At 44.6% G+C, this 72,089-nt stretch overlaps 1 protein-coding gene and 2 pseudogenes across 1 annotated transcript; 2 read left to right on the top strand and 1 right to left on the bottom strand.

The window, feature by feature from the left end:
* Positions 1 to 28,243: 28,243 nt before the first annotated feature.
* On the top strand, positions 28,244 to 30,335 carry LOC136461119 (uncharacterized; annotated as a pseudogene).
* Positions 30,336 to 30,339: 4 nt separating this feature from the next.
* Positions 30,340 to 33,243, top strand: LOC136461118 (uncharacterized; annotated as a pseudogene).
* An 11,395-nt stretch (positions 33,244 to 44,638) lies between these two features.
* On the bottom strand, positions 44,639 to 46,795 carry LOC136459322 (uncharacterized). The gene is made up of 3 exons (XM_066459190.1): positions 46,169 to 46,795; positions 45,776 to 45,819; positions 44,639 to 45,241 (listed from the first exon to the last, which is right to left on the bottom strand). Exons 1-3 carry the CDS (start codon positions 46,305 to 46,307, stop codon positions 45,023 to 45,025), a joined length of 402 nt encoding a protein of 133 aa, XP_066315287.1. The 5' UTR covers positions 46,308 to 46,795; the 3' UTR covers positions 44,639 to 45,022.
* Positions 46,796 to 72,089: the final 25,294 nt, after the last annotated feature.

The raw sequence follows: 72,089 nt of genomic DNA, 5'->3' as shown, positions 1-72,089 counted from the left end.
CCATGGCTAGAGTAGCAAGGTCTAGTGGCGAGCAGGGAATGAACCGGGGCTCACCGTAGGTGTTGTGGAAGAAAGGATGGCGGTGCAGTGTCGAGTTGCGGCCGTGTAGCTCCGGAAGCAGTGTCATGCAGTGCCGACCCATGATCATGATGATGATGACGGCGTTGCCTTCGGCTCCGGTGACTTTGGCAGCGTGTGGGGGCTCCGATCCTCCTCTCATGATCTCCTTCTCGGCCCTCTACTCTCAGTGTGGTGTGGCTGCTGGGCCACCAAGCGGCGGCAGAGGCTGAGGGAGAAGCTAGGGTGCCGGGCATGAGCGGTGTGCGGGCTGGCTTTATAGCCGAGCGCCATGCCTCCTAGGGCGGATGGCATCATGCGGTGGAGGCGGATGCATCGCATCATATGGTGGTGTGGGGTTGCGTGGGCGCGGCGCAAGGGGGATAGGGTCATGCCCCGGGCATGACCCCCTGGCCCGCCCCTGCCACAGCTGTCGGGCGCAGGTCACATAGGTGGTTGAGGCGTGGGTGAGGAAGATGACACTGTAGACAGGGGTGCGGCCGACATGCAGGGTCTAGCGGGCAGTGGCTATGAGCGAGGCAGACGGGTGCGCGGGCGTGGGTGACGCGCTGGGCCAGCTCATGGGCCGCGTACGTGCGCTAGGAAGACGAAAAAAGGATTGGCAGGCCGGTTGGGCTGGCTGGCTGGCGCGGGCCGAGCAGGCCGAGGCGGTTTGCGAGGCCTACATCCTTTCTCTTTTTTTTCTATTTTGTTTATCATTTCATCTCTTTTGTTTGAATTCGAATTTGGTTCTAAAATTTGAATTCCAAATTGGTGCACCTAATTTATTGGAGTTGTTAAGCATATCATAACTCAAATGGAAATCCAAATCACATTCAATGTATGCAACACTTATTTGTTAGAATTTAAATAAACGTAATTAACTAATGACATGCCATGCTTATGTGTTAACTTGGGTTGGGGTTAGACCTAATGCATTTCTTAGGTTAGGTTACTATACATGACACTCATCATCACATGGAAGTTTTTAAGAAAAATTTTATAGTTGGTATTTTCAGTGTGTGGATTTTTGGGTTGTTACAGTCCTACCCCCTTAATAGAATCTCGTCCCCAAGATTAAAGTGTAACATACTCTTCAAAGAGGTAAGGATATCATAGCTGAAGGTCTAACTCTTTCTCCCATGTTGCTTCTCTCTCTGTGTGATTGCTCCATTGAATCTTGCACATAGGGATAGTTTTGCTTCGGGTCTCTTTGGTATCTCTGCCCATAATTCTGATGGGATGTTCTTTATACTCGAGTGTGTCTTGAATGTCAAGTGTATCAGTTGGAACTACTTCATCGGGCACTCTCAAACACTTGCGTAGCTGTGAGACATGGAATACGGAGTGTACACCCCTCAATTCCTTGGGTAGCTCAAGTTTGTAGGCGAGCTTTCCAATCCTCTTGCAAATCTTGTATGGGCCAACAAATCTTGGGGCAAGCTTTCCTTTCACATTGAATCTGACAGTTCCACGTAGCGGGGATACCTTGAGATAGACGAAGTCTCCCACATTGAACTCAAGTTCTCTTCTCCTTTTGTCGGCGTAGCTCTTGTATCGACTTTGAGCAATTTTCAAATTCTCCTTCACTTGTGCAACTCCTTCTGCATCTTGAATCTTAGCGAAGTCAAAGAATGATCTTTCTCCTGGTTGGGACCACATCAAAGGTGTCTTACAAGGTCTGACATATAGAGCTTCAAATGGCGACATCTTGATACTAGCTTGGTAGCTGTTGTTGTAAGAGAACTTTGCATAAGGTAGGCATTTCTCCCAATTAGAGCCATAATTCAGTACACTAGCGCGAAGCATGTCTTCTAAGATCTGATTTACTCATTCTGTCTGTCCATCTGTCTGTGGGTGATAAGCGGTACTAAAATCAAGTTTGGTTCCAATAGACTTGTGCAGAGCTTCCCAGAATTGGAACACAAATTGAGGACCACGATCAGATACAATGCTAGAGGGAGCTCCATGTAGTCTCAGAATGTGCTCTACATACAGATCTGCTAATTTTTTGGCATTGGTCTTGGTCTTAACCGGTACAAAGTGAGCAATCTTGGTCAAACGATCAACAATCACCCAGATGGAATCATGGCCTTTCTATGAGCGGGGCAATCTAACTATGAAATCCATGGATATGTTCTCCCATTTCCACTCGGGAATGGCCAGAGGCTTTAGCAATCCCGCAGGCCTTTGATGTTCAGCCTTGACTCTGTTGCAGGTGTCACAATATGCCACATGTCCTGCAATGTCTGTCTTCATGCCTTTCCACCAGAAGTGTTTCTTCAGGTCTTGATACATCTTTGAACCTCCAGGGTGAATACAGTACTTGGAATCGTAAGCTTCTGACAGAATTTCCTCTCGTAGTGCTAGGTCAGATGGAACACAGATTCTATTCTTGAACCAGATAGTTCCTTGTTCATCTTCTTGGTGGTTGGTCTTGTAGCCTAGTTTCATCAGACCACAAAGATACTCAATCTCTCCACAACTTTTCTGAGCTTGACGGATGCGATCTGTGAGATCATACTATATGCGGAGCTCATTCAACAAGTCATGCGGTAGTATCTCCAGTTGGAAATCATCAATCTCTTCTTTAAGCTCAGGTGGTACGGATTCAGTGATCAAGGCGTGACAGTAACTCTTGTGACTAAGAGCATCCGCGACTACATTAGCTTTTCCCGGATGATAGTGAATTTCTAGGTCATAGTCCTTGATCAACTCTAGCCATCGGCATTGCCTCATATTTAGATCCTCCTGAGTGAAAAAGTACTTCAAGCTCTTGTGATCTGTATAGACATCACACTTATTGCCTATCAAGTAGTGTCTCTAGATCTTCAAGGCATGCACAACTGCTGCTAACTCCAGATCATGGGTTGGGTAACGGTTCTCGTGTTCTTTCAACTGTTGAGAAGCATAAGCTATTACTCTTCCATCTTGCATCAATACACAACCAAGTCCTTGACGGGATGCATCACAATAAACCATGAAATCTTTGCTGATATCAAGCAATGATAGCACAGGAGTTGTGGTAAGCTTCTGTTTCAATTCCTGGAAGCTTTGTTCGCACTCGGGCGTCCATTCAAACTCCTTGGTCTTCTTCAGAAGATTGGTCATTGGATGGGCTATCTTGGAGAAGTTTTCGATGAATCGACATAATATCCAGCCAATCCCAAGAAACTTCTGATTTCTGTCACATTACGGGGTTGATCCCACTCTTTCATGGCTTCAATCTTGGCTGGGTCAACTACGACACCTTCAGCTGATAGTACATGGCCTAAGAAGGCAACTTCCTATAGCCAAAACTCACATTTACTAAACTTTGCATAGAGTTAATGTTGGGCCAATTTCTCAAGCACGGTTCTCAGATGATGTTCATGTTCTTCAGTGGTGGATGAATAGACAAGGATGTCATCAATGAATACCACCACAAACTTATCCAGTTCTTCCATGAAAACCTTATTCATCATGTTCATGAAGTATGCGGGAGCATTCATGAGTCCAAAGGATACCACGGTGAACTCAAACTAACCATACCTAGTCACAAATGTTGTCTTCGGGATGTCACTTTCTCGAATCTTCATCTGATGATAGCCTGATCTGAGATCAATCTTGGAGAAATACTTTGCACCTCGAAGCTGATCAAGCAGATCATCAATTCTTGGCAGGGGGTACTTGTTCTTGATGGTGACTACGTTCAAGTTTCGGTAATCAATGCACATTCTCATTGAGCCATCTTTCTTCCTAACAAATAGAACAGGGGATCCCCAGGGTGAAGCACTAGGCCTGATATATCCCTTCGAGATGAGCTCATCAAGCTATTCCTTGAGCTTAGTTAGTTCATCAACTAACATGCGATAGGGTCTCTTGGCAATGGGTCCCATTCCCGGTAACAGATCAATGATGAACTCGACATCATGGTCTAGTGGCATACTCAGTAATTCTTCAGGGAATACATCGGGATAGTCTCTGACTACTGGCACATCATGAACTATCTTCTCCTCTTTTTGTGATTCTGAACTTGCTTTAAGGGCACATAGGATAGAGGTGGACTTTCCAGACTAAGGTTCACATCTAACAACTTGGCCTGATGGGTGGGTCGCTTGGACATATCTAGGTGAACATGATATGATACCCCGGTGAATGGTTAACCAATCCATACCTAAGATGACATCTAGGTTAGTGGAAGGTAGCAGGGTTAGGTCGGCTTTAAAGGTAAGACCCTTAATGGTAAGACTCACTCCCTTACAGATGTGGGTGCATTTCAGGTCTCCTAAAGGTGAGCTGGTGATGATAGCTTTTCATGTGGGGTTACAAGCAGGTCATGTTCTCATGCAAACTTGGATGATATGTAAGAACAAGTTGCTCCAGAGTCGAATAGAACTAATGCAGTATTGCCATTAACTAAAAACATACCGTACACAACGTCAGGGGCAGCTTGTGCTTCCTCGACGTCCAGATGGTTGAGACGTCCACGAGTAGCTGATCCCTTGAACTGAGACTTCTGTGCAGCTAAGTTCTGAGGGCACTCAGCGGCTTTGTGACCTGGTTGGCCACAAGCAAAGCAGGTGAAAGGCGCACCGCCTATAGGGGTTTGCGCGGGTGCCTTCCAGTTTCTAGTGGTTTTGTGCTAGGAGTTCATTTGCTGTGTGGAGACGGTTGAAATGGTCTTGACTATTGCGGTCCTGAGCATAACGGTCCCAGGTGTAATGATCCTGAGCAGGGCAGGAGTATTTGGCGGTGTAGCCTCCACTTCCCCTACTCGATCCAGGGTTGTCATCCCTGTTATGGCGAGAGCGTTCCCTGGATGGTGCATCTCTGTGGAACCTCTTGTGATCACGACCACAGAGAGACTCCTCAGGCTTATGTTTCCTATCCCTGTACTCTTCTCCAGCTTTAGCATGGTCCTTCTTAATCTAGATGCAGCGATCCACTAGAGCACGCAATGTGTTGCTCTCAATACTGCCAAACTTCAGCTTGATGTGCAGGTTAAGTCCCTTGCAGTAATAGTATAGCTTCTCCTTCTCAGAGTTCACAACATAAGAAGGTGCATAGCGCAGAAGGTTGGTGAAATGAGTAGTGTACTCAGTCACCCTGTCCTTTCCCATCTTGATGTTGCGGAACTCCTCAGCTTTGGCCTCCATAATACCCTTGGGAATGTGATACTCAGTGAATGCTTCAGCAAACTCATCCCACGAGATGTGGGCAGGGTCCTCATGGGAGTCACTGAAACTGTCCCACCAGGCGCATGCTGCACCTGTGAGCTAGTGTGCGGCTGCTCCAACACATTCATCATCCGTGAAAGTAGTGAGGTCAAGCTTCTTCTCCATTTCCTTGAGCCAGTCATCGGCTACAAGCGGGTCAGGATTGGTGCCATCATAGGTAGGTGGCCTTAGCTTCAGGAATCCTTCTAGCTTCCTTTGGAAGTCATACAACTGACCTCCCTAGCGATGGTTTGCTCCTTCAACAATAGCTGCAAGAAGCTAGGTCTGTTGTGCCATCACTTCTGCCAGGTTCGGTGGTGGTGGTGGAGGAATATTCTCCTTAGGTGGCGGAGTATTCTCCAGGTGGAAAGGTATCCCTCCACGTCCATAGCCATGGCCATGACCACGGTTGTTGCCACCACGTCCCCCATTGGGTTCAACTGGTTCAGGGGTGGGCGCACGTCCTCGATTCATTAGGCGATTTGAACGGCGGTTCGGCATCTGCAATGCATATCATAGAGGGTTTAGTGCTTGTGCCATAAGTGCTTATAATTCAATATGATTACATGATTTAGATGATTTAAAGAAAACATTTACACTATCCAACACTCATTACAAAGAAGCAATAAGATCCATAAGATGCAATAAGATCCAAAACATTCATTACATGGGTTTTATTACATAGCATCATCTCCAGTAGCTACACTTGAAGACGTGCGAGAATCGTTCTACTCATAATGTCTCATAATACATCTCATAAGGGGTACATCATGGGGTACAACTCATGGAAGCTACTGACATATCTCATGACCACGCAGGGTCATCTACTCTAACTCATACACCGCAGCTAGGATACGACTGTTCTCGATCTCGATCTCCTCGTCAGACTTGTGAAGTCAGGACATCTACTTCAAAGCCTCGGTGAGCTCCTCAGTAGGCTTGGCTCCAGGTAGGGTAGGGCAGGCATCTAGGTTGAGGCGAGTCGGGGCTAACTCAAATCCCTCTATCCTAGGCTTCGTCTTGCTATGAACCTCCTTGGGTAGCTGATCCCACATATCCTTCATCTCCCTAAGGCGCTTCCTGTCAGACTTCTGCCAAGCCTGCCATGTCCTCTCACACTTGTCTTGTAGGTACTCGGTCTGCCTAAGTGCCTCGATCAGGTGACCCTAGTTGTGAACGGCCTTCTTCCTAAACTCCTCTAGCTCTTGAGTCATTGTCTTGTTCCAAGATTGGATCTTCAGCATATCAATCCCCTTGGATCTCTCTCTGTCTCCTCTGCGGTTGAACTTAGCCTTCTTGTCATCCATCTCACTCTGCAACTCCAAGACCTTGCTATCGAGGTAGTAGTTCCTATTGCCTAGGTCAGCTACTTTGTCCTGTAAGTCAGCGACCTTGGCTCTGTGGTCCTCCTCACGATGGTTGAGCTCGTCCTGCAGCTTGGCAACTGTCTCCAGTAGACTAGCTTGCTCCTATGCTCCCTGCGAGTCTCGCTCCTAGTACTCCCACCGAAGGGCCTGGTCCTGACGTCTCCTCTGCTCCAACTAGGTCATGTACCTGTCTTGCTCCAGTAGGTGAATAGCTGAGACATGAAGGCATCTATCCTCCTCGGCAAGGATAACTCTGCCTGCTGCGAAACTCTGTTCACTGGGGGAAAGGCTGAGGTCGAGGGCCTGGGGAAGTAGACAGAACTCTGTCATCTTCAGGTGCTCGTAGTGGTCCCTCATCACTCTGCGAAGTGCCTTGTGTGAGATAGCTCACAGTCCCTCCTCGACTGTGTCCTCTATAGTCAACTCGGTAAAAGCTGGGACAGAAGGTAAGGTAGTGCTAGCTGGGAACTCCACTGAGGTGACAATCGGTCCTTCGATTCCTCCTTCCTTAGCTGGCTTCCCGGTGCAGGTGACCTTAACAAGCTCGTCGGGGACACCTAACGTGATGAGAACTCGGCAGAGGGTCTATGCAAAACCCCCAAGCTCACATAGGTCAAAGGTAAGCTTGGCGTGGTCCAGAGGTAGCGGTCCTAGTGGCGGCTAGTCGACGTTCGTTGCCATCTGCATGATTCAAGGGGACAGGTGTTAGCAGGTCCATAATAGATAAGCCTTGCATAAAAGTAAATGCAGGGTCGGTATATAACCGAAAGAAGGGTTGTTTATGTCCTATTCTATCATCCATTTCTAAGGGTTTCGTCCTATGGTTAAGTATGGCTCTGATACCAACTAAAACGACCCTGATTTCCATGAAGGGAAATCCACAGTGTCGAAGTGTAACAAGATCGTTGTAGATCATATTACCCAAATTCTAGTCGAATATCACATCCATACAATGATAATATCAGAGTACAATAGTGTGGAATTACATAATTTATTACATTGTCGCATTGGCGGAATCAAAAGTCGCATTCATTCAGAACAGCTTGAAGATAAGATCGCCAAACTCGAGCGTAGGCACGAACCCCTCATCCGTCAAACTCCTCAGAACTATACTCCTCAGCAGAACCTATGTGCCCAAAATTTATCAGTACGATTTGTACTAGCCACTCCCATCCCTATGAGCATTGCTTTGTGGAAATTGGATGCAAGTTGGATATAAGCAAAATGAACCTATAAGGCTGGGGTTTCCTATGCAATAGCATATCAAGTAAATAGTAATAGTTCGTCAAGTTTTAACACCATTCCCACACACATTCCACTCCATTCCCTTTTTTGAGCTAGGTTTCGATCCTGGGATCGACATACCACCATCTCCATACCATCACCATATCATACCCTCGCTCAGTCGATCGGCCAACTCCCTCTCAGCACTGTCTCAAGGCCCGTAGCCCCTGGCTACGACCGACACTCTCTCATAGGGGAAGAAGAGAAGGACTCATCTCACTATCTAGTTTAAGCAAAACCCAGGAAAGGTCCATAGCCGATGAGTCGGCACATGTATCGATCGATCAACCATACACTCTGCAGAGGTTTTACATAACCACAAGATTCGCCTTCCTCGCTGACCGTCATCAACTAGGCTGATTCTAGCTGCTTGCTAGCCTAGGATGATGCCACTCTACCATTCAGCCCTGGTTCACCCCAAGTCAAGTCTGGGGTGGCTGAAACTATGAGTCATGAGCTGGGTCCACAAGGTCTCCATGAAGTCTCAGAAGGGTGTGGGGGAAATCCTCCGCGCCCCGTACCTCCTTACACTGTCCGCTATCAACCTAGCAGTAGTGGCAATATCCTACCAAGTAGTCCAGCCATCCCGCACCATATAGGGCAAGTGGTACGTAAGGCTTCCCGGTGAATCTGAGTACTAGTAAGTCCTTAGAGGTGACCAAGCCAGAATGTCTCCATCAGGGTTTCCATTTACTATGCCACCACAACACCTCCATCCTAGGCTCCACCCGTCACATGTTCACACCCAGGTCCACCTCATATACCATTTTACCCACCACATGTATCCATTCTAGGGGTGCCTAGGTAGCACCCCATGGCAAGACTTGCCCTAGGCTCGTCGTATACTCCAACTTGGTCGACACAACCCTCACCCTCTACACACCCAAGTCACACACGCAGCACTCTCCCCATAGTCCAGGTAACACTAGTTTCCACCACGCACGTAGTATAAGCATAGTAGAAGTATAAGTAATGAAATATATAGCAGTAAGCATGTGTCTAGCCTAATAGCAGGGTATGCAGGGGTATGGTTGCGTTAAGGTAAAGGCTTTCAAGCAAGCATACTACCATGCAAGTCCTAGCATAATATATTTGTAGTAGTAAAGTAAAGCGATAGCAGTTCTATATTAGCCATGCGTAATAGGTGCTATGAGATTGGGTGGGATGTGGCACCTTTAGTGTAGTCATCTCCGTTCTCCTCATGGTACTCATGGTACTCGTCTGTCAGATTCTCCTCTGAGTCTGCAATGTTTGCATTATAGTCACGTTAGCGACGCCTATAGAGTAACACAAAGAAGCAATGAAAATTCAAAAGAGTCAAATGCACTCAGACATGAGTTCATTGCGTAGAGCTTGATTTTAGATGAATTTTAGTCCTAGTCTCGTATTTTTCCGAGGTCGTATGAATTAGTTATGAATTCCTGAAGTTTAAATCCTTTCTAAAATTGAATAAAGGCTGAATTAATCCTGGGCTGACACGTGTCACGGTGTCACTGGTTAATGTGGCATGCTGATGTCAGCATGATGTCAGCATGACATCATCGTCTTGGTTCCGAGCTGACAGGTGGGTCCAGGGGCTCTTGGGTCGTAGACATGTGGGTCCTTCGTGACGTCATCATGCCGTCAGCATCTCACGTGTGGGTCCAGCGTGTCTATGCTGCTGACATGTGGGGCCAGGTCAATGGTCAACATTGATCGGTCAACAGTCAATACGTGCTGGGTCTCAAACGGGCTTTGGTGGGCTCAGGTCGGGCCGGTGTGGGCCGGGCTAGGCCGAACATGTGGCGTGCAGTGGCGCAGCCACGTCACGGCCGTGGGCTTTTATTAGGCTTCATCCGCAGCACGGCTCACTCCGTGTGGCTCACGGTGGACCAGCGCTCCTGGTCCATGGTCCTAGGGCAGGGTTCATGGTGGACCGAGCCCATCGTCATTTCTCCTCGGCTCGGCTCATGTGCACTGGGTGTAGGGCTACGCTGCTCACCTTGCCCCTTCTCCTCTGTTTCTTCCACGGTGCGCTCCCGCCGGCGACATGCTCACCGGTGAGCTCCCGCAATGGCTCAGGCATCCAATAGAGGTGGGGAAAAGCCTCCCTGTGCCATGGCAACTACAATGGTGGAGTTAGGGCGACGGATGGTGCATCCTAAGTCTCTAGTCATGGCGAACGGTAGCTCGAGCACAACCGGCGTGCGGGAATGGCACGGGTGTAGCGGCATTGGCCGGCTCTATGGTGCGCATGGGCGTCACACTGCTCCAGCAGGCATGTTGGGTAGGTCGAGGGGTCCTCCAGGGCCTCTGGTGGCTTTGGCCATGGCGGATGGCCTTCTGATCATGTCGGTGACATCGGTGTGGTGGCTATGGCCTCGGAGGGCGTCATAGTGGGGCATGTAGGCTCCTACGGATCCATGTGGACGCGGCGAGGGCGTTCAGAGCTCAGGGCAGGACTTCCAGTTTCTAGGTGGCCGGTAGGGTCTTCCCGGTGGCCACGGCAACATGGTGACGACAGCGAGGCGCGCGGGTCACTATGGGCTCCTGCAGAGTGGTCATGGCGTGCGCGTGAGTTACCCGTGGCTTCAGTGAATGGAACGGGCGAGTCAAGGAGGCGCCAGGTGCTCCCGTCGGTACTGGCCACGGCGGTCGGTGCTCGGACTAGTGGTTGGGTGCTCGGACCAGTGGTCTGGTGCTTGGACTGGTGGTCAGGTGCTTGGACCTGTGGTCTGGTGCTCGGACTGGTGGTCAGGTGCTCAGACCTGTGGTCTGGTGCTTGGACTGGTGGTCAGGTGCTCGGACCTGTGGTCTGGTGCTCGAACCTGTGGTCTGGTGCTCGGACTGGTGGTTAGGTGCTCGGACCTGTGGTCTAGTGCTCAGACTGGTGGTCAGGTGCTCGGACCTGTGGTCTGGTGCTCGGACTGGTGGTCAGGTGCTCGGACCTATGGTGGCTGCGTCATGGCGGCGGCGTTGCGAGCACGGCATGCGTGCTCGACTACGGTGTCCGGGGAACCTAGAGAGGCCTACAGCGTCCAAGGGCTCGGGGATGGTCACGGTCAACATGAGTGTGCTGTGCTGGTGTGCCTAGAGGCCGAGGATGGCCTTGGCCTACGCGCTCATAGTATGGAGCGCCATGGCCAGAGTAGCAAGGTCCAGTGGCGAGCAGGGAATGAACCGGGGCTCATCATAGGTGTTGTGGAAGAAAGGATGGCGGTGTAGTGTCGAGTTGCGGCTGTGTAGCTCCGAAAGCAGTGCCGTGCAGTGCCGACCCGCGATCGTGATGACGATGATGGCGTTGCCTTCGGCTCCGATGACTTCGGCAGCGTGCGGGGGCTCCGATCCTCCTCTCACGATCTCCTTCTCGGCCCTCTACTCTTGGTGTGGTGCGGCTGCTGGGCCACCAAGCGGCGGCGGAGGCTGAGGGAGAAGCTAGGGCGCTGGGCGTGAGCGGTGTGCGGGCTGGCTTTATAGCCGAGCGCCATGCCTCCCAGGGCGGATGGCATCATGCGGTGGAGGCAGATGCATCGCATTAGACGATGGTGCGGGGTTGCGTGGGCGTGGCGCAAGGGGGACAGGGTCATGCCCTGGGTGTGACCCCCTGGCCCACCCCTGCCACAGCTGTCGGGCGCCGGTCGCGTAGGTGGTTGAGGCATGGGTGAGGAAGACGACACTGTAGACAGGGGTGCGACTAACATGCGGGGTCTAGCGAGCAGTGGCTGTGAGCGAGGCAGACAGGTGCGCGGGCATGGGCGACGCGCTGGGCCAGCTCGTGGGCCGCGTACGTGTGCTGGGAAGACGGAAAAAGGATTGGTTGGTCGGTTGGGCTGGCTGGCTAGGGCGGGCCGAGCAGGCCAAGGCGGTTTACGAGGCCTACATCCTTTCTCTTCTTTTTCTATTTTGTTTATCATTTCATCTCTTTTGTTTGAATTCAAATTTGGTTCTAAAATTTGAATTTCAAATTGGTGCACCTAATTTATTGGAGTTGTTAAGCATATCATAACTCAAATGGAAATCCAAATCACATTCAATGTATGCAACACTTATTTGTTAGAATTTAAATAAACGCAATTAACTAATGACATGCCATGCTTATGTGTTAACTTGGGTTGGGGTTAGACCTAATGCATTTCTTAGGTTGGGTTACTATACATGACACTCATCATCACATGGAAGTTTTTAAGAAAAAATTTGTAGTTGGTATTTTCAGTGTGTGGATTTTTGGGTTGTTACACATGGCGGTGTTCATCCTCAACCATGCACCTACCAAGGCCCTGAAGGGTAAGACACCATTTGAAGCTTGGTATGGGCATAAGCCGGGCATGTCCTTCCTCTAGACACTCAGCTGTATTGGCCACGTTAGGAAGACCAAGCTAGTCCTCACCAAGCTGGAGGATAGGAGCACACCGATGGTGCTCCTTGGCTATGAGGAAGGTACCAAGGCGTACCGGCTCTATGATCCATGTGGAGACAAGGTGGTTGTCTCACATGACATCGTGTTCGATGAGAAGGTGGCCTGGGACTAGGACAGCCCGAGCACGGGGGAAGCTGGCGGCTTCACCAGCACCTTCGTCGTCGAGCACTTGGCCATCCATGTTGGTGGAGACACTAGAAAGAAGGTGCCGACCACTCCAGTAATAGAGCTAAGCACTCTTGGGGCGGTGCTGAGCACTCTAGGAGTGGTGCTGAGCGGTTGAAAAGTCCTAATATGGCTAGAGGGGGGTGAATAGCTTATTTAAAAATCTATGAACCGACTAGAGCAATTTGATTAGTATAACAAATAGCGAAATGTAAACTTGCTCTAGCTCTACAAGGGTTACAAGCCACATATCCAACAATTCTAGTTGTTATGATCACTAGGCACACAATTTACAAGGTCATTACTCACTAAGAGCTCTCACAATTGCTACACTAAAGAGCTCCAGTAGATGAACTTAATCCACAAAGCAAGCTCTCAATTCTAGCTACACTAAAGAGCTTGTTATAGCTAGTTTGCAGAAATGTAAATGAGTAAGTGAGGTGATTATACCACCATGTAGAGGAGTGAACCAATCACAAGATGAATACTTTATCAATCACCAGGAGAATACCAAAGGGCAAGAGGCAACCAATTTTCTCCCGAGGTTTGCGTGCTTGCCAACATGCTACGTCCCTGTTGTGTCGACCAATACTTGGTGGTTCAGCGGCTAAGAGGTGTTGCACGAACCTCGTCCACATAATTGGACACCGCAAGAACCTACCCACAAGTGAGGTAACTCAATGACACAAGCAATCCACTAGAGTTACCTTTCGGCACTCCACCGGGGAAGGTACAAATCCCCTCACAATTGCCAGAGATGGCTACGAACAATCACCAACTCATGCCAATCCTCCTCCGCTGCTCCAAGCCATCTAGGTGGTGGAAACCACCAAGAGAAACAAGTGAATCCCATAGCGAAACACAAATACCAAGTGTCTCTAGATGCAATCACTCAAGCAATGCACTTGGATTCTCTCCCAATCTTACAATGATGATGGATCAATGATGGAGATGAGTGGGAGGGCTTTTGCTAAGCTCACAAGGTTGCTATGTCAATGCAAAATGGCTAAGAGAGTGAGCTTGAGCCAGCCATGGGGCTTAAATAGAAGCCCACATGAAATAGAGTCGTTGTACCCCTTCACTGGGCATAACACGGGGTGACCGGACGCTCCGGTCGTGTGATGCACGCCACTTGTCCCCTCTCTTCAAATACTGAGTGCCTGATCCCAACAGTCAAGTGATGACCAGACGCGCTACTGTGAAGTGACCGGACGCTGAACCTCAGCATCCGGTCATTTCTAGTAAGCATCTAGAAGCGAGAAATCACGACCGGACACATCCGGTCATGCTCGACTGGACTCACCCAGCGTCTGGTCACTTAGTGTCTCCCCTGTGTGCTACCACATCAGTAGGACCGAACGCAACCCTCTAGTGTCCGGTCACTAAGTGACCCAGCGTCTAGTCAGAGACTGACGCCAACGTCTTAGTAGCTTCTACTGACTGGATGCACCGGTCCAATTGAGGCTAGCGTCCGATCACTTACAGTGACCTCTATCTTTTCTATATGGGTGCCGGTGGCACCGTCGGACTATCCACACTCTATGGGCGGACACTCCACCTATGAAGTTCCTAACCCTTGCTCAAATGTGCCAACCACCAAGTGTATCACCTTGTGCACATGTGTTAGCATATTTTCACAAACATTTTCAAGGGTGTTAGCACTCCACTAGATCCTAAATGCATATGCAATGAGTTAGAGCATCTAGTGGTACTTTGATATTTGCATTTCGATATGAGTTTTACCTCTCTTAATAGTACGGCTATCAATCCTAAATGTGATCACACTCACTAAGTGTCTCGATCACTAAAACAAAATGGCTCCTACTATTTATACCTTTGCCTTGAGCCTTTTGTTTTTCTCTTTCTTCTTTTCCAAGTTCAAGCATCTGATCATTACTATGCCATCACCATTATCATGATCTTCACCATTGCTTCATCACTTGGAGTAGTGCTATCTATCTCATAATCACTTTGATAAACTAGGTTAGCACTTAGGGTTTCATCAATTAACCAAAACCAAACTAGAGCTTTTAGTGGTCCTGCAGTGGTGCTGACCACTTTAGGACGGGTGCCGAACACTCCCATAGCAGAGCTAAGAGGTCTTGTAGTGGTGCTGACCACTCTAAGACTGGTGCCAAGCACTCCTGTAGTGGTGCTAACCACTCCTATAGTGGTGCTAACCACTCTAGGAGTGGTAACGAGTGGTCTAGGAGTAGTGCCGAGCACTGCAGATGGGGTGCCAAGCACTCCAGGTGCTGTGCCAACCACTCTGGTGAAATAGGAGACTCCATCGATGTTGATCGAGTTTGCCTCACCTCCAAGCGATATCACTGAGTTCATAGATGCCTTCCATGATGCTGAGGAGGTACGGTTCCATAGGTTGGACGACATCGTTGATGGCATAGGGTCCTCAGGCCTGATGGGTCGGCTGCTCAATGACCTAGAGCTACTTCTCATTAGTGCAGAGGAACCTCCCACATTTGTGCTGGCCGAGCATGATGCAAATTGGCGATGGATGATGCTGGAGGAGATGTAGGCAATCGAGGAAAACGAGACTTGGGAGCTTGTCGATCCACCTCTAGGATATCGTCTGATCGGCCTGAAGTGGGTGTACAAGGTCAAGTAGGACAAACGCAGCACCATTGTCAAGCACAAGGCATGCCTCACTGCCCAAGGCTTTGTCCAGTGTGAGGGCATTGACTTCGAGTAAGTCTTTACGCCGGTAGCGTGCATAGAGTCTATCCGACTGCTGTTGGCTTTGGCAGTAGCAAAGGACTAACACGTCCATCACCTAGACATTAAATCAGCCTTCCTCAACAGCGAGCTGATAGAGACGGTCTTCGTCAGACAACCTCTAAGTTTTGCCATCAAGGGAGCGGAGCACAGGGTGCTCCGACTGTGCAAGATGCCCTACGGGCTGTGGTAGGCCCCACGAGCATGGAACACCAAGCTTGATGCCATGCTAGGCGAGCTTGGGTTCACATGGTGCACAACCGAGCATGTGCTCTACATGTGGCGATGGGGAAGAAGGAGCTCATCATCGACGTGTATGTGGATGACTTGATCATCATCAACGCACGTATGGAGGACATCGATAGCTTCAAGCGTGAGATAGTGGCTCATTTTTGAATGAGCGATCTTGGCACGCTCTCCTATTACCTTAGCATCAAGGTGATATAGGTGAAGGAGTCACTCACGCCCGGTCAGAGCGTGTATGCCTCAATGCTATTGGACCAAAGCAGCATGGCTGAGTGCAAGCCATGGATGACTCCAATGGAAGAGCGACTGAAGCTGACGAAGGCCAGTACTACAGCAAAGGTAGATGCAACAATCTATCGGAGCATTGTCGGTGGTCTATGCTACCTAGTCCACACTAGGCCATACATTACATTCACCATGGGCTACGTCGGCAGCTTCATGGAGGATCCCCAAGAGGATCACTAGGCCATGGTTAAGCGACTACTGCGCTATGTCAAGGGGACGGTGGATGAGGTGATTGTCTTCCCCAAGACTGGCGAAAGTGGATTGTAGCTCACTGTGTTTAGCGATGCAGACATGGTAGGGACATCAACAAATGGTAGAGCACCTCTGGCGTGCTCGTCTTCCTCGGGTCGGCTCCAATCCCATGGCTGTCGCTAAAACAGAAGGTGGTGGCGCTGTCCATGTGTGAGGTAGAGTACATGGCGGCGTTCACAGCAGCGTGCCAAGCTGTGTGGCTACGCCGGTAGCTAGGTGAGCTAACCGGTGTGGAAGCTCATCCACCAGCACTGATGGTGGACAACCAGCCTATCCTCGCCCTCACAAAGAATCTAGTTCTCCAAGACCGGAGCATGCACATCGATGTCAAGTTCCACTTCCTCAGGGACTGTGTCGATGGAGGGCAGATCATCATCGAGTTTATCAAAACTGGTCGACAACTCACAAACATCCTCACCAAGCCACTCAGCCTTCTTTGGTTCATTGAGCTAAAGAAGATGATTGGCATGGTGGAGGTTCTAGTGTTAGCAGTAGGATTAAGGGAAGAATTATAAAGTAATATGTTGCTCCCTTGCTTATACGCACGGTAGGGGCAGGCATCGCAAGGGCTCCCCTGCTGTTGCACTGTAGCCATAGCAGGGGCAGGCACTAAAAGTCTTCCCTGCCGCACTATAGCCACAGTAGGGGCAGGCGTCAAAGTTAGCCCTATTGTCGGTGTTTTCGAACCACCAACAGGTAAATTTGTATTTGCGCGTCTAATTCGGATGGTGTGCTCAGAGGACACAAGGGTTCATACTAGTTTAGGCATAATGCCTCTATGTCTAGTTTGTTGTTGCTCATGTTACTAGCACTTGGTTTGCAGTAGGGGTTACAAACAGGTGAAAGAGGGAGAGGATCCTAAGTCTCTGGTGGAAGGAGTGAAGGGGTGCTGAGAGCTCGCTTGTCGCTCAGCCGTGTGCTCATGTCATGCTCTTGTCTCTAGATCCCCTATCCAGATCTCCCCTTTCATGGGGTGCCCTACTTCCCCTTTTATAGGTGAAGGAAAAGCGCAGGTTATAGAGGTGGAAAAGGAAAAGAACGAGAGAGAGAAGAAGGCTTCTAGGGTTGCTGGGTACTTCTTCTCCTTCATGCGGGTATCGCCGATCCTGTAGATGTCAATAGGGGTAGCTCCATGTCATGGCCTTGTCCGTCACTATCTTGTGCAGGCGTCATCTGCCGGTCATGGCATTCCACTCCATCCTGGTGGACGTCGTGGTGAACTGACGCGCCTGTCATTATTTGTACGAGGATTAGGTAGAATAGCACCAGCATGCCCGACACTGTTCTTGATGTGAATCCCTAGATATGGCCTGTCATGGCCATGGGTTACATCGAGGCATGCTAGCCTCTTCCATGGCATTAGAGTTTTGACCTAGGCCCATACGCTTGGACCTAGAGTGGTTGGCGGCGGTATGGGTCCTCGTCGGATGAGATGGAACCCACGTCCTCGAGGTCGGGTGAGACAGAGCCTATGACCTTGGGCAAGATGGAAACCGCGTGCTTGGGGTTAGGTGAGACAGAGCCTACACCTAAGGGGTCAGGTGAGATGAAGCCTATGGCCTCAAGGTTGGGTAAGACAGAGCTCATGGCCTCAAGGTCGGGCGAGACAGAGCTCGTGGCCTTGATCGAGACGGAACCCACGTCCTTGGAGTCAGGCGAGACGAAGCTCGCACCCAAGGGGTCGGGTGAGACGAAGCCTGTAGCCTTAGGGTTGGGCAAGACCTTTTAATACATCTTGAGCCATCCAGGGAAGTCAGCGCGGGCACTAACTTCCTTGCTTTGTGTATCCCTAATATCGATACCCGATAGTATCCCTCGAGCCTACGGAGGAGTAGAATACTCTTTTGGAGGCTTTTCTGGATGGGAGGACTCTGAGGTCCTCGAGCTTCTTTTTGTAGCTCATGGTGTGTCCTATTAGGATAGTGATTCCCTTTTGTCATGATGAGTCTTCTTGGGGTATGTAACCATTGGATTCGGGAGGTCATAAAGATTTTTCTTGATTCTCGTCCCCTAGGATCCGATTGGTCTGCTATCGTACTGTGACAGCACATTCGGTCTCCTTGCGAGTCCAACTTCCCTCAAGCCCCCACGCGTAGTAGGGGTCCAGTTGAGGGTTGGCTCTTCTTTGTGATCGTCATCCCTCAAGCATTTTTTCAATAAAATAGAGGAGCTAAGTCATGCCATGTTTTTCCTCGATGGACGAAACATTGTGCTCGGTGAGCTGTTAATAGGCTAGTCTGAGTGGGGCCCTAGCTTCTCATTCATGGGGGTCCAGCATGGGTCAGCTGGTGACCGACTCTAGATTCTCAGTGGCTAATCCATATAGTTCTCGGGTCCGTTCGATCGGTCCCAAGGGCCCATTGCCTTTCTTCGAGGGGAAAACATGGACTAGGAACCAACCAAGACTCAAACATGGGCTGAGATGCCCTCGACGCTCCTGCGCCCAGGTACTAGCTGCTAGTGGGCCCATCCCTTTCCACCCCTCACTCTAAGGGTGCCCTAGAGTGGCTGTGAACCCGTCGGAGGGCCAGCCTTCGAACTCCTGGGCCTGAATGGGCCATAGGAGCATTTTTAGCTTTGTATCCCTCTTTACCTGTGATGGTTCTCGTGCCAATCTACATCGACGCTGAGCTATACGACATCAAGAAGGAGGTGGCCCCTTTAGCATAGGACTTACCTACCGAGATAGAAGATGAGATCATCCCCCCAAGAAATTAATTAGGTAGATAAGCTAGGTGACGAACTTGTAATAAGTGGACAAGCTCTTAAATATCATTATGGCCAAACAAATTTTTATCTCTTCTCCTCTTTTTGTATAAAAAGGTTAATTGTTTTGACCCTTTCTGTTGTTAAGGCTGTAAAGCTCGGGGTGCAGGTGAAAAAAACTCTGATCATGCTGGTGAGTAAAAATGCCGTAGCCACTGGGGCGTATGTTTCTTGCAGTCCGACCAATTTTACCCAGCATTTGTTTTTGCAACCTTTGCTTGTAGATCTTAACATGAGAAAGGGTCAGACACAGAGAATGTTTGCCAGGTAGATATACTCTTTAATACTTTCTGACTCTTTTCACAATTAAGGCTAAAAAGGTCGGGGTGCAGGCAAAAAACTATGATCACGCTGGTGAGCAAAAATGCCATAGCCGCTGGGGCATAGGTTTCTAGTGATCTGACCAGTTTTACTCAGCATTTATTTCTGCAACCCTTGCTTCTAGATCTTAACGTGAGAAAGGGTCGGGCATAGAGAATATCTACCGGATAGATATACTCTTTAATGCGTTCTGACTATTTCCACAGTTAAGGCTAAAAAGCTCGGGGTGTGGGCAAAAACTCTGATCGCGCTGGTGAGCAAAAATGCCATAGTCGCTGGGGCGTAGGTTTCTTGCGTTCTAATCAGTTTTACTCAGCGTTTGTTTCTGCAACCCTTGCTTCTAGATCTTGATGTGAGAAAGGGTCAGGCATAGAGAATGTCTACCAGATAGATTTGCTCTTATCAGCCCCTGAGTGAGGCCCGACCTCTTGCCACTGTTGGGGTCAGGTGTCACTAAAGATCGAGGAGTCGATAGCGAAACCGATAAGAGAAAGTGTGCATAGATTAAGGGTAAAAGCAACATAACTGTTCGATGTTCCAGGCGTTGATGAAGACTTCACTGTCGATGGTCTTGTGGTTATAGGTGCCTGGCCGGAGCACCTTCGCGATGTCATATGGTCCCTCCCACGATGGAGAGACCTTATGGTGGTTCTCGTGTCTGTCTACACCGACGTCGAGTTGGACGACATCGAGAAGGAGGTGGCCCCTCTAGCATAGGACTTGCCAGATAGATATGCTCTTATCAGCCCCTGGGCGCCCTCTTAAGAGGTACGACCAGATCGAGCCCCCAGACTACAAATGACCATGTGATAGGGATCGTTTGGAGTGCTTAGAGCAGTAGGTGGGTCAGCTGAGCATAGTATTGACACCCTTCACAGGTGTGCACAATCTATTCAGCGTCGACTACTACGGTCGACCAGTAGTAGCTTTGTCATAACGCATTTCCGACCAGGGTCCTAGGTGCGGCATGGTGCCCACAGACCCCACCATGGTTATCACTCAGCAACTACTTCCCTTGTTCAATGGGGATGTAGCGCTGTAGAATCCTGGTGTGGCTTCACCTGTAGAGCTCGTCCTCAATAACAATAATGGACTTGGCGCAACACGCGAGCGGCCGAGCCTCTATTTTGTCCATCGGCAATGCCCCATGGAGGAGGTAGTCGAGGTAAGGCATCCTCCAGTTGGCCAGAGGGTTGGGCTCTATCACTGGATCCTCATCAAGCTCCATGACTTTGGGGTTGAATGGAGCCGTCGATTGGTTAGCCCCCGAGCCTAGGGTAGGTGGCCCGTCATCGGTCTGTTCTAGCTCCTCGTAGTGGACCAAGGGCTTGTACTAATCGCTGGCAAAGATGCCCATCAGCACCGGCTCTTGGCAGGATGCCATTTTTGCCAGCGTGTTGGTCACCTCGTTGAGACGCCTTGGGATGTGATTGAGCTCGAGACCGTCGAACTTGTCCTCTAGCTGGCAAACTTCTCGGCAATACACAACCATCTTGGCGTTGTGGTAGCTTGATTCCTTCATGACTTGGTTGATGACTAGCTAGGAGTCGCCCCAGACGTCAAGCCATCGGATACCCAACTTGATGGATGCTTGTTCTTCTTCTTGTTGGGGCGGTTGGAGGCGCCTTCACCGGCGTCCTCGTCCCACTTTGCTTTGCCCTTGGGGCAGTCAAAAACCACCCCAACCACCTCCTCTCCCGAGGCATGGCTGGTGGTGATGTCGAGGAGCTCCCTAGTGGTTCATGGGCCCTTATGTCCTAGCTTGTGAACCAGAGACTCGCATATGGTCCTAGACAGGAAAGCTCCTATGACGTCGGTGTCGGCAACATCGGGCAGCTCATTGCCCTACTTGGAGAAGCGCCAGATATACCCATGAAGAGTTTCCCTAGACTTCTATCGGTAGTTTTTGAGATCCCATGTGTCCTAGAAGTTTTCCACGAAGATCTCTTTTAGGTTCGCCCAACTTTGGATTTGGTTGGGCGAAGGGTGTTCCAACCACTTTCGTGCCGAATCGGCCAGGAATAATGGAAGGTTGTGGATAATGAAATTGTCACTATCTGCTCTACCAGCTTGGCAAGCAAGCCGATAATCCTCAAGCCACAGTCCGGGGTTTCTTTCCCCAAAGTATTTGGGATGTTGATCGGTGGTCGGTACCGCGATGGGAAGACGACATTGAGGATGTGTCGGCCAAAGGCCTAAGGTCTCGACAAGTTAGGCTTGGGCTTCAATCCTCGTCGCTATCGTAGCATCTGCCATGACGAGGGTGGTAGCCACGGCTAGCCTCCTCTCTCTCATTGCTGCGGTCATCTAGGGTGTTGTGCGCGTCATGGTGGAGGCTGAGATGCTCATGCACCGGGGTCGTGGCGCATGGCCTGCTGCCTGGTTGCGCCTAGTGGGCTAACACGTCCCTGTCGGGTCGCTCTGAGGGCGCGCACTGGTTGGCATCAAGCTCGTGTCATCGGGACAGCGAGCTCACGGTCTGCTGTGTCGCCGCACGCTCGAGGACATGCGAATCTTGTGATGGGCCTGACGATCCTTGGGTGTCGCGGGCTCTGGAAGCCCCCAGAGCAAGGCCACCACGACATCGATGTTCTAGCTTGGCCGTGTGAAGTTTGGGAGGGCTTCGTCATCCTTGATGATCCTCCAGTTTATGTCACGGGCCATGATGCGTGCACGCCCACCGTCTCCGTGGCGCTCGATCTCTCGCTCGAGCTCCATGTGTTCTTGCTCGAGCTGGAGTCATGCTTCTTCGAGCTCTTGGTGTCGTGCCCTCAGCGGCTCTACCCATAGCCATAGGCGAGGTGGGGGCCCTTGCATCCCCCTCAACCTTGTTGTCAAGGTTGTCTGTTGGGGTAGCCCCTCCCTCATGGATGCTTTCGATGTATCCCTCGAGGGTACCTGCCATGAAACCTTTTCGTGAGGGGTGATGGCTCCTCCTACTGGAGTCAGAGTCGGAGGGCGACTCTGATTATCTCATGAGAAGGTCATGGAAAGATTCCGCAATGTATTCGGTCATCCCCATGAACTCATCATTCATAGGGGATGGGGTGTGCGCTGCGCCTCAAGGTGGCCAACGGTCTCTGCAGCGTTGTGTAGACCGAATGGGAGCACTGTTGGGGCACTCCGAATGAGGTATTCTAGGGAGAGTGGCTCTCCTCCGGCGAGCTGCATTATGACATTGGCGAACAAGAAGGTGAGGCGGTGTAGGTCCTCCCAGAATGGTCGGTGTCCTAGGAAAGCACCGAGCTAGTGCTCTAGCCTCCCATAATCGGAGCCGAGGAGCTAGTCGCTCCTGAGGGTGTCGGCCTCCGATGCATGTAGCTACAGCTCCTCAAGCGCTTTGGTGATCATGTCGAGGCCGGTGGAGGGGAGAGACTAGACGGCGGTGGGAACCTGCGCCAACTCTCCCTCCATCATAACGATGAAGTCTAGGCTCCCGAAGTGCACGTGCGCACCCGGGACTCAGCTGACGCCATGACTAGCCATCTGAGGCCTGATATGGACGTTGAGACACGTAAAAAGCCCCTACCTGGCATGCCAACTGTCGGTGTTTTCGGACCACCGACGAGTAAATTTGTATTTACACATCTGTCTCGAATGGTGTGCTCGGAGGACACAAGGGTTTATACAAGTTCGGGCGAAATGTCCCTACGTCTAGTTCGCTATTGCTCATGTTACCGGCACTTGGTTAGCAGTAGGGGTTACAAACAAGCGAGAGAGGGAGATGATCCCAAGTCTCTGGTGGAAGGAGTGAACGGGTGCTGAGAGCTCGCTTGTCGCTCAACCATATGCTCATGTCATGCTCCTATCTCTATATCCCCTGTCCAGATCTCTCCTTTCATGGGGCGCCCTATTTCCCCTTTTATAGGCGAAGGGAAAGCGCAGGTTATAGAGGAAGGAAAAATAGAAGAACGAGAGAGAAGAAGGCTTCCAGGGTTGTCGGGTCCTTATTCTCCTTCATGCGGGTCTCGCCGATCTTGTAGATGTCAATAGGGACGGCCCTATGTCACGGCCCTGTTTGTCACTGGCGCCATGCATAAGCATCATATGCCGGTCATGGCGTTCCACTCCATCTCGGCGGACGTCGTGGTGAACTGACGCGCCTGTCAACGTCCGTACGAGGATTAGGCAGAACAGCACCGGCACGCCCGACACTGTTCTTGATGTGAATCCCCAGGTATGGGCCATCATGGCCACGGGTTACATCGAAGCGTGCCAGCTTCTTCCCTGACGTCAGAGTTTTGTCCCAGGTCCATACGCTTGGACTTGGAGTGGTTGGCGGTGGTATGGGTCCCCATCGAATGAGACGGAACACATGTCCTTAAGGTCAACCGAGATGGAGCCCACGACCTTGGACGAGATGGAAACCGTGTCCTTGGGGTCGGGCGAGATAGAACCCACACCCAAGGGGTCGACGAGACGAAGCCTGCGGCCTCGAGGTCGAGCAAGACGGAGCCCGTGGCCTCGAGGTCGGGCGAGACGGAACCCGCTTCCTTAGGGTCGGGCGAGACGGAGCCCGAACCCAAGAGGTCAGGCGAGACGGAGCCCGCGGCCTTGGGGTCAGGCTAGATCTTTTAATACGTCTCGTGCCATCGGGGAAAGTCAGCGTTGGCGATAACTTCCTTACTTTGGGTATCCCTAATATCGATATCCGACACCTGCTGCCACATCTAGTCACTGTAGCAGCATGACAGCCTGACATGTCTATGTACTAAGATTAGATGGGTAAAGTTATATATATATATATAGCTTCCCACTGCAATTCAGTAAAGTTGAGCGGATTCAGTTTTGCTATCTTCTCTGCAGAGCTCCGACCAACGCTGGTGCTTGTGTTGTGTGTGTGCGCTCTGTTCTTCCTCCCTTCTTCTATCTCCCGCTGTAGTATGTGTGGTCGGCAACAACGGTGAGCGGCCGCTCACCCGTATCGGAAATCTCGGGACCAACAGACTTGGCATGCTTCTGTATTTGTATCACGTTGCATCTCGTGTGACTTCCTTCTTGGGCCAAGGTGAATCTAGTGCTGGAGCCCACTTGCTCCTCCAACCTATCAGCTGGCTTAGCCCATAACCCATGGTTCCTGACAAAGTCCTGGCCGAATCGATCAGCACACCCGACAAAATGAGAGAAACAAACGCATATATAGGATAGGCCGAACCGATCAGTTCATTCTCCATGCATGCAGTTCCCCAACAAAACAATAGATGATGTTTCAGATCTCTCATCAGGATATTAACAACTGCGTCGACATTAGCTCTGTTGTAAATAAAAGAATATTATATCATAATCAGTAATTCAGCACCATACAGCAGAAATATATATACTGGCCTGCTTAAAGAGATGCAGGGAAAGTACAGACAAACAAATGACTGCATCGAGCAGGGACGACAACAACAACGTCAAGGAAGTTGACCATCGAAATTGCTTGCATTGCAACTCAGGCTTGCTACCTCTTCCACCACCTTCTCTTCAATAGCAGCGTCGGACATTCCTTCCTTTCTTCTACTCGAGTAGTATTCGCTTGTAGAAGTTCCAGTCCGGGTCGGTCTCCATGATGGGAGGCTGACCAAAAGGGTGCTCCCTGATGTAACGCCGGCACACGCCGCACATCATCTACAGTGGAAAGGCTCTCCAGGTACAAGCGAAGATCTCCACCAGGTCGTGCTCATGGGGCATTGTTAAGCAAATATAAATCTAAATCGCTTGTACCTGGTGGAGATCTTCGCTTGGTTGACAGGTTTAAACTTGACTTTGCCTCATCCTCTTAAATAAATATGTTATTATTGCCTCATACGGAGTAGATTTCATTGCTGAAAAGCACTTTGAATCGACTCTTGGTCTCTTGCATCTGGCCATGGCCGAAAGCGTAAGATAAACGGATCCGCCAATGGTACAAGACTACATTTTTCTCTACACGAGGAACCCCATTTCTATTACAGAAAAGCTATATTTTGTGTGTGTGTGATTCTTTGCTTTGGCTCACATGAATTTTGTGGCCGTCAGACCTGGCTTTGGCGCGATCTCTGCCCTTCTTCATCCCGCCCGCCCCCCGTCGGCTGTTTGCGTTTTGCTCTCTACCTGGTCTGGCCCACTTGTTAGCTCATTTTTTGGGAAACTCATGTATTTACTGTTTTGAACTTTTCATTTCCTTTCCCCCCCTGAGGCGGAGCGGCCTCTCCGTCGGTGATTCGCCGTTGTTGGTGACTTCTTCCTCCATTTCTCGATCAGATGTCGTAGATCCTTTGGCTCTCGAGTTGATTTGGTCTGTGTTTTCTTCTTTTTATCCCTTGGCGCAGTAGGTGGCTGAGTTTTGGGCGCTGGCGGAGGCGTACCCGAGTCGGAACGGTCTTTCCGTCATCGATTCGCCGTTATTGGTGAGTTCTTCCTCCATTTCTCTATGGCGCAGCAGGGCGACGGTGTGTGGTCGCTTCGTGGAACTTTGATTTGCTGTCGTTGGTGAGTTTCTCCCCTCATGTTTTTGTAGATCTACTTGTTCCAGTTAGTGATTTTTTTTTATTATGGATTCCGTTTGTTTCGATTTGGCTCAAGCGAAGCGGAGTTCGAGGTCGAGTTTGAGTCCTAGGTTGAGTTGTACTCAGAGTCGCAAGTTGAAGCGGAGCCGGTCTTTGCAGTTGGTGTTGTTACCCTGATCTGAAGGACTTGTTGGATTTACGGTGAGTTGGACTCATAATCTTTTCTCCTGTGTTGTTTTAGTTTGTCTTTGTTGAGTTGTGCATTGTGTTGATAATTAGCAGTTCTAGATCCAGTTTGCTAGTTTTTTTCTTCTTCATACACAGTTTGTTTTGGTTAGGGTTTCGTTATGTTTGTTAGTTATAAAACTGATTGAATTGGATTGTTTGTCTGTCGGAATTGAGTCATGGTTGTTCTTAGTAGTAATTGGATGTATGCTATGGATTCTGAATTTGTATTGTAATTTTACTCCTTGTGTTTTGTTGCTCTTTTATTACTCTAATGTGGGCTTTTTTTATGAGCTTTATAATCAGTTTTATTACTCATTTTATTCTGTTTGATAAGCTTTTAGTTTAGTTTGTATTCAATGGTTTGTACAGGGTCTAATAATGCCTTATAATTAGATTGCTGGTGCTTTGTTTTTTTGTTCATTTGATGCAATAACTTGTAGCTTTTCAAGTGAAGAAGAAAACTGATTATTAGAGGTTCTCTTTGTCGGCATTCATACTGTAGCTGCAACAGCTAATGGTGCTTGAGTTATGTTCTTTTTTTAGAGTTTTTTTATGTAACTGTTCTAATTTTAAGTTTACATGCCATTTCAAGTTTACATTCCATTTCAATTTTATTTAGAAAACTGTTTATATTTGTTTGCTTGCGGTTAGGTGGTTTAGTTGATTTTTATAGTTGGTCTATTTTGGTTTTAGAATGGATCCTTTAATTCTATGGTTACTGTATACTTTAATTTCACTTATTGTTGTTCATTATGTGAAATTGATATGCAATTTTGTTGTAACTACTTCTAAGTCTAATAGATCTCTTGTCGTTTTTTTTGTTTGGTAATGTCTTTTATTTGTTTTGACTTTTAATTGAATTTATATTTTTTTGTTCATTCTTGCATGTGGTCAGTCCATTTTGTCGTTGCTTTATTATGTCTGTAATTAGGTCTGTAGTCTGCATTTGTTCATATATAGTCTTTTTAGTTTCATTTGTGGATGTGTTTCTGATTGTTCATCAAAATTTGACTATATATTTTTTTGTTTAGGTAAATCCTTTTGAATTAGACACTCATATAAAATGTACGCAAATACATACTATATTGGGAATGCTACCTATTAATACTTGTATTTCTTTTTTCATGAGTTTTTTGAACTTATGATTTTTTTATTAGATTGAGTTGTTTTGTTTTGTTTTCGGCAGTCCCTAGAACCTCGATTGGTGTATCCTGTCGTTTGAGTTTAGATGGAAGAATTGCGTTATACACGACATAGGAGAGGCCCATATGTGGATAGCCGCATGTGGTTGCGTCAATTCTGCTCCCCACCTCCACCCTTGTCCCGATCCCCACCCGCCCCTCGTGAAGCAAATCCTGGTTTCACAGAGGTGTTGCTGACCAAGGATGACGTTTGTGCCATCTGCCTCTAGACGTTAGCTGACAGAAATTAGGAGGACAACACAGCAAGCTCAGAGGATGCCACGCCGATGCTTTGTGCAATGCCTTGCTCGCATGTCTTTCATCAGCATTGCATTTTTGACTGGCTCAGTCGCAATACCTCCTGTTCTCTTTGTCGTCACGAGCTTCGTAGCCCAAATCATGATGATGATGTAGATGAGTGGGATTAGTTTTGAATATATTTTTTATTTTTTAATGAATACCAGCCATGGTTGCGTTGTAATCATATATGTTGAACGCTGAAATATAAGTTATATGTATATTTAAGATGTTTGATTTTTAGTTAAGTTCTTCTATCTCTCTTTTTCTTTGTGTATGTGTGTCTGCATATGTGTCTATGCCATGTTTCATTTTTAGTTTTGCTTTTAGTTTTTTTAAATTGTTTCTGTGTGTGTGTCTCTATCTCTCTCTGTATGTTCTATTTTTGTATTTTTGTTTGTCTTAGTCTCAGTTTATTTTTGTTTCAGTTTATGTATTTCGTAGCTTTGTTATCAGCAAAATGCTATGCTTGGTCTGATCATGTATAGGTTCAAATATTGTCTTTGATTATGGTAACATTGCATTTTATTTTGATCAAGCTAAAAGAATGAAGTTAGTTTATATCTTAGCGTCCTAAAATCCTGTTAGTAAGAGGTTCAGAGCACCAGCAGTAAAGTTCAGCAGTATGTCTTTGAGTGTGTGCTCTGCTTTTTTGCTCATACTAGAGTCCACATGATATAATTTGTCTTGTTTTTATTTCTAGGATTTAAGTTTTAGGTGTCAGATGCAACTTTTTTGTCAATGTCTATTTTTTAGAATTATTTATGTTTAGTTGCTCAAGTAATTTTTGTTGTAGTCATTGTCAGATTTGTTTGTATTACCTTTTAGGTGATAGTTGTAGTAAGTGTCAGCTTCGTTTGTTTTCTCCAGTCTCTCATGAACTTTTGTTAGTGGTTGGACCTGTTTTAAGTTATGATCTATCAATGTTGTTTTTAAGATTGATTATTTAAAAAAAATTCAGTTCTTATTGTGTTCTTATATTATGAGTTCATCTTAGATGGCTAGGAAAAGGAAGACTACCTTTGTGGATCTTGCAAGTAGCAATTGTTCTGATGGTCATGATGATGATGAGTTGTCTTTGCCTCTTGATTCTTCTAGTCCTGATGGAAATGATAACTCCAATTATGATGATCTTGTTGATTCAGATGTAAGTATTTTTTTCTATACTCTGAATTGGTTGTATTTGTTCCATTTCATTGATATTTGTTTTTCTAGGATTCATTTTCTCTTGGTCATCAATCTTTCAATGAAGCTTTGTGCAAGGAGTATATGAAAGAAGTAAGGCTTTGTGTTTTTATTGTTTGTTTTTGTCATATTACGCCCTGCTCCTCTTATCCCAACTATTATCCTGTTTTGTTTTTTTATTTGTTGTTCAGTGTTCTAGGCTAAAGTCTTTGAAGAAGAAACTGTTGATGCCTTTGAGTCATAATGTATGTATTGTTCTTGACTTTCTTTTTCTATTTGAATTTTCCTATCATCTTTTTTATTTTTTTTTATTTTATTACTATTTTTACTACTTTAGGTCAAAAAGAAGAAGTCTGATGGTAGACCTAAAGTTGGTTTCTCAAGATCTTCTGTCACAACATTCTCTAATGTGATAAATTCTCTTTCTAAAGGTCGTAAAGATGTGATTCAGAAGTATGGATTTGGTTCTCTTCTCTTGTTTGATAACTGTTATGTGCCTAGAAATTTTGTTCATTGGGTTGCTCGCCTTGTGAACTATAACTCTAGTGATATAGTTGTTGATGACAAGGTTATTTCTCTCACTAAGGAGGTTGTTCACTTGGTTCATGACCTTCCATTTGGTGGATCTCCTTTTCCTACTGATTATACTACTGGCAAGCTTTGTTTGCTGTCAAGATTTGGGAAGGATAATGTTCCTCCAATCAGTTTCATTTCTAAGGCTCTTGTTTCTAAGAAAGAAATGCCAGATGATGATATGTTTGTTTGGTTCATTGTCATTGCGATGAGTACTTTCCTTTGTCCTAATTCTTCTATGGTTCCTTGTCACAAGTTTTTTGGCATCTTGAAGACCTTGATAAGATTTGATCTTATGACTGGTGTGGATATATCCTATCTTGGTTGCTTGAGTATACCAAGTTATTCAATCAGTTGAAGAGTTGCAAATCTACTCAACAAACTACTCTTGGTGGTTGTCTGTACTTCCTTGCTGTAAGTTTTTTCCTTTGTTCTTACTTTTTTTATTTATGTTCATGTATGTTTTATTTTTTATTTATATTGTTGTTAGGTTCTATATCTTGGTCATGTCGATTTTGGATCTCATCAAGTCGCTTCCTCTATTCCTCGAATATCTGTATGGAAAAAAGATATGATTAAGCAGTATGCAAATCTTGATAAGAGACAAGAAGGTTGTTTTGGGTACCATCATATTATGTATTATTCAAGGACCTGCTATGCTAAGGTAATTTGTTTTCTTATCCTTTCTGTATTTTTTTTGTTTTTGCATATTTTTCCCATTTTTAAAGTAGTTTGTTGCTTGCCTGTTTCTTTTTTTTACTAAGCTAGGATATGTCTGTATGATTGCTTATGTCTATTGCGAATTACAACTTTGTCAGTTTCTTGTTTGATTTATTTTAGTCAGATTCTTTTCTCTTAGAAATTATTGAATGTGATTTTTAGTTTTTATGATTATTATACTAGGTTTACAGTTACTTGTACCAAAGTTATGGTGATTATTATGGTGTAACTCCTAGTTTTGATTAGTGTAAATTAAGATTATATCCTTGATTTATATATGTTTTTGTACCTTTACATGTTCTTTTTTATATGCATCCCAAACTTTATGTATTGAATGTTTTGTATTTTTTCTATTATTTTTCCCTTAGGATATGAGCTTGCTTCCTCAAATCCTCCACTTGACTATTGATGATGAATTTTTTAGCAAGATTGATTCTTATGCTCGCTGCAAGCTCCCTATAGAATTGAAGGATGTTATTCGCAAGCTTATTGAGAAGCATTGCTTGAATTGTGGTGTTTTTGTCAACTTTAACGTTAATTCGATTACTGCTTTGTCTGATGAAATGAGATTGACCTTTATCAAACTTTGGAAGCATGTGTATTCTGTTTAGTGAGATGTCTCAGGTTTTAGTTTTGGAAATTATCAGGCTGTTATCTGATTTTGTTGAAAAAGATGAGCACTTTGGGTCCCCTGTTGGTGGGCATGATGCTTATCCTATTATTCATGAAGCTGATCTTAGGGGCTCTGGTGTTAATTCTAATGGTAGGTTATTTTGTTTTGTTTTGTTTTTTCCATTGTTATTTTTTTATTACTTGTAGTTTCTCCTTTCACATGAAAGTATGATCCAGATCTTGAAGTTCTTCATCCTTCTCAATATAAACTTCACCAAAACTTGAATGATGTATGTGTTTGTAGCTAATATCTTTTTTCTCTTTGTTTTTTTACTCATGTAATTTACTTTTTTATTTTCTTCTCATCTTTTTTTGCAGCCTTCTAATGTTAATGTTGTTGATGGTGTGTCTAAGCGGAAGAAGAATTATTCATTTGTTTTGTTCTCTGTTCATTTTCTTTCCTGTTTCATGAAATTTTTATTTTCTGATACCTTATATACAATTTTTCTTTTTACAGGTTATACTGATGTTGGTCCTAGCTCTCCTAAGCTTGTGTCCAGTTCTAGGAATCCTCTGTGTGATATTTCTAATTCAAAGTCTTTGAGGAAAGGTTGTCTAAAAAAATCAATTTCTATTGGGCTTCATAATTCTACATATCTTGAAAATAAGTATGCCCCTGATTCTATATCCCCTTCTCCTATGCTTGGGTATTCAAGATATTTTTCTCAGAAGGTTAGATTTTTTTTCTTTTTGGATGTTTCATTTGTTATTGTTCTTTGCTTATTTACTTTTTATACTCATTTTTTATTATGATTTTTTATATTTTTAGAGTGCTGGTTCAGTGAAGAAGTGTGGCCAGCCAAATTTTACTGTAAGTTTTTTATTTGATTTTGTATTTTTTAAAATGATGTTTTTGTATTTGTAATTTTCTATGATTTCTTTTCCTTTTTTAGGCTCAATTGGTTATGCAGACCCTAGATTTTAGTTAGTGGTCTCCTTCCTCTCTTCAAGCAGAACGTCATTTGAATCCTCACAGTTCTGGTGGTTCTTTGCCTTCTGCATCAAATGCTCTAGTTAAGGTATTATTGTTTCAAATTGTTGTTATTTTTCTAGATTCTTTGCTTTCTAGTCAGTGCTGTTGTAGTTATCTATTCATTCTTCTTTTTTCTTATATAGGTGTCTCTAGAAGTTTTAGTTGTTGGTGCCAAATCTTTCCCCACATCTGTTGGAGAACTGACTAAGAAGACTAATGACATATACAATTTCAAATTGGATTTGGGTGGGTATTGTGGGAGTACTCCTAGTCAACATTTGGGCCATTCAACTCATGAGTCTTTGCCTAGTTATGCTCCTTTAAGCCATTCATTTGTACAAAAGTCTCAAGTTGTATCTACAGGTGGAAAGGTTCCTTTACATGGTCCTAGGAAGTCTGTGAATCCTAGCCCTCTGTTTCACGATGATTATGAGACATTCAAGTCTAAGTTCTATGAAGTCAGTAAGTTTGAAGTAGAAAACTACAAGATTCTTTGTAAGTTGGCTTCTTCTGAGTTTCAGAGGTTAGTTCTATATCCATTGATTGTATTTTGCTTATTTCGATGTGTTCTATAGCTTTTTTAATTTGTTTTGCATTATGCAGTGAAGATGCAATGTCTTTGTCTAGTGTTCACTGTACTTTTTGGTCTCTTGGTGAATCTTAGAAACCTGGAGGTTTTGTCAATATTTTGTTATATCTTGTTTCTGCTATAGCTTGTTTTCGAAGCCGAATGGTCACCCAGATTTCTCAAAAATGCATTATTTCTTCACAAACATTGGTGTAAGTTTTTCTTCTCTCTTTTTTTAAATAAAATTTGATGATGTTTTTAATTTGTTTAACTAATGCTCTTTATTTTGCATTATTATTAGGATAATCTGTTATTGGATTATGATGAAGCTGAACAGCAGTTGTTGCAGCAATCTTTTAGAAGGTCTGCTAAGGCTAGACCATTGCATCAATCTAACATGGTATTATCATTTTTTTGTTTTGCTTCTAACATATGTTTTTCAGCTTTTCTTCCATATATTGCATGAGAAGCATTGGTTTGTTTTTGTGGTTGAAATTAAGGACCATCATTTTGTATTTCTTGATTCATTATATAGCTACAATTCTGAGTATCGTCAAGATATTGAAGGAAGGCTTGTATGTACTTTCTTTTTTTCCTTCAGTTTGATTATTTGTTTTTTTATTTTTTGTTCCTGTGTCAATGCAGATAAACTCTTTTCAGTATCATTGGAATAAATTTGTTTAGGTTGACATGGATTTCAATTTTTATAGAGTTGAGTACCCTATTATTCCTAAGCAGCCTTTTGATAATTCGTAAGTATCTGTTATGTTCATTTTTTTGTTTCAATGCATATTATGTGGAGTTTACATTCTAGTTTTTGGCGGTAATGGTTGGTTGTTTTGTTGTCACTTCTATCTTTCATTTCTATAAGCATATATTTTTTTTGCTTCTTCATTTTAATTGTTCTTTATTTTGTGCAGTTCTGATTCTAGAATTTATGCTAAGATGTTCCTTGAGCACTGGACGTCGCCTAGGGTCCTTTTAGGCAATATGTTTAGTCATGAAGATATTCCATCCATCAGAGTTAAGAATGCAAATGAGCTATTTTTCATCACAAGAACACTGGCATGAAACATCGTGTGTATGATTTCAAACTTCAGGTTTGTTTTGAAATTTTCATTTTTTTTAATCTTGTTGTTTCTATGTCAATATTCTGATTCGCATCCCCCTCTATTGACAGGAATAGAGTCTTTTGGTGCTGTAGTATATGATTCAAGGAGTTTGCAATCTAAATGGTTCCTTTTTTCAATTTCTTTGTCTTTTTTAGGCAGTTGCATCTGCCTTAGGAAATCTCAATATAGACTGAGTTCAATACGATGTTTTTGTCCATGTCTAAACTGTTGCATATGCTTACATGATAATAGAGGTTACATGATAATAGCTCTTTTGAAATATAAATATGTCCTATTCTATGTCCTCATTTGTGCTGATAATCACTTTTTTATCTTGGTCTTCTGCCTTCATCTGCATTGTCTTCTCTTGCCTTCTTTTGCTTCTTCTTGCTCTTTGCAGTTGGGCCTGCATATCAAAAAAAATTGGTAATAAGTTTGCTTAATTTTTTATGATTTGCTTATTTGTTTTAGAAAAGAATCTTAGTTGTGATCTCTTACTTGAGTTTGTTGTCTTCTTCTTCTTTTTAGCTTTTGTTGTGGCTATCTTTTCTCTTATTTCTTCTACTATTATTTTCAGTCTTTTTGGTTTCTTTGGTCGTCCCTTTCGCTTTATCCTTTCTGGATCTTGTAGTTGTAGACTTTCTTCAATAATCATTGATGATGTTGCTTGTACGCCATCATTGTGTTGTTCTTCGTCATTTATGGAATCATCTTCTTCTAGTGCCTTTGCAATTTGGTCCATCTCTTTATCAATCCTGTCAAATTCTTCATCCAGGTAACTCATCATTTCTTCACTCTTTGATCCTTTAGATATAAGCACCGCTGCTTTCCTACACAAGACATTAAATCTTAGCAGTTCATTGGTTGCAGGTGTGTCTTCTGCTTGTCTCGTCATGATTTTGGATTCCTTCTTCCTCCATCTGTCAATAAAGTAATTTTCAGGTATCTCATCTATTTCTTCTTCAACTATGACTTTTAGTATGTGGCTGCATAGTATTCCATCCTTGCTGAATTTTGCACAAATGCAAGTGAATTCCTCTTTCCCTTTGGTAAGATCTGTTAGGACCACATATTTTCTATTTGTTTGTACTTGCTAAACTCTGATTGATTTGTGCCATACTTTGAAACATTTCTCATCTTCTATCTCTTTGTATTTTAGCCTCTCTGTCATTTTGAGTTGGTACTGAAACTTTAGGAATATGTTCCTATTATAATGTTCAACTACTTGTAACTCTATCTTGTATCCAGACTGTAGTTCTTTAGGTCTCTTTTGTTTGCTCTGATTATCTTCAGTACTCTCCATTATCTTGATTCTGTCAATTATTCTTTGGTATTCTTTCATGAAGCTCAACATATATTGTATGTAGGTCCAACATTGTCCTTGATCCTAGCATTCGTCTGCTCACTTCTTCAAGTGGTTTGAAGAAATGGATAGAAATTTTCTTTGAAATATACTGGTATGAACCTGTTCCTTGTTTCCCATATTTTCTTGAAGTACGTATTCCTTTCTAGCTTGTAATCTACAATCATTTTCTGCCATTGATGTTTGAATTCTTCTTCTGTCAATGAGTTGTTCACTATGTCTTCAAATGTCTCTGGTAAGCCTTTGTTTACTGCAAAGCACTTCCCATTTTTGTTGTAGCATTTTGATTTTATATGAAAGAAACAATCCCTGTGAATTGTTTGTGGCATTATTGCTTCTATGTCTCCTCTCATAGCTTGGTCTTGGTCTGTAATTATGGTCTTTGGATGTTTTCCTCCCATAGATTCTATGAATGCATCGAATAGCCATTTGAATGTGTATGTAGTTACATCAGAGATGAATGCACATCCAAATATAAGAGTATGTACATGCCCTGATATCCCAACTATAAGTGCAAAGGGAAGGTTATATCTGTTTGTCATATAGGTTGTATCGAAACTTAGGCAGTCCCCATACTCTACATACCATTTGAGTGATATGCCTTCTCTCCTGTAGATGTTCTTTACTTTGTTCTCTTCATCTACATGAAATTTGTAGAAGAATGTTTGATCTTCTGTCGCCCTCTTTATAAAGTATTGCATGACTTCATTCATGTCATTTCCTTTGAGTTCCCTATTTATCTTTGTTCTCTCATTCTGCACGTGCTTTGTTTTATATGGTAGGGCTGTTACATTGCCTCTGAGATATGAGAGTATTGCAATCATCTTTCTAGTTGGTATGTTATTTCCATTCAATGTCCTTATCATTGTCTTCTCCATGTCTGTCATATATTTCCTACCGCTGAATAGTTAATTCCTGTTGTCTGGACTGAGCTCATGATTGTGATCTAAGTCTAGCCTTACTACTTTCCATTTTCTATTTTCTTCTTTCACTTCCATTAGCACTGGGTAGTTTGATTTCACTTGGATATTAGTTTTCCTCTTTGGTCCTTTGCCCTTTGCTTCATGTGTCATCATATCATGTTCCTCTTCTTCAGGTGTCTTCTTCTTTGATTCTTTTCCATATCGATGGCATCTCATTTCCTGCTTGTATATCTCATTGTTCCTCTTTTTGCTTGTAGTTCTTGTTGTATGAGTAACAACTACCTCAAAACCTGCTATGAAGCCATAAAAGCTGAAGAAATGGTGCGCATCATCTCTGGTGTCGAATTCCATGCCAATCTATGGCGTGTACTTGCTATCAGTATCTACATTATTTCTATCTACTGCTACTTCCAGTTCTTTTCTAAGGAATTCTTCAATTTCTTCTTCTGTAACTTCCTAGCTTCCATTTCTTTCATGGTTTGGTCTGATTGCTCAACAAATGAACCATCTGATGGATTCCATATATCTGTACTCTCATTTTTAGAGGTAGTTGTCCTTGACTGTTGGTGCAGAAAGTGACTAACACACAAATAATTATAGTTTTGCCATGCGCTGTGATCGGATATGGCCTAGCACTCAATGATGTAGGGTTTATACTAGTTTAGGCAACATGCCCTACGTCCAGTTTGAGTCGATCGGTGACTTTATTCTTGAGCCTAGGTGCTCGATGTTTGCTGTGGGGTTACAAACTAGAGGGAGTAAGATGGGGGTGCAAGAGGTCCAGTCGGACTCTGAACCGAAGGGCCGAGAGAGACGGGAGCTCCTACGTGTGCTAAGTATTTGAGCGTGTGCTCTATTGGAGTGGTTCGAATATTGATCGATCCTGGTTAAATCGTCTGTTGTTTGATCGATCCATCCCCTTTTTGGAGATAGCGTATCCCCTTTTATAGATGAAGGGGACGACTTTACAAGAGAGAGTGTCAGAGAAAGAGTGTGTGTGTGCTACCTAGTCTTGTTGCCCACACCGTCGGGTACAAGGCGGTTTATCAGCGCCCATAACACTGTTGATGTCTTAATACATGTGATAGGCTCCATCGTGATCTTCTAGTATGGCCGATGTCGGCGCCTACCATACTATAGGATAAATGTCGGCGCCCATAACACTGTTGGCGTTCTGATATGTCTGGAAGGATATAAAGTACCCTTCTGACATGACCTGATAGTACTGTCCTAAGGTGTGTAGGACACGGTCCCTGATGTTGCGGTTGACTGGAGCACCTTGCCTTACTTGCTTTGTCCATTTCCTGGGTCTTCACTGAGCGAGCGTCCCCGATCGGTCGTTCCCCAGTCAGCTCTGGCCTCCCGGTCGGAGAAGAGCTGTAAGCAGAGGTTCGATGTATTCTCGGTCGGGGAAGCGAGTCGGAGTCAGAGGCGAGTGTCGTCCCTTCTCGGCTAGGCCTTTTAGTATGAGAGGCGGGCCAGAGTCAGAAGCGACGGAAGTGAGCACCGTTCCTCCTTGGCTAGGCCTTCCAATCAGAGAGGTAGGCTAGAGTCAGAAGGGAGCACTGAAGTCAGAGGTGAGCTGGCCAGGCCTTCTAGTCGGAGAGGTGGACCAGAGTCAGAACCAAGAGCTGTTCCCTTGGCCAGGCCTTCTGGTCGGAGAGGTGGGCCAGAGTTGGAAGCGAGCTAGGATCGCCCTTCTAGCCTATCGTTAGTTTTTTTGGGCCAGCCCAGGAGTTGCGCGTCGTTCGCAATGTTGTCTGTTGGGTCAAGCTTTTGCTGGGAAGCAGGTCCATGAGGGACCCTAGGGTTATGAACCCGACACTGACACTGTAGATGTGTTGTTCTCTGTTGTCATATATCTGGAATCAACCAACATTTTCAAGTTTGTAAGGTTAGTATTGATGTCTTTTTTGTTCTAGTGTGGTTTTTCTTGTGTAATGAGCATTCCTGTTGTACTTGCATTGAGTTGAATATGTTTGTTCCATTAATTTCATCTTCTTTAAAGGCTTTAGTTGATATGTTGTCCTGTTGGTCCTCTTGCTTCAAGAAATACAGTTTTTCTATATTAGTTCAAAGTATTCTTTTTTTGATTGATGGTGTCTTATTTGAACTTACATCATAATCTCTTGATAAACTAAAAATTGTTTGGTTGGTGTTCTTACTATTTTCTTGCAGTGTTGCTTGGTCTGTCTGCATGTTAACAAACATTTTTGAGTCGATTAGTATCCTACTAGTCATTTTGTTCTTCAAATTGTTTGTCTTCAAGTATCTCACCTCATTTCCATTTGTTGTTGTATTCTGTATTTCATCAGTTGATGTCCTGTTGTATATTTGTATTCCCTGGTGGTCCTAGTTTTCCTACACATCAAGAAATCAGGTATAACTATCAACAAACATCAAGTAAAGATGTATTGTTGTTCCATTAGGAATATGTGTTACCACCTTACTATGTCCCTGATTATCTGTTCTTCCTGAGAAGAAGACCATGTTTGCTGCATGAGTAGTGTTGTTAGTGGTCCTAGCAAAATATATTTTTTTAGAATTTTTTATATTTGGAGTTCATTTTTTGGTTTTTCTTTCTTAAGCTCAACCTAGTAGTTTAACAACTATGCTGTTTGTGAATCGTATTCTTCATTGGCCTCCATTCCTTGGTTCTCTAATTGAGTACTTGGTGTCATTGAATATATCCAAGGTCCTGGTACCTGTTTTGCATTATATGCAAATTTTGAAAAATTGTTAATAAGTATGTTCAGTTGTATTTTGTAGAAATAGATAATTTTCATTACAACCTATACCTTTTTAGTTGTTGACCTATCTTGTGGATTTATGCTGTTTTGCCCATCTCTCTGGTCCTGCATCCGAAAGATATTCAGTCAGTTAATCCATTTGTCTTGTGTTAGTGTTTAGTTATGTTTTTGTAAGGTTTCTAATTCTTTTTATGCAATAGACAATCATACATGTATACTGCAAAAATCTTTTGATCTAATCTATTTTGTTCTAATTGAGTTACTTACTTGTTTTAGTTCTCCAGCATTTTCTTTCTCTTCTCCTGACATCTTTTTGTATGCTTGATTTCAATCTGTTGTCTTCATAGATCTGATCCCCTTTCTCCCATGGATATGGAGCTTCTTCTGTTTGTTTTCTATGGTGCTCTTCACATTGGTGCTTTAGATCTGATTGCTTTTTGGATCCAGGTACTTTATTCCTTTTCCTTTTTGCATATATCCCCTTGTGTATATTTTCTTTTGTGCCCTTCAAGTTGGTTCTAATGGTAACTGGGCTTCTCTTTGTGGGCTTCTTTTATGTGGGCCTGTTACTTTATGTTATGGCCCATTTTTTATGTGTTGAATCCTATCTGTATTGGGTGGATTTGTCTATGTGGTTATATTTTTTATGTCATGTGCCTTTATTGCCCTTTCACTTTGGTTGGTGCAGTAAATGTTGGCTTATGTTCTTCCTTTCCCCCTTTACATCTTCAAACCTCTGTGATCCTTGCCTTTAAATATTTTCTTCTCCTGTCTCTTATTCGTGTACTCTATTCTTCTACTTCTTCCTTCTTTTTTGCCATTTCCTGTCCTGTTTTTGGATTATACACAGTGAGTTTCCTGTACTTTTTTCCCCTAGATCCCTTGTGTTTGATATGCATGCGTGTGGTTTAGAAACTGCCCAATCAATTTTAATTGATTTCCACTTTCCATTTTGCAATTTGTTGTGGTCGTAGTCCCCTTCTAATTCAACAATTTTCATTTGATGGACGTGATTTCCCAACCTTCCTCTCTTAGTAACTGTTTGCACTTATTACTCAGTCCTCCTTTTGACCTTTTCGTTTCCCATTCTAACGTGTACATCCGTGTGGCTATTTCGACTTCGCCCTGTCTATTTATTCCTATCTCCCATCTATATCTTTTTGTATTCTATTGTCTCTCTATTCATTCTTCTTGGCTTCCGTGATTCCATCTAGTCTTTGAAGAAGTGAGTTATCCTTCCTTGTTCTTGTTCCTCTTCTTTGTTATCCATCCTTTTACCGGTTGTGTCATTTTTTTATCGGTTCCTTTTTCTCTCGTCTCTAGTATTTTAGGTACTTAGTTTTCTGCCTTTTCAAGTCCATTTCTGTTGTATGTTCTTAGTATCCATTTTTTGTACATGATCTATAAGTGATTATTTCACACTCATTTGATGAGAGGCTGGATTACAATCTATGGTTAACCAATATGTTTAGTGTTTATGTGTTCGTATCTGATTTGTAGGTAGTAGTATTGTAGTTCTCTTTTTATTTACATATGAGATCTGTCCTAGTTACTCTTATTTATGTGGTATAATTGTTGTCTATTATGACTGTAATTGTATTATAATTATATGTATTGATACATTTTTGTCTTGTGTATAGATTTCATATATGCATATATATTTTATGAAATTAATTTTATTTTTGTAGGATGCTATTTGTTGTTAGTTTTGTCCCCCTTTGTGGTTGTTTCTTCAGGATCAAGGTTTGTTTCTTTTATTTATTTTTTGTATAATTATTTTCTTATTTTTCCTAGATTTTAAGTAGTTTGTTCTCGGTCCTGCCATTTTTTCTGAGTTACTATATGTTTGTGATGATTGGTTATCTCTTTTGGGTATTGGATCTTGTTAGTTTCTTTATTCTTGTATATTAGTCATACTCTTCTCTCCTATAAGTTATTGAATTTGATCTTAAGTTACTATGATTTTTACACAAGATTTACACTTTACTTGTGTACAAGTTATGGTGATTACTATTGTATAACTGCTAGTTCTGATCAGTGTAAATTAATATTTATATCACTCATTTATTTATGTTTCCATATTTTTAAATGTTTCAATATGACTTGATTTTTTATTCATTTTTATATTTGTATGTCCATGCTGTATAAAAATAGTTCCATCAGACACTATCAATTTTTACCTGCATATTGTCTTTTTTTGCTCTTTTTGTATGGAGCCTCTGAGCTTTACATATTTGGGGCTGCTCTATATAATTTATTTTTGTTCTTTTTTTAATGTCTGGTAACATGGAAAACAGGCCTGTTTCTGTGTATGTGATTGAGGTTTTAGGTTTGACTGTTGTTGAGCAGTCTCGTCTGATTACAGTTAGGAGGTTGATGCCTAGTGGTGATGCAGTGTCTAGTGTTGCTCGTGGTTTGAAACATATTGAGCACAAGTCACTAACCATGAGAACGATGGTGAATGAGAGCAAATTCTGTGTTGATGATCATAATGGTGTTGTCTATATTTTGGCTAAGTATGATCGTCTTCCTCGAGTACTTAACAAGCGTATGATTCAAGTTGGTGACAGTGCTCTTCATGTGTATCAAGTGAAAAGTATTGTCTGGAGGACTGGCTCTTGCAAAGCTTTCATGGATATTCCAGTAAGGATCAAGGTACTTTTCTTTTAATCTTTATACTTTTTTTTAAATATTCTAGAAATTTAGTTGTTTGCTTGTTGGCCTTTCTTATTTTAATTATTTTAGGATTTTTCACTGATTGATTGATAAGTTCATCTTTATTTGGACTTTATCATGTTCATCTTTTTTCTAGGTTGTTTCTCAACAAAATTCAATTGCTCTTGAAGCTGAAGTTCCATTTACTCTAGAAGATGAAGTTGTTTCTTTATTTGTTGTTGATAATCTAAATCTAGTTGTTGGAGAGCAATCTCAGCTACTTGCTGCTAAGGGTTTGACCAGTGACAATCCAGCTAAATTAGTGGCTCGGGTTGTTAAACAGAATCGTGGTGGCGATTTTCTGCCTACTTGCAAGTTTGCATATGATCCAACAAATGGTACTGTGTATGTAAAGGTGGATAAAGAATCGGATGCAAATCTGATTGCTGGGCGTTCTTTTGAGATTGCAGGTGAAATAATGTCCTATTGTATTCTCAGTTTAAGGGTTCGTGCAGAAGAAGATATCTATCAGACTGTGAAATGCCGTCAGTTGTTTCCTGATATTGGTGAGTAGTAGGTTGTCATCGGTAGCAGCATTATGTTTCTGGATCTTTTGTTTAAGTGACAAATTGTTTATGTAATAACTAGACAATTTCTGTTTGTGGAACTACAGTTTGTATGGAACTTTATTATCTGAGTGCTTGTAATATAAATTAGTGTTTTTTCCTGTGTTTGCCTACTTATGAGTTTGCGAGGTTTACATTTGTCTTTGTGATCTACTGCCTTATCAACATGGTCAGGTTGTTAGGTAATATTCTATCTTTAATTTGTTTTTTTTAATTCCTGAGTCTGATTGTGCTTATGTTTGCCATGTGGATTGTAATGATGGTGGCCATGATGATTCTGATGATGATGAGTGAAGGTTTTGATAATGATAGAGATAAGTTACTCTCTCTCTCTCTCTCTCTCTCTCTCTCTCTCTTGTGATTTATTTTTATTTTATTTTAAAATGTTGATTTAAATTTGTTATTTTAGGTAGTAGTTGATGCCCTGCAGGCAGTTATGAGGTTAATCTGTTAGTTGTGATCTGAGCTAACTCACAAATTCCTTGTGTTTGTTTTTCCATTTGGAAGTTTAAAAGCAATTTTGTAGTACATGTTCATATGGTTGATCTGAGCTTCTTGTGTTCCCTGTTTGTAGTACATTTTGCCTTAAAGTTGGTAGTTATTCATGTACGCATAGTTGGCAAGGCAACAGAGAAAATGAGTTTGTGGTGAATATTGAGTTTCACATATTTGGGACTGCTCTATATATAGGGAGAGTATATTCAGTAGCCAACTACAAAATAAGTTATTCTGTAGCCACCTCCATTTACGATAATTTTATATACTAATTTACGATAATATCAATACATATTTACGACAGTTGGGTTACTATAACATATGGGGACATTTACCATAACGTCATAGTAAACCATTTAGTAAGGAGTTACTATAATCTCGTAAATTAACAAAGTAATTATCGTAACTCAAAGTGGCTACAGAATAAGTTCTTTTGTAGCCAGCTACAGAGTAGTAGTTATATATATATATATATATATATATATATATATATATATATATATATATATATATATATATATATATATATATATATATATATATTAGATGGCTGGCATCCTGGAAAACTAGGTTGTTTCTGAATATGTTATTGAGGTCCTTGGTCGCACTGTTGGTGAGCAGTCTAATCTGGTTGCACTAATTTATATTACATTTTTTTGCTCTGTAGTCTTTGTTGGCGACATGACATGTTTTTTGTGTTCATGAAATAGGTGAGTTTTGTTTGTGTTCAACATGATTTCTTTGGTGTCCATTAGTCTGAATCTAATTAATTTTTTGTGGTATGTTGAGGTGTATCTATAGCTTAAGGTTGAGGAAGAGGTGGTTGCACAGTAGTTTTTGCATCGTTCATTTGCTTTCATTGGTGAGTATTTTGCTCACAGCTTTCATTTCTCTTAGCTTTTGCATTTCTATTTTGATTTATGCTGTATTTTACTGTAGAGTTGAACTGTACTTATAGTTGTTGGTTTAGTGTAATTCGTAGGTATCTTTGATGTAATTTTGCTAAATTGTTAGGTTTAATTTTTTTAACATTGCTGAGTTCTATCTGCATGTGTACTAGAAGGCAAAGTTTTAGTTTTATCAGTAGGTGCATTTTTTTATTTGGCTTTTGGTTGTTTTTTCATTTGCACTTACGGTTGTTGATTAGTTGTAATTTATAGGTATAACTGATGTAACTTAGGTTTTAGTGAGTTTATGTGTTCTTTTGTACATTTTTTGTATTAGCTTGGTTGAGTTTTTTTTTCTTGTTTCTTGTCATATTTTCTTTGCTTAAATTATCCTTTGATCTTGGATTTAATTTGTATTAATTTTTTACTTATAGTACTTTTGAATTTCAATTACAGTTGCTCATCATGTGTAATTGATAGGATATTTTGTAGTAACTAGTACCATTAATTTTTTCTTTGTTTTTTCTTACTTTTTGGAATTTGTTATTTGCCCTGTTTGCTTCCTGAAATGGTCTCAAAGAGTTTTTGTTTTTTGCAATGCATAGAAATGTTTGGGTTTTTGTTTATTTGCTTTTCTAATATTTTGTGGAATTTGATATTTACCCTTTTTGCTTCCTGAAATGATCTCTAAGAGTTTTTTTTGCATTGCATAGAATTTTTTTATTTTTATGAATTTTTTTATGTTTTTGGGTTTGTTTGGCTATACGAATGGTCTTTGATTTTTTTTTTTTGCAATGCATAATATATTTTCGTTTTTTTTTTTGCATTTGCCATTTTTTATTTTATTTCTGGTTTTTTTTTCTTCCTGTAATGGCCTCATTTTAATTCTAGATTTTTTTTAAAAAAAATCGTGCTTCAAGCTTGCTTTTTTAGGGAATACATAATTCTAGTGATTTGGTTCTTTGTTTCACTCGAATTCTGTCCTTTTTTTGTGTGTGTGATTTGCTCCTTCCTTTTACTCGTGTGACCAAATGGAATGAATCACACAGTTTTTGTTTGGTCCAACATTTGTGTGATTTGTACCATCCATTTGCTTGAGTGATCAAATTGGTCAAATCACTCAAGTTCCAAATAGACAGATCCTTCTATTATAGCATAACGGAAATATAAGCATTCAACGGTTTATATATCAGACAGAAAGCAGAAGGGAACCTGAAGGTACGACTGCCAACAGGAAGACTAAGCACCAGTTTCCAAACTGTTCTACCAAAGGGCTTAAACTAACCGCCAAACTTGAGCAGCACCGCGCTCTTAGAGTTTTAAACTGACTTAACAACGAGTAGCATGAGACAAAGAACAGACAGACGAACGGACCATCATTAGAAACAAAACCAAGAGCGTCTAATCGCCAATGGCACGAGACTACATGGGCCGGCAAAAACCGATATGGGACCGTTCGCTTCGCTGAAAAAACAAACCGAAACACTCATCTGGCTGATTTGTTGTAAGAGAAAAACACGATTTCGATTGAAAAAGCAAGCTGAGAAATCCGGACGAGGGCCATGGAGTTATCGACCAACAGGGCATTCACGCATCTCGGCCTCGTACCAAATTTTCAGACTGGCCTGTGGTCTGTGGATCCCCTGCCACGGTCTGGATTTGTCCAGTTCCACTACATGTTGTGTAATTTGTGCTGGACACTTGCGAACCTAGAGAGTGCGGGGGAGACCAAGCAGGTTTTTGAACTGTTCCATACTACCACGATATATATAGCACTCGAATCCAACACTACATTTGGCTACAAAGTTCACCAGAAAATCGTGTTGCAAGATTCAGATGCGAAAAAACAACATAAGAAAAAATTGAAAAGATCGAGTATCAACACTTTGAACAGATTATACGGACACGTGCAGGAGTGGGCCGCGGCAGCTCTCGTCTCAGGCACTCTCTCAGCTCGCCTCCCTCCTCCTCGATCCAGCACGCGCTGACGCGCCGTACGCCCGCCATGCCTCCGCTCCGCTCCACGCGCTCGTGGTAGGGCCGTGCGAATTCCAGCGCGCGGCACGGAAAAAGCCATGCAGTCTCAGTATCCCCCAGCGGACCCATAGCCGGCAGCCGGTCAGTGTGGTAGGTCGCCACGGCCACCACGCGCGCTGCAGAGTGCAGATCCCGCCCATGCGAGCGCGCAAGGCGCAGGCGAGAGCCACCCCGCCGGCCCGGCGCCTCGGCCGGCTGGCTGGCCGCCTCCTTGCTCGGACGGCGGGCGGACTGCGGTCATGGCATGTAGAGGCGGTTGCCGCACTTGCACCTCCACGCCTCCGGGTAGTACTCGGTGGTGACCGGCACGCCCGGCGGCACGGCCACGTGCACCGGGTAGCACGGGCTGCAGTCGCCGCACTTGGACGTGCACCGTGGCGGGTATGACCCCGGACCATCTGCCAGCAGCCGCCGCCATTGCCCTTGCGCTTGCCCACCCGTGTTGGTGTAGCACCCCTGCATGCGCGAACAGCAAGAAGAATAATGAATCATCAGTGCTGACTGCTGAGCCTGAGGGTACGTCTCGTCGCGAACGCGTGGAACGTACGTACGTATCAGTCGGTAAGGTAAGGTCGCTATCGTGGGTCGGTCGGTGGTGTTGCATTGCCGTTGCATCGATCGACGATCGGCATTCGGCAGTGACGTGTGGTCAAAAGGCCATGGGACCCGGCGGCGTTGAAGGGCTGTCGGACGGGGCCCTGCGAGCGGGCATGGCCGTGCCTGTGCGGCTGTGCCTGGGATCGCTACGGACTACTGGGAGCTGCAGTGTGCACCGGCCATGGCGGAGCCGGGTGTGGTCTGGTTGGCGTGTCTTCTGTCCCTCTCTGTGGGTTTAGATTTGATGTGCTAGCGGCTGGTCCATGGCGCATCGTCATGAATATGAACAAGGCAACAGCTAATCAAGTCGGTTTGATCTCTGCGCGGTCTCATCGGTGTGCAGTGGATAGAGGGACAGTAGGTAGCTGAGACGAGAGGGAGATGGATACGCACCTGATTACCGCAAGATGCTGCCGCTCTTCCTCGTCTCCAGGACTCTGAAGAGCAAAAAGGAAAAGAAGAGGACAATGAAGTTACTTTGGGAGTAGTGATCCTCAATCCTAAGCTAAAACACATAACTAAATGCAGTGAAACCAAGATCAATCCGGTGCTAGACTAGTGCAGGCAGCTGCGTGCATAAAGAACATAAAGAACACATCATGAGGACGAAGCAAAGCAACTAGTGAATGAACCTTGGCAAACATGAGCCATGGATGAGAAACGTGTCACACCAGTAACTCTGCAGAGCAGGGTCACCAGAGAGAACCCAAAAAAAAAAAAGAAGGAAGTTTCCCAAATGCGGCAAACATCTGCATAGGAGTGAGAACGGCTTTCTTGATTCGTTACCTGAACGGAGCAACACAGTACTCCCCCTGCAGCCGCTGCCGCCCAGGCAGATGATGGCCACGGCGAAGCACAGCCCCGCCAGCTTTAGCATGGATCTGCCACACCACCTCCATCTCCGCCTCCCCCGGGAGCACTCCATGGCCTCCCCTTTTTTCAAGCCCCTGCCCTGCAGCCGCAGCAAACTGTAGAGCCGGAGCTCGGCAGGCAGCCAAATTTAGGAAGCGGCACGGGGAGGGCGTGCGCTCGCGCTGCGCACCCTCACTGACTGCTGCTGCTGCCTTGTAATAATATAGAACCCCCTGCGCTGCGTCCCTCTCCCGCTCGAACGCCGCTGTAGCCGAGTCAGATCTCAGCGCGGCTACCTCACAAGACTACCTGATCGTCAAGTTCAATAGATCAGCGAGATGGAGACACTGTGCACGACCATACAGACTACAGAAGAGAAGAGAAGAGAGCATGCAGGCAGGGGCAGTAGCTGCGTACTACACCGATGACTCTAGCAGCGCACGTAGCTTTGCATCCTCCGCCTCTCGCCACACCCGTCACTTCAGGTAGACTTGTAGGAGTAGTTGTTGTGTGTGTCCGAGTGACAGCCCGGTGCCGGCTACTGCTAGAGATGGATGTCAATCGGCGTCACCAAATGCTACTGCCGGATACTCACTCACAGTCACTCGTCTCTCTTCTACCCGTGGGGAAAGGAAGGACGGTGGTGGAGCCATGGAGGAGCTGCTGCATCCATGTGCACCCGTAAAGCCTGCGGTACTTGCCAGAAGTTAACGCAAACATAGGGGCCCAAGCCCAGCTAGTGGTCCAATAGGGAGACGCACATAATGGGGGTCTGGTAATCTGGTCGTTCTTGGGTCAAGCGTGACATAAGATGAGAGTAGCCCATGTGCAACCGCAGATTGGATTTGGATTTGGATTTGAATATATTAGGAGGCACGAGCTGACGAATGATGATGTGTAGGGTTTAAGGTTGTTCTTGTGCACGCGTGGACCGTGCATCAGTGTGTAACAAGAGCTCGAATTGCCTATGGTTTCGCCGTGCTTCCCGTATGAGCATTAGCTGATCTTGGTTGAAAATGAAAGGGAACATGACTACTGTTTTCTTTGGGCATGTTCTTCGCAACCAAAACTTGCAATAACCCAGTGCAGCAGTGCAACAAAATGTTGGAATACCGAATTCCGAATAACTACCAAGCAGCTCCATTGCCCCTTGGGATGGGCGAATAATCGTCGACAAAGTCAAAGAGAAGAGCCGGACCGGAGCAGCAGGTGGTGAGCTTGTGTGAAGAAAGCAACGCGAGGATAGGGCACGCATCGGTTAGTGGACTCTGCGGCTATGTTCAGGCATCCCAAGATAGCTTGTCGCCTAAAACTGTGCTGTATTATATGAACCCTCCACCTTTTCTTACTGTGCTCAGTAGCAGCGGCTTTTGATCAGCAGGCTTTACGGATTACAGTTTACACAGGTCCCCCTTTACAATGGGCACACACGTAGCGAAGAACGAGGAATGCAGCGGGTCTGCGGTTGCGTGCTGCCGTCGGTACTGAACATATTCATAACACTCTTGGATCCAAGCTTCTGATAATCCTTATCGTCGGTACCGCTTGCCAATTGGCAAGGCATATGCAACCAAGGCTCCAGTTAAATTAAGGTGGTTCGCTCAACCGTCCGACGTCGTCAAGTCACGGTCCCTCGGCGGCGCGCGACGACGCAGTTCGGTCGCGTCGAGGAACAGGGAGCGCAGCGACCGAGCGAGACTGCGAGAGGGACGCCACTGGTCGGCCCGAGGCCCGAGCAGACGTCGCCATCGAGATCTGGATCAACCCGGCGACGATTCCGTGTGTGATGTGGACGCGCTCGTCCGCAGCAGCATTGACCCGTCCACTCGCGCCGAACGCGAGGTCACCACTCACGATTCACCAAGCTGCAGCTGGGAGCCTGGGACTGCCGCAGAGGAAGGGCCGGAACCGGAAGGCAAAAGCCACTTGCCACCGTACCCGCCGCGGTGGGTACGCCCGAGAATAGACGGCACCTGAGCCTCCACGGGTTGCGTCCCATCGGAGTTGTTCCTACAAGGCGACGAGCCTCCGGTCATTTTCGGCGGATGTGAAGGCATCTGGCTCCTTGCGTTGCGTCTGGTTTCGACGGCCTACTGGCGCAATTGGCAAATTGTCAAGGGCCAGGAGCCATGTGGCGCAACAGTGTCGTCCAGATGGGCGACGTACGTACGACGCGGCTGCTCCTCCGTTCTCATGCCACCTTGGCTTGTTCGGCTGGCTCATTCGCTGGCTGGGGCTAGCTGGGCCACTCAGCGGGCACACGATCGCCGCCGCCACCATGACTCGAGTAGGAGTAACAAACTGCAGTGGTGGCCTGTTGGGTTCGAAGGGGATGATGAGCATTAGAGCAATGTGCACCGCACGTGTAACGAGGTGTAGGTGTACGGAGTACTACTTGCGATGTACTCCGTACGTACGTGTCTGCACGTTAATTGACAGCAACGTGGACCATCAGTCGGCACTCGGTACCGTCTCTCGTGATGTCACAGTGTCGCCGAACGTTAATGGTTGGCTTAAGCCTTCTTCAGTTGTGCTCTCGATGGCAAAGAAATCCAGCAGCAGTCCACCAGCCTGTTCGGGACTGTTGGTTGCTGGTCCATAAGAAAGTACTACTGACTAATTTATATGGGAGAAAAACACAGTGCGCATGTGAGAGGGCTGGCCAGCACCAGCCAGCCAGCCGCTCCAGCCGAACAGGCGGCACGTTGTCATGTACCGCATGCAAGTGTACCGGTCCTTTGGTCAAGCTATAGCTAGGAGTAAGGACGGACGTCGATGCACGATGGCGCCGGGTTACAAGCTGCGCCAATCCATGGTTCGGACTCTGGACCGGAGGAGCATATTTTCCAAGAGAAAGTGACCTCACAACATGCACGACGGTCAGGACGACTGCTGCGTTGGAGATTTCTGTCAAGTCATCACCAATGCATCGATCTATTGGTGTGATAGCTACATACAGTCATAGTTGTTCGGTACTCCGGTTTGCCAGAGTCCAAAACACATTCAAAGCTAAAGTTTTGCCTAATCATTCCCGTCGGTGCGAATTCCCCAATCCACCCACCTTTAGAATTCATCATATAGCCCGTTAATATTATACTTTCCCGAGTGATTAGTTTTGTTGTTATGTCATCTTGGCTTCAAAGTGGTGTGCTTATATTGTCATATGAGTTGTCCCAGTGAGATTATAGTTCACACGTCGCTCCGTGATCACGGCGACCCAACTCACGCAAGCCTTGGAAATCATAGGGCAATATGCCCTAACACTATTACATGAATCTTAACCGTGGCAGGTAAAAAAGGTTTACTGAGGTTGTTTTTGCAACCGCCTCGAACAAAAGGTCACCGTTAATCGTGGCCTTAACCGAGACGGTTGCAAAAACCGTCTCAGTTAATCGATTATCGGAGGCGGTCACCTTAGAACGCCTGCCACGGTTAATCGATAAAAAAAACAAAAAAAATCTTGAGCCTGCCGACAAGCCCGTTCCTGAGCCCGCTAGCCAGATCTGGTCGGCAATGCAGTACGTCGCTGTCCTCCACTCCACGCGGGATCCATCTCCTCCACACAGTACGCCGTCATCCTCCTCTCCCCCACGCAGGATCCATCTCCACCACGCCGGATCCGCCCACTGCTCGCCTCCACGCCGGCCTCCTCCTTGTCTTCACGCCGGATCTGCCAGTTGCTTGGCTCCACGTTGCCCTCCTCCTCGCTTCCACGCCAGATCCGGGCGCGGCCGAAGCAGGGGGCCGCCCGCTCGCCAGATCCAGGCGATGCTTGCCCTGTGGGGGAGAGGGAGAGCAGAGGGAGGGGCGCCGCTGCCTGTGGTCCGCCCGCTGCTCGCTCCACACCGCTCTCCTCCTCGCCTCCACGCTGGATCCGGTCGTGGCTGGAGGAGAGGGAAGGGCGCTGCCGCCTGTGGAGGAGAGAGGGACAAGGAGGAGCGTCGCCGCCTGTGGGGGTAGAGGGAGCTAGAGGGAGGGGCGTCGCCACCTGTGGGGGAGAGGGAGAGGAGAGGGAGAGGGAGCGGAGGGGCGCGCGGCCTGTGGGAAAAGGCGCCGCTGCCTGTGCGGGAGGAGTTTGTGGGGAGTAAGCGAGAAGATAACTGTAAGTCTATATTATATATGAGCCCAGTAGAAGATGGATATGGACCTTTGCTTAGGCTGGGAGTTGGGCCACTATTTTTAGAGGCAGGCCTTATAGCGTGCCCGCCTCTGAAAATATGTTAACTGAGACGGTTGCCTTAAAACAACCGCCTCGGTTAATACCGATTAACCGAGGCGTTTGTTGTAAGGCAAACGCCTCGGTTAATCGATTAACCAAGGCAGTTGCGTATTAACCGAGGCGGTTATATTATAGTGCTCACCTCGGTTAAGCATTAACCGAGGCAGTTGCTGGCCCGGCTGTCCTGCCTCGAATAACCGAGGTGTCGGGTATCGATATTAGGGATATCCAAAGCAAGAAAGTTAGCGCCCACGCTGACTTTTCCGGATGGCTCGAGACATATTAAAAGGTCTCGCCTGACCCCAAGGTCGCAGACTCCGTCTCGTCCAACCTCAAGGCCGCGGGCTCCGTCTCGCACCGACCCCTTGGGTGCGGGGTCCATCTCACCCGACCCCTTCGATGCGGACTCTATCTCGCCCGACCTCAAGGACGTGGGTTCCGTCTCGTCCAACGGGGACTCATACCGCCGCCAACACTTTAGGTCCAAGTGTATGGGCCTGGGTCAAAACTCTAACGCCAGGGAAGAGGCTGGCAAACCTCGATGTAACCTATGGCCATGACGAGCCATACCTAGGGATTCACATCAAGAACATTGTTGGGTGTGCCGGTGCTGTTCTGCCTAATCCTCATACGGACGCTGACAGGCGCGTCGGTTCACCACGACGTCTGCTAGGACAGAGTGGAACGCCATGAACGGTAGATGACGCCCGCACATGGCGCTAGTGATGAATAGGACCGCGATATAGAGCCATCCCTGTTGACATCTATAGAATCGGTGGGACCCGCATGAAGGAGAAGAAGGACCTGGCAACCCTAGAAGCCTTCTTCTCTCTCTTGTTCTTCTCATTTTCCTCCTCTGTAACCCACGCTTTCCCTTCACCTATAAAAGGGGAAGCAGGGCACCCCATGAAAGGGGAGATGGGGGGAGATCGAGACATAAGAGCACAACATAAGCACACGGCTAAGCGACAAGCGAGCTCTCAGCACCTATTCACTCCTTCCACCAGAGACTTGGGATCCTCTCTCTCTCTTGTCTATTTGTAACCCATACTATAAACCAAGTACCGGTAACACGAGTAGCAGCAAACCAGACGTAGGGGCGTTCCACCCAAACCAGTATGGACCCTTGTTTCCTCCGAGCACACCATCCGAGCCAGACGCGTAAATACAAATTTACTCGTCGGTGGTCCGAAAACACCAACAGTTGGTGCGCTAGCTAGGAGCTTTTTGCGTGTCCCAACATCCACATCAGGCCTCGGATGACTAGTCATGGCATCAGCTGGGTCCCGGGCGTGCACATACGCTTCGGGAACATGGACTTCATCGTTATGACGGAGGGAGAGTTGGCGTAGGTTCCTACCGCCGCCCAACCTCTCCACTTCGCTGGCCTCTGAAAGCGTCTAGGTCCCTAGTTGGGTTTTAGTGATTAATAACAATACAAGATTACTGTGACTAATGTGTGCTTTGTAGATGCAATTAAGTTAGATCATGATAATGACAATTGATTGGGCAATCATGGTTGTCATGGCCCTACGATGGAAGTCATTTTAGTTTTCAAAGGATGGATGACAAAGTTAAGGATGGACTAGTTCTAAGTGTCGTTTGGTGTTGAGAAGACACTTAGAGTAGTTTAGGACTTTATTTTTCCTTTGGCCATACTATTAAGGGGCGTATAGATGGGTAGCTTGACCTAGATAAGTCTAGTGGGTTAGGTGTGGTGCACACTTATCAAATGTAGCACTAGGTAGCTCCTAAGTAGCCCTAAGATCAATTGGAGCAAACTTCATTTACATATGATTATGAGTTTGAAGTGAATGGAGGGTCAAATGGTGACCGGACGCTGGTTTTGGTGTGACCGGACGTAGGCACAGAGTTCGATTAGTTCATTTGATCAAGATGAATTCATTTAGATGCGATCGAACACTGAGTGAAATGTGACCGGACACTGGGTGCCAGAGTCCGTTCAACTCCAGTAAGATTCCAGAGAGGGAGAATCCTGATCAGATGCGTCCGATCAGTGCTGACCAGACGCTGGTCAGGTTCTGGCTACTGACCGGACGTTGAGCAGCAAAGTGACCGAACGCTAGGTTCTAGAGTTCGGTCAACATGAGTAAGGTTCCAGAGGGTAGTGTTCGTCATCGGACACGTCTAGTCAGTGTTGACCAGACGCTGGTCAGTGTCCGGTCACAACTTAACTGTTCAGTTGTGGGGAGAACTGACCGAAGCGTCCGGTCACCCCACAGTAGCACATAACGGTTTGTTTTGAATGAGGGTGTATAAATACTTCCTCTATTCACTTAAGGGATCACTTATGCTCATTTCAACAGCTGAGAAACACCCTTGAGAGTGCCAAGGAGAGCAAGGTCCTAGTGAGGTGATTGAGATTTGAGAATTCAAGAGAGAGGCCTCATTAGTGAAAAGAGAGTAGCAAGTGTGCATCCATCCTTCTCATTAGGCTTATTGTGGTCCAGTGAGAGTTCATGGTTATTACTCTTGGTGATCGCCATCACCTAGACGCCTTAGTGGTGATTGGGAGTTTGGTGATCATCCAGTGGAGCTTATGGATGACCCAACTCAAGTTATGAGCGGTTGTGGATGATTCAACGCGATAGAGTGTCGAAGAATCAACCCATAGAGAGCACTTGATCCTTGTGCGGATCAAGGGGGGCTATACCCTTGTGCGGGTGCTCCAACGAGGACTAGTGGAGAGTGGTGACTCTCCGATATGTTGGCAAAATATCATCGTGTTCCTCCTTCTCTCTTTATTTTGAACAATTCAATTCTTGTCTTTACATTCATAGAATTGCCATGCTAGAGTAGGATTGGAACTTAGGTTGCAAAACTTTTGTGTGGTAGATCATTAGAAACACTTTTTAGGCATAAGGGGTGAAGTGGGCTAAGTGTAGGGTTTAATTATTGTAAAAATTTTTAGAATTAGCCCAATTCACCCCTCCTCTTGTACATCTTGATCCTTTCACAATTGGTATCAGAGCCTCGTGCTCATGTACTTAGGCTTAACCGCCTAGAGAAAGATGTCTCACGGGGATGGACCTTCTCCTATCTTTGAGGAAGATGACTTTCCTTATTGGAAAATCTACATGGAGGTGTATTTAGAAGCTCTATATGTTGGAATACTTAGAGACGCCTCACAAGGATTCCCAAAACCTCGAGATCCCATGCACCTTCAAGGCAATGAAGTGAACTATGAAAAATAGAATGCAAAGGCAAGAAACTCCATCTTTAGAAGCCTTTGCAAAGATGTGTTTAACCGGGTGAGGAACCACAAGGATGCCCATGCACTATGGTCGGACATTTATGCGATCTATGAGCAAACTAAGAGCGAGCATGAGGAACGCTATCATCTCGTAATGAAAAAGCTTAATTCTTTTGAGATGCTTCCTAAAGAGAGTGTGAATGAAATGTACTCACGCTTAAATGTTCTTGTAGAGGAAGTCAATGGGTTTGAACTCACTCAAATGCAACCATCCGATGTTATAAGAAAAATCTTGAGTGTCCTCCCCATTAATAAATATGGGCATATTGTGACTATGCTTCATCAAGGTGATCTTTCCACCACTACATAGACTCAAATCTTGGGAAAGATCAATGCTCATGAGATGCATGAGATGTACATGCACATCACGCCACAAGATGGTTCATCCTCTACCAAGAAGAAAGATAAAGACTTAGCATTCAAGGCTAGCTAAGAGAAGGGCAAAGCAAGAATTGAGTATGAGAGCTCAAGTGATGATGAAGTTGATGATGCAAGTCTTGCTCTTATGGTGAGAAAACCCACCAAGATGCTAAAGAAGCTCAACAGAAATGGCATCAAGTTTGATGGCAAGAAAAAGAAATTCTTCACTAACACTAGAAGGAAGCCAATCTCCGAGATGGATTGCTATAATTGTGGAGAACTTGGTCATCTAGCTCATCAATACACTAAGCCCAAGAAAGACAAGTACAAGAAGAATTACAAGGGCAAGAAAGATGACTCAAGTGATGAAGATGAAGATAAGAAGAACAAAAACAAGCCATACAAGAAGAAAGATGGCAAGAAAAAGGACTTCCACAAGAAGAAGAAAAATGGCAAGACATACATCATCGGTGATTGGCTCATGGACATTGATTCATTAAGTTGCTCATTCGATGATGATAGTGAGAATGAGAAGGTGGCCGCAATTGTTATTGACTCTTCATCATCTTTACCGACACCACCTCTACCATCCTCTACACACCTATGCCTTATGGCCAAGGGTGAATGATAGGTATCAAATGATGATGATAGTAGTGGTGATGATCATGCTAACAATGATGATAGTGATAGTGATAGTGATGGTGATGAATTTGAATCACCTTCATATGATGATCTTATTAAATTACTAAATCAATATACTAAGATGATTAGAAAGTCAAGAGCTAAGAATAAAAAAGCTTGAAATTAAGAATGACTCTATTTTAGCTAAATGTGACATAGCAGAAAAGGCTAGTGTTGAGCTTAGAGAAGCAAATGATGCTATGTCATCCAAACCCAAGGAGCTCAAATCTTCTAAGAAAGAGCTTAAAGAAAAACATGATAAACTTGAGAGGATACATAATGAGCTCGTCACTAGCCACAATATGCTAAAAGAAGACTATACAACTCTCAAGATCATTCATGATAATCTTGTTATCGCTCAAGAATTTTTATCCAATAAGCCACATGATGCTAGTAACGATGTTGTTAAGATTGATATAGCTACATCATGTGATGATTTAATTGTTGAGAGCATTGAGCAAGGATCTAGTGGCAAAGGCAAGTAAGTGGTTGAAACCGACAACTATGATGAGTATGTCAAGCTCAAGCATGATAATGAAAAGCTTAAGAAAGATCTTGAAGAGGTCAAAACCACCAACACTATAGTGTTAGAAACTTTTGATCATGATGGTGATTTGATTCTTGAGAATGAGAAGCTCAAAGAAGAGAACAAGAGACTCAAGGAAGAGAAAAATGATGATGCACTTAAAGAAGAGAACAAGAAGCTCAAGTTAAAAAAAGAATATCTCAAGATTGGATTAAGCAAGTTCACAAGAGGCAAACATCTTCAAAGTGAGTTACTAATGAACACTATCATAAAGATGGATAGAAGTGGCATTGGGTACTTGGCAAACCAAGAGAAGAAGGCTAAAGCTCAACAACAACAACACAAGTCAAAGCCAAAGCCAAAGAGATGTTTTGAGTGTGGATAAGAAGGTCACTTTACCCATAAGTGTCAAACTCCACCACCACAACCCTTGCCCAAGTATGCTAGACCCTTTGCTTTCAATGCTCATTATATGCTTAGAAAGGACTCTAGTGGAAAGATGAAAGTTATATTCTTAGGACCTCTCAACAAGAATAGGCCTAAGAAAATTTGGGTAGCAAAGTCACTTGTTGAGAAAGTGAAGGGCCTTCAATAAGTTTAGGTTCCTAAACAAGCTTGATCTCTTATGTGTAGGTGAACTACAAGACCGGTGGAAGTCATTGGGTAATTGATAGTGGTTGCACACAACATATGACCAGTGATCCTTGTATGTTCACCTCCCTAGATGAAGAAGTAGATGGATAAGAAAGAATCACATTTGGAGATAATTCAAAGGTCAAAGTTAAAGGATTGGGCAAAGTGTAAATGATCATTCAATCTCAAATGTGCTATATATTGCTTCATTGAGCTTCAACTTGCTATCTGTTGGTCAATTGTGTGATCTTGGCTTTCAATGCCTATTCACCAAAAAGAAAGTTGTTGTATCTAAGAAGGATGATGATCAAGTAATATTCAAGGGATTTTGATACAACAACTTATATCTAGTGGATTTTACCTCCAAAGATGCTAACTTGAAGACTTGCCTATTCACCAAAACATCACTTGGGTGGCTATGGCATAGAAGACTTACTCATGTTGGGATGAGCTCACTCAAGAAGCTAATGAAGAATGAATTGATGAGAGGGATGTGAAATTTGAGAAGGACAAGCTTTGTAGTGCATGTCAAGCCAGCAAGCAAGTTGCGAATACTCATCCTACAAAAGCTTTCATGTCAACAACAAGAGTGCTAGAGCTCTTTCACATGGACTTATTTGGACCAACAACATACAAGAGTTTGGGAGAAAATCTTTATTATCTTATGATTGTTGATGACTACTCTAGATACACATGGGTATTCTTCCTTCATGATAAATCCGAAGTGGCATCATGTTTCAAGAAGTTTGCCAAGAGAGCACAAAATGAGTTTGAAGTGAAGCTCAAGAAGATTAGAAGTGACAATGGTAAAGAGTTCGACAACACAAACATTGAAGCCTATTGTGATGAAGTTGGAATCAAGCATGAAGTCTCTGCGACCTACACTCCTCAATAAAATGGTGTAGTTGAGAGAAAGAATAGGACACTAATCACACCTACAAGAATAATACTTGATGAGTACAATACACCTGAAGCTCTATGGGTGGAAGCTATCAACACCACATGCTATGCATCCAACCGCATATTCCTTCAAAAGTTTCTTAGCAAGACACCTTATGAGCTGCTCAATGGGAAGAAGCCAGACGCCTCCTTCTTTAGGGTGTTTAGTTATAAGTGCTACATCTACAAGAAGCAGCAACACCTAGGGAAGTTTCAAAGATGTGATATTGGTTTTCTTGTTGGTTACTCATCAAAGTCCAAAGCATATCGAGTATTTAATCATGCTACCGGCTTGGTTGAAGAAACATATGATGTGGAATTTAATGAATCTAACGGCTTCCAAGGAGCACATGAGAATCTTGATGATGTAGGTGATGAACCATTGAGGGAGGCCATAAAGAATATTCTGACTGGAGACATCAAGCCTCAAGATGATGAAGATGATGTACAAGTGATCAATGCACCTTCTTCATCAAATACGCCACAAGATGGTGATAAAGATGGGAGAGTAGAAAATGAAGATACTCATGTATCCCATGAGCAAATGGTGACACAAGCACAAGATGTTGATGCTCCACAACCTCTCCCTTAAGTGGTTGATAGAAGAAATTCACCTCTACTACAAGCTCATCCACAAGATCTCATCATAGGGAGTCCATCAAAGGATGTAATGATTCGATCTCAAAAACTTGCTTCATTTATTGAATATCACTCTTTTGTCTCTTGCTTTGAGCCTACTAAGGTAGAAGAAGCTCTTCAAGATTCAGATTAGATAAACATCATGCATGAAGAGTTGAACAACTTTACCCGCAATGAAGTTTGGACTCTTGAAGAGCGACCACAAGGTGCAAGAGTCATTAAAACAAAATGGGTGTTCCATAACAAGCAAGATGGTCAAAGCGTTGTTGTGAGGAATAAGGCAAGACTAGTTGCAAAGGGGTTCTCTCAAGTTAAAGGGTTGGATTTTGGAGAGACCTTTGCACCGGTTGTAAGACTAGAAGCCATTCGTATCCTCCTTGCATATGCATCATATCATAAAATAAAACTATATCAAATGGATGTGAAAAATGCATTTTTAAATGGCTTTATAAATGAACTAGTCTATGTTGATCAACCTCCCGGGTTTGAAGACCCTAGATATCCTAATCATATTTATAGATTGTCCAAGACGCTATATGAGCTTAAGCAAGCCCCAAAAGCTTGGTATGAGCGTCTTCGGGATTTCCTCATTGAGAAGAGCTTCACCATTGAGAAGGTCGACACCATACTATTCACTAAGAAGCTTGATGTATATATCTTCATTTGTCAAGTATATATTGATGATATCATCTTTGGATCATCAAATAAAGATTCTTGCAAAGACTTTGGTGAATTGATGTCGAAGGAGTTCGATATGTCTATGATTGGAGAGCTTACATTCTTTCTTGGTTTTCAAGTCAAGCAAATGAGAGAAGGGATTTTCATCTCTCAAGAAAAGTACACCAAGGATCTTCTTAAGAGGTTCAATATGGATGAATGTAAGCCAATCAAAACACCAATGCCATCTAATGGACATCTCGACCTAGATGAGGAAGGTAAAATGGTTGATCAAACTCTCTACCGCTCTATGATTGATAGCTTGTTATATTTAACCGCATCTAGGTCTAACATCATGTTTAGTGTGTGTATGTGTGCTAGATTTCAAGCTAATCCTAAGGAAGGTCATTTGATTGCTGTTAAAAGAATCCTTAGGTACCTTAAGCACACACCAAATATTGGTCTTTGGTATCCCAAAGGAGCTTGATTTGAATTAATTAGCTATTCCGATTTGGATTATGCCTGTTGCAAAGTTGATAGAAAAAACACATCCGGAGAATACCATTTGCTTGGTAGATCACTTGTATCTTGGTCCTCTAAGAAGCAAAATAATGTGGCTTTGTCCACCGCCGATGCGGAATACATTACCGCGGGTGCTTGTTGTGCACAAATACTTTACATGAAGCAAACTTTGCTAGACTATGATGTAGTTCTAGAAAAGGTACCCCTTTTGTGTGACAATGAGAGTACTGTAAAACTTGCTAATAATCCGGTTCAACACGCTCGCACAAAGCACAAAGATATCCGCCATCACTTTCTTAGAGATCATGTTCCTAAGAATGATATTCCACTAGAAGGTGTAAGGACCGAGGATCAATTGACGGATATCTTCACTAAACCGCTAGATGAGGCAACATTTTGTCGGTTGAGGAATGAGCTCAATGTGCTTGATTTTAGCAACTTTACTAGAAAATGAGCTTGTGTTGTCCCTTGCATTGCATTGTAATATATAACATGTTTTAATTTTGGTAATACATTTAGGGCTTGTCTAACATGGTTTAGATAACCGCCGAAAAGCGTGTGAAAAAGCTTAATCTTAGATCAAACTTGACAAGCAACTAGAATTACTTTCAAAGTATTGCATTGCATATGCATGAATGTTGTTTTGTCGTTTCTCTTCAATTGCCCTTTTATGGCCTATTTTCTTAAAAAACAATTATAGCCTAAGGTAAAATACTTTGAAAATTTTGAGGGTTTGAGAAAGGTCACTCACATCAGTCCCAATTGGTGTTTATTTGGATCTTATTGAGGTTGGGACTTGATTAGGAACAGATAGCACGAAGTAACATTGAAGATCTGCTGATAAAAGAGTGAATGGACGATGGACAAGACTATGCTCATTGTGTCCGGTCAGGTCACAGGAGGTTAACCGTTGCTGCAAAGGAGTGACCGGACACTGAAACAGTGTTCTCCCTACGTTCGGTCAGAAGGTGATCCTGCATCTGGTCAAGCGAAGGAGTTTTTCACCTGGTGGACTGAACTCTGGCTGCATCCGGTCGGGGTTTACCGGACACGTCCGGTCATGACTTGGCAGGTTTTGGACCTCTCTATTATCGACCGGACTCCGGGTGACAGCATCCGGTCGTTGCCACCAGAGCGTCCGGTCAGTAGAGAATGGTGGGATTCCACCTCTTTTCTTTGTTTCCTTTTCTATCATGGGTGGGCCACCTCTTATAACCACTGCCATGATTTGACCTAATCCCCATCCTACAACCTCGCTACGGCAACATCGCCCGCACCTGTGCCCTAGACGCACCGCCACACCCGCATCGTTCCCTAGCTGCACCGCTTCCCATGCCACCGTGTCGCGTCGACCTCGCCTGCGCCCGCATCTGTGCCATCTTGCCACACCGCCCGTAGCACTCCCTCGCCACCGCCAGCACGCTCGTGACCTAATGCTAGTGCCGCCGCCACGCCAGCAATAGCACCGCCGGTGCCCTAGCCGCCTACAACGGCACTTCCATTGACGCGCTAGCATCTCCATGCCCCATCCAGCACCACATTGCATCATCAAAACCCTAACCCTAAGTGACTCCCTGTGGTTCTCTGTGATCCATTCCTTGTTCTTTGGTTCGCTGGTTCGTCAAGTAGTGTAACACCCTAAAATTAGTTACTTTCTAAAAAGAGTAAAATGATTTCTGTTAATTGTTTTGTGCTCATAAAAACATAGGTAAAAGAAAATTTTCTTTAAATGAAAATCCAACATAAGGGTAGCAACATGTTTGTGCATACATGCCATTGCATTGATACTTTTGTGATGAGTGGTTTGAAAAATAAATTCAAATTTCAATCTTTAAAATATTGCTTTCAAGTAGTGGTTTAAAAAGAATTTGAAAACTTGCAAAAACAAAAGTTAGATAAGATGTCTTGTTTTCAAAATCCAAAGGCTTGGAAAAAGTTTCAAGACACGTTAGAACGATGCCTCTCTATCCGAAAATCTTTCCGACCTTTTTTGGGATTAAATTCCTATTTCTTGGAGCTTTGTCTTTTTTCTCGATCAATCCAAAAGTCTTTTCTAAGAGCTAAAACTATTTTGGTTGTGTTCCATATCCTTCCATCTATCCCTAGGAATTTTTATGGAATTTTTCGGAGCTCAGAGATATTTTTCGGAGCCTAAATAGTAATTTCATATTTTCTAGAATTATTTTAATTCTGAAAATCAATTATTTCCTAAAATAACTCGGATTTCCAAAATCTTCCAACCCTGCGTATATATATATGTTGGCATACCCCTCAATGCACTTATTCCGAAAGTACGACCGCTTTCACGAGCCACCACTCGTAGCCCCGCAGATCGGACGCCGAAGTTGTGCACCTCTAGGTTTTCGGCGAACCTTCGGCGAGCGTTTCCGGCCATCTCCGGTGTCCTTTGCAGAAACCGTCACTGCTGCAAGGTAGGTCTCATCGTCCTCTACACCATATTGCCATCCTTTTTCACAAATCCATGCATGTTCATCGTCTCCCTAACCTCTCTTTTTCTTCTCCGGCGAGGAACACCATGGATGCGGTCTTCTCCTTGGTCTCCGGCGACCCGGCGCCACCATGGCACCCTCCTGTGTCCCAGCCCCGTTCCCATGCCACCGCCCCTGGCTCGTGGCCCTACACCGCCCTGTCTCGCATCCCTGCTCGTGAGCGAGCAGGATGGCCGCCGCCGCCTATGTCGTGTGGGTGCGGGCGTGTGTGCTTGCTGCCCTACTTTGGCCCGAGTGGGCCCTGTCCCGGCGCTACGCTGGCGGCCGTCTAGCAGGCCACGCCGCCGAGGCTAAGCCCCCTCCCTTCCCTGCGTGGAGCAGCACAACAGCACTTCCATGGCCAAGTCTGTACGTACGAACAACCCAAGGATGAAGATGACCATATTTACAGTTATGCCACTAGTTCGTTAAATCTTCGTCATTTCTTTGTTTTAATTTTGTTTCAGTTCATTCTAGTTGCGTTAGTTTTGTGTCGTGGAGATCTACGCAGTAGCGCTATTAGTTTTCAATTACATGTTTATGAATTTATTTTATTAAAATATTAATTGTGTCTATAATTAATTAATCGCTGATTAATTAAAGTCGATTTAGGTTTTTGATTTCGATTCGATTGCGCGAGTTTCATCGCAACGTGTGATACGTGTTAGCAGTGTCATCCAATATAACAAATGTTTCTGAATTTTAATATAAGGTATTAATTTAATTCATATTTATTCAATAGCTTTTAATTAAAAGCAACTACTTAGGGTTAACTTCGTTCTTGTCATGTTAAATCGTGTGAATGTAAGGTACGCGTTAGTAGCAACATTTATCATGTCACATGTTCATAATATTATAATTTAAATATTAATTTGATTAATAATTATGTAAACTTGTTTCTAAATAACAGCAACCTACAGTATCCACCTTTTATAATTACTTGTTAATTAATGTCAACTTAAATATGTATTTATTAATTATAATTTGCTTAGTTTAAACATGATTTATATAAAGTTAGTTAAGATGCTTTCACATGCATTTTTCTCTTGCAAAGTTAAAGTTAATTTGATTAAATGATACGTGCATGTTTATGTATAAAATATGACTAGTTTAACTCGGCTTTTAAAATAAAATATGATTTTATGTAATCTGAATTAATATGCTTCATATAGTTTTGCTCAATTAAAATAAATAAAGCATATAGGCTTTTTCTCTCTTTTGTAACATAAAATCCCAATAGTCGTTTCTTTTTCATGATAGTTCCGTTATCGGTGATTCTTGCGTTCTCGAGATTGTAGCGACGATTTCACTCTTTTAGTATATTATTTTAGGAAAAAGTCTACTTCACCCCCCCACCTTTCATACTTGGTCTACTTCACCCCCTCAACTATGAAACCGTCTGTTTTACCCCCTCAACTTTCTAAAACCATCTATTTTACCCCCTGGGCGGGTTTTCAGCGGCGGTTTTGCTACAGTAACAGCGGGTCTGCTACAGTAACGATGGTTTGCTACAGTTCGCCGGTTTTGAATTTTCTTTTTTTTATTTATTTTCGGTGAATTTTAGAAAAATCATAAAATGAAAAATCTAATTTTATTGGACTCCACATTATTAGATCTACACAATGAATATATAATACAGTATGCTTTAGTACAAATTTTTTTGTAGCTTTAAATTAATTAGAAAATCCAATTTTGTGGTGAAATTAATTAGAATTTATCTATAACTAAGTTATACATAGTCCAATGAGTATGAAATTTTTACTATAGTTCAAGCATACAATAATTAGCGTAGCATAAAAATTTCACCACAATTGGACCATAGAAGCTGCAGCTATGAATTATTCCAATTAATTTCACCACAAAATTGGATTTTTCAATTAATCTAAAGCTACAAAAAAAATTTATACTAAAGCATACTGTATTATATATTCATTATGTAGATCTACTCATATGGAGTCCAATAAAATTAGATTTTTCATTTTATGATTTTTCTATGATTTACTATGATTTTTCAAAAATTCACCGAAAATAAATAAAAAGGAAGAAAATTCAAAACTAATGTCACTGTAGCAAAACATCATTATTGTAGCAAAGCAGTCGCTGAAAACCCGCCCAGGGGGTAAAATAGACGGTTTTGGAAAGTTGAGGGGGTAAAACAGACGGTTTCATAGTTGAGGGGGTGAAGTAGACCAAGTATGAAAGGTGGGGGGGTGAAGTAGACTTTTTTCTATTATTTTATAAGCAAAATCTTCTGGTAGATGTATCTTTTCAACCATAGCTCTGATTAACGTGCCTCTCACGACTGTGTGTTCATAGCGATGCGTAGAATCATATTTCAAACTCTTTACTTATTTATCTATGATTGGTGTATTGTTCTGATATACATGCAATTGTATGTTATGCATGTATGTGTATGGATGTTGTGTGGTCTTCTACAATTACGTTCGGTCGGTGAGATATACGTGGTGATCCAAAAGAAGAAGAAAGACGTTGAAGATTAAAGCTTACCGAAGGATCGGTATTTAAGGCAAGTGTACCAAAGGCCTCTTGTACCTTGTACCTATGAACAATTACTATTCATATTCATGCATGTGTCTAATTTGATATATCTTTAATGACTTTATCTAGATGAATTTTTGTACCACATATCCTTGTTACCTAGGGTTTGGGTATGCATTTTGGATAGATGCTGCAATGCTGAACATAGAATAATAGTTAAACATGACTAAAGACATTATGGAATATGATAACATGAAGCTTTTTAGCAACAGATAGGGGGGCTAGAGTATGGGATTGAGTACTCTAGTGCCTCTCTATAAGGACTTAATCCTGAAGCAGCAACCCAGGAGGTTCCGTACAACCCCGAGTGTTATATGGCTCTGACTTTCACTTGTTAACTAGATTGTACTAGCTTGTCTATAGCTTCCAGTAAGGGTAAGAGGGTATCTTTCCTTTTTCTGCTAGGATGTGTGTACCATGCTACGTTGCCCACGCGTGCCACTCCTTAGTAGCTATGACTTGTTAGTGCGACTAGCTAAGGGTTACATAGTGAAACCCTGCCACACTTCCTAGGTAGAGGTGTAGTGGGCCTTGCAACCCCAGCATTAGGGATCACGACTCGGTGGGTAAAGATGTACAATTTCTGTAGAAATATTTGACCTATTATAACAGCCGTACTCGCAGATACGAGTGGTCTAAATCCTTCAAGATTAGTGGTTGCTGTGGATGGTGGATGGTTGGGAATTAAGATAAACTAGAATATACTTTAATATCACTTGGAAATTGGGATTGTTCACTAAAGTAGTGATACATGATGCCAAAACTTGATCAACTAAAATTGTGAACCACGGTCAAACAGTATCAAGCCTTTTGAGCCTCATAGATCCCTTTGATATACTTGCTAAGCATGGTGAGCTTACACTTGCTTTACATCCAATGAAAATCTCAGATGGGTACCAGATTGCTAGTCTATAGAAGTTAGGCTTGTTGTCAACCAATCAGTCGTCCCTATAGATTTGGAGTCTTCGCTTAAAGATTGGAGTTGTCTTTTCGCTGTCTATACTTTGAGGTTATATTCTTTATGCTAATACATTATGTATTTAAGCATTATCTATTGATATTACCCTTATTTGTGGCTATATGTGAGATTTGACTTCCCAGGCTTACATATAGTGTGTATCTGGTTTTGTCTTTAAAACCGGGTGCGACAGGTAGCAAGCCCTTAATTCTAATTTCGTATCTAATGCTTGCTTCTTAGGGTTTCATATCTCTAGATATATTGTAATTATTTATATATCCAATCTATTCTATCGTGCAGTGAGTTGGTGTTTCTAAGGTCACTTTGGCAGTTGACAGTCAACTTAGGGCCAAACTCGCGAGTACGGATCAAGGCCAAGCCTCGGAAGTGTTAGTGACAATTATTTCTTGTTCGATGCAGCAGTTCATTCCAGATGGCACGTGTCAAGAATGCCAGAGGTGGTCCTGGTGATGAGGATCCAAGGCCCCCACCTCGCCTGCCTTCTAAGGTGAAAGGCAAGGCGATGAAGAAGCTTACAACAAAGAAGAGGAAGTGTGCAGATGCTGATATAGAGAGAGCAGCAGCAGTTGTAGCCGCCGCAGAGCGTGCAGAGGGAGGAGGTGCCCGGAGTGGTGTTGTCATTGCAGATCAGCTTTCACCAGCATAGAGGGCTGCCATTGAGCAGGTTGAGCGTCATCATGGTAGTCCAGCTAGGACTGTCATGCTTGAGGGATGGCATGTTGCTATAGAGGAGACTCAGCCTTAGGGGGAGCCATAGCAGCAGACAGAGCAGACATAGGAGGTAGAGCAGACCGAGAAGACAGAGCCAGCATCTTAGCCATAGTTATGCCGCTCTAGTCACACCCGTACTCAGGTGACACCGAGGCCAGAGACACAACGGAGGGGTTCTCATCCGCCTCCTAGACCGCAGGGTCCACCTCTAGTGACTCATCTAGATTTGAGGGCTGCCATGGCCAAGTAGGTGCAACAGCTCATGTTTGTGTAGTTTGAGGAGTGGTTCCTGCCTAGGAGGGATGAGCATGCTTCTAAGGTTTCTATACACCACTATAGGAGGATTTCTATAGTACATATCTTAACAGTGGGGTTGCATTTAGGTCTCAGAGGGTTTGCTCCATTGAATCCATTGTAGCAGCAGCAGGAGAACAGATTTGCCCTTACCTATCTTACTTGCTAGGGCTGACAGACTTACTCGGATGGACATGCAGATATGTTCCATCATGGGTCTGTGAGTTCTATGCTACACTTTGGATTGACCTGCAGCATAGATTTATACATGTTACATTCATAGGCAGAGACTACAGGCTGATGAGCTTCAGGGTTAGAGAGATACTCAGGCTTTAGGAGCAACCCATCTAGCTACATGAGGTTTGCTATGGTCAGACAGCGCCTCCCAGATGCCCTCACGGCAGTCTTGTGCCTTCTGTAGATCTGGCCCGTCATTGCTTCACAGAGCTATTCGGCAAAGGGTTGAGCAGGATACCTAGAGACCTCACCCCTACAGCTAGACTACTTGATGCTATCATGAGGAGGACCCTACTTCCGAGGATGGGATATCGTGAGGGCTTGACTCGCATTTAGTTATGGCTACTAAACTCTCTAATGCAGTAGACTGTGTTTGATATTTGGGATCTTATTCTATTAGAGATGGAGGATACTCTTGCAGAGGGGTTCAGGGGTCATCGTCAGCTGCCTTATGCTCACTAGATTTCATTTCTAATTCACAGGACAATTATAGTGAGACCTCTAGAGATGTTGGCAGAGTATTCTGGTGCTACTACCAAGTTTCTTGCATATAACATGACCTAGATGCTCTGTCACAGTAGGCCGAAGGCACCTAGCCAGCCACGCCGTTGCCCAGAGGTGTCAGAGACTACAGCCCAGTAGGATGAGACTATTAGGGGCCTTGCGGCTATAGAGGAGGAGCTGTTAGATGCTTAGTAGGAGGGTATGGTTGAGAGTGACCCCAGCAATAGTTCATATGATGACTACCAAGATATCCCTCAGATGCCTCCTTGATGACATGACCATGAGGTCGATAGCTCTAGTTCAGCTCCACCTGCACCATAGATAGACCCTGCTCTACTTGTTATCCTTGAGCGGATGTGGTAAGATCAGGCTCGCTAGGCCTAGGAGACTGTAGCTACATTTGCACGGTTTTCGGCCAGACAGGACGAGTTCTAGCGACAACAATAGGCTATCCAATAGCAGCCGTAGGCCATGCAGCAGCAGCAGCTCCTCATGCAGCAGCAGTTACTTAGATTCATGTAGCATGTTGTTACTGCTATTGGGGCTCCACCGCCATAGCCTTCACCCTAGATCGGCCAGCCTACCACCACTTCTATGACTCTAGCTTTACAGCCTAGTGGGCTTTAGAGTCAGGGACAGCCAGCGACACAATTTCCTTCACCTATAGAGTAGGTGTCCCAGTGGTTTGCCTCGCCAGTGCCAGCCCCGTAGTTCACACCTCTTCATACGGGCTTCACTCTGCCTTAGAGTTCATCAGTGCTCACCCTAGTCTTCAGGAGCCTTGGTGCGACATTCAGTGAGTTGACATGGCAGCCTACACCGCTAGAGCTACATGTCCCTGGTCCTTCCATAGTTGCTCCTATCATTGGGACTACAGAGATGCTCTCATCATCAGTTACATCATCAGAGCCACCTGCTATAGTCATACCTACAGAGTCACTGACGATACCTGTCCTAGATCTGACCCAGACTACTTCAGCATCACTTCCAGTGATAGTGGGTCAAACTGCATAGAGCTCAAGATCAGATTATGATGGCACCCAGTTCTAGATCACTCATCGCACCTCAGCGCCCGACTCATCCACTGCAGCCCCACCGACCGACCCTTAGTTTTTGGTGTTTGACGCTAAAGGGGGAGAGGAATTGAGTATGATAGACTTAGGGGGAGCGATATATCTAGGGGGAGCCTATTTATTACATTTGACTTTTTATGTGTGATACTTATTATGCATTCATGTTTAATTTTATGCATTGAACTACATACGAGTAATCATAATCGTGATATTTATGTGATAGTGATATTAATGTGATTTTTATGTGATATGTGATATGTGTGCTCTCTACTTTGAATTATTTATATGTCATGTCATTTGGTTATGCTTATTTGTTTTGCTTCCATGTTTTACTCTAATACAAATGAGCTTTATTTCTTGTACTCACGCTTATTTCATATCTATTGAGTACATCATGTTGGCTTGGGTCATATAAGCTTGCCTAACTCTTTTGTTCTTATTGTCAAAAGCTTATTTGAACCAAGCATGTTGAAAACCTCATCTCTTTTACATACTCGAGGTTGTATTATCATCAATCATCAAAAAGGGAGAGATTAAAAGCATCTAGGCCTCTAGTTGGGTTTCGATGATTAATGACAATACGAGATTACTATGACTAATGTGTGTTTTGCAGATGCAATTAAGTTAGGTCATAGTAATGACAATTGATTGGGCAATCATGGTTGTCATACCCCTACAATGGAAATCATTTTGGTTTTCAAAGGATGGACGACAAGGTTAAGGATGGACTAGTTCTAAGTGTCGTTTGGTGTTGAGGAGACACTTAGAGTAGTTTAGGACTTTGTTTTTCCTTTGACCGTACTATTAAGGGGGTATGGATGGGTAGCTTGACTTAGGTAAGTCTAGTGGGTTAGGTGTAGTGCACACTTGTCAAATCTAGCACTAGGTAGCTCCTAAGTAGCCCTAAGATCAATTGGAGCGAACTTCATTCACATATGATTGCGAGTTTGAAGTGAATGGAGGGTCAAATGGTAACCGGACGCTGGTTTCAGTGTGACCTGATGTTAGCGGAGAGTTCGATCAGTTTATTTGGTTAAGGTGAAGTCATCTGGATGCGATCGAACACTGAGCAAAATGTGACCAGACGCTGGGTGCCAGAGTTCGATCAACTCTAGTAAGGTTCCAGACAAGGAGAATCCTCATCGAACGCATCTGGTTAGTGCTGACCGGACGCTGGTCATGTTCTGGCTACTGACCGAACGCTGAGCAGCAAAGTAACCAAACGTAGGGTTCTAGAGTCTGGTCAACATCAGTAAGGTTTTAGAGAGCAGTTTTCAAGACCGGACGTGTTTGGTCAGTGCTGACCGGACGCTGGTCAGTGTCTGGTCACAACTTAACTGCTCGGTTGTAGGGAGAACTGACTGGAGCGTCCAGTCACCTTGACCAGAGTGTCCGATCACCCCATAGTGGCACATAATAGTTTGTTTAGAATGAGGGTGTATAAATACTTCCTATATACACTTGTGGGGTCACGTTTCCTCATTTCAACAGCTGAGAAACACCCTTGAGAGTGCCAAGGAGAGCAAGGTCCTAGTGAGGTGATTGAGATTTGAGAATCCAAGAGAGAGGCCTCATTAGTGAAAAGAGAGTAGCAAGTATGCATCCACCCTTCTCATTAGGCTTGTTGTGGTCAAGTGAGAGTTCTTGCTTGTTACTCTTAGTGATCGCCATCACCTAAATAGCTTAGTGGTGATTGGGAGTTTGGTAATCATCTGGTGGAGCTTGTGGATGACCCAACTCAAGTTATGAGCGGTTGTGGGTGATTCAGCATGATGGAGTATCGAAGAATCAACCCGTAGAGAGCACTTGATCCTTGCGTGGATCAAGGGGGAGCTCCAACGAGGACTAGTGAGGAGTGGTGACTTTCCAATACCTCAGCAAAACATTACCGCGTTCCTCCTTCTCACTTTACTTTAAGCATTTACTTTAAGCAATTCAATTCTTGTCTTTACATTCATAGAATTGCCATGGGCATCTTGATCCTTTCAGCCTCGACGCGATCCCTGAGGCGCTTAAGGAGCTACAGCTGCACGCACCAGAAGCCCGTGCCCTTGGGAGCAACCAGCTCCTCGGCTTCGATTATGGGAGGCTAGAGCGCTAGCTCGGCGCCTTCCTTGGACCCCAACCATCCTAGGAGGACTTGCGTCGCCTCACCTTCTCGTTCACCAACATCATGACATAGTTTGCAGGAGGAGAGCTGCTCTTCCTAGAATACCTCATCCGGAGCGCCTCAACAGTGCTCCAATTCAGTTTGCGCAATGCTGTAGAGACCATTGGCCACCTTGTGGCGCAGCACACGCCCCCATCACCTACAAACGACAATTTCATGGGGATGATCGAATATGTCCCAGAATCTTTCCATGACCTTCCCGTGGGAGAATCAGAGTTGCCCTCTAACTCTAACTCCAGTAGGGGGAGCCATCACCCCTCATGAGAATGTTTCATGGCAAGTACCCCTGAGGGATATATCGAAAGCATCCATGAGGGTGGGATACCCCAACAGATGACCTCAATGATGAGGTCAAGGGGGATGCAGGGGCCCTACCTTGCCTACGAGTTGAGCAGCTAAGGGCGTGGCACTAGGAGCTTGAAGAAGCATGACTCTAGCTCAAGTAGGAACACGCGAAGCTCAAGCAAGAGATCGAATGCCATGAAGATGGTGGGTGTGCGCGCACCGTGGACTGTGACATGAACCGGAGAATAATTAAGGACAATGAAGCCCTCCCACACTTCACCTGGGTAGGCCAGAACATCGCTGTCATGGCAGCGTTGCTCTAGGGGCTTCCAGAGCCCATGACACCCGAGGATCATCGGGCCCATTGTGAGTTTTGCATGCTACTCGAGCGTGTGGCGGCGCAGTAGGCCGAGAGCTCGCTGTCGCAACGACACGAGCTCGATGCTAGCCATCGTGCACCCTTAGAATGACCCAATTGGGACATGTCAGTCGACCAGGCGTAGCGAGGCGGTAGGCCATGTGCCATGGCCCCAGTACATGAGCGTCTCAGCATCCATCGTGACGTGCGCAACACCTTGGATGCCCGTAGGCGTGCCCTTGGCAATGAGAGGGAGAAGGCTAGCCGCGCCTACCACCCTTGTTGTGGTGAACAGTATGACAGCGGCGAGGACCGAAGACTGAGCCCCAACTTACTAGGACCTCAGGTCTTTGGCCGACACATCCTCAACGCCATCTTCCCACCGCGGTATCGACCGCCAACCAACATCCCAAAATACTCAGGGGCAACAAACCCCAGACAATGGCTCGAGGATTATCAGCTTGCTTGCCAAGCCGGTGGGGTGGATAGTGACAATTTTATTATTCACAACCTTCCATTGTTCCTGGCCGATTTGGCGCGAACGTGGTTGGAACACCTTCCGCCCAACCAAATCCAAAGTTGGGCGGACCTAAAAGAGATCTTTATGGGAAACTTTCAGGGCACATACGCGCATCCTAGAAACCCATGGTATCTCAAAAACTACCAATAGAAGTCTAGGAAAACTCTTCGTGGGTATATTTGATGCTTCTCCTAGCAATGTAATGAGTTGCCCAACGTCGCCCACACCAACGTCATTGGAGCTTTCCTGTCCGATACCACCTATGAGTCCCTGGTTCACAAGCTAGGATGCAAGGGCCTGTGAATCACCAAGGAGCTCCTCGACATCACCACTAGCCATGCCTTGGGAGAGGATGCGGCCAGGGCAATTTTTGACCGCCCTAAGGGCAAGGCAAAGCAGGACGAGGATGCTAGCAAAGGCGCCTCCAATGGTCGAAGTCCGCCATAACCTTTGATTAGACCGACCACCCAGAAAGTGTCACGTAGCCGAGAAGATACCCGTTCGTGGTTGACCCGATCATCGGCACGAAGCGTCTCACCAAGGTGCTAATAGATGGAGGCAGCGGCCTCCACATCATGTACCCTAAAATGCTCGATGCCATGGGCATGGACCGATCGCGCATCTAGCCAACCAGGGCGCCTTTCCTTGGCATCATACCTAGAAAGTAGGTCATGCCATTTAGGTAGATCGATCTGCCTGTCACCTTTGGGAATCCAAAAAATTATAGGACAGAGACCCTTACCTTCAAGGTGGTCGGGTTCCACAGGACCTACCATGCCATCCTAGGACGTCCATGCTATGCGAAGTTCATGGTCGTCCCAAACTACACCTATCTGAAGTTAAAGATGCTAGGTCCATGTGAGGTCATCACCATCGGCACCTCCATCCAATGCGCCTATGAGTGTTAGGTCGAGTGCTATGAACACGTCGTGGCAATTGACGTCTCCAAAGAGCTTGCAGCCATCAAGGAGGAGCTCGTTGAAGAAGCGCTCGACCCAAGCGGTCGGCTGAGTCATTTGAGCCTGTAGAGGGCGCCAAGGAGATCCTCATAGACCCCAGCGGCTTCGAGGGCAAAGTGGTGCGCATCATCACCACACTTTCCTCCAAATAGAAAAGCACGCTCACTGACTTCATTCGCATCAATAGAGACATCTTTGCGTGGAGACCCTCGGACATGCCAAGCATTCCGAGAAAAGTCACTGAGCATGCCTTGAAGATTAGGCCAG

This window comes from Miscanthus floridulus, chromosome 6, assembly GCF_019320115.1.
Source record: "Miscanthus floridulus cultivar M001 chromosome 6, ASM1932011v1, whole genome shotgun sequence".
In the NCBI taxonomy this organism is placed as follows: Eukaryota; Viridiplantae; Streptophyta; class Magnoliopsida; order Poales; family Poaceae; genus Miscanthus; species Miscanthus floridulus.
The sequence above is the reverse complement of the archived record's forward strand: the minus strand, read 5'-3'. Positions and strand labels throughout refer to the sequence as shown.

What these genes read in the sequence shown, in the direction of transcription:
- LOC136459322 (XM_066459190.1), bottom strand. Translation starts at nt 46,307, where the DNA reads ATGGAGTGCTCCCGGGGGAGGCGGAGATGGAGGTGGTGTGGCAGATCC. An exon ending in TACTGTGTTGCTCCGTTCAG is followed by an intron (nt 45,820 to 46,168) that starts GTAACGAATCAA and finishes TTTGCTCTTCAG; the next exon opens with AGTCCTGGAGACGAGGAAGA. An exon ending in CAGCATCTTGCGGTAATCAG is followed by an intron (nt 45,242 to 45,775) that starts GTGCGTATCCAT and finishes TCGCGCATGCAG; the next exon opens with GGGTGCTACACCAACACGGG.